The sequence below is a fragment of the Aethalodelphis obliquidens genome, unplaced genomic scaffold, assembly GCF_003676395.1.
Source record: "Aethalodelphis obliquidens isolate GAN/ISIS:26980383/991018 unplaced genomic scaffold, ASM367639v1 scaffold2, whole genome shotgun sequence".
NCBI lineage: Eukaryota > Metazoa > Chordata > Mammalia > Artiodactyla > Delphinidae > Aethalodelphis > Aethalodelphis obliquidens.
In genome coordinates, this window is record NW_020837946.1 from 33,053,809 (window position 1) to 33,110,260 (window position 56,452).

Below are 56,452 nucleotides of genomic sequence, written 5' to 3' on the forward strand. Positions count from 1 at the left end.
GAGAGAGAGAGAGAGAGAGAGAGAGAGAGAGAGAGAGAGAGAGAGAGGGAGAGAGCGAGCGAGAGAGACTTAAATGTAGAATTCAAGGAGGCATGACTCAGGGACCAACCCTGCACTCCTGTTGTGCTAACAGTGAGTGCCTCCTTAGGTATTGTGCCCAGGCCTAGGTCTTGCCTCAACTAGTCGCAGTCCCTCCTCCATCTTGCTTTTTATTTTTCACGCTTATGTTATCTTGAATATCTTTCTTTCTTAGAACTCCTTTCTTATGTTATCTTGAATATCTTTCTTTCTTAGAACTCCTTTCAGGGACTCGGTCAGGGAACTAGAGCCTGCATGCCACAACTAAGAGTTCTCATGCCACAACTAAGGAGCTGGTGAGCCACAACTAAGGAGCTGGCGAGCTGCAAGTAAGACCTGGTGCAACCAAATAAATAAATAAATACTAAAAAAAAAAAGTCCTTTCAGTGGTTGAATAATCTTACGTTTATAAATAGATTGTAACTCATTTATCCAATCACCTTTTGAAGGACATTTGTTTCTAATTTACACTCTTATCAAATATGCCTGTTCCCTAACTAACACCGGACACTATGAATTTTTTAAAGCTTTGGCTGTTGGATAGATAAAAGTAATACTTTGTTTTGATTTCAGCTTGTATTTCTTTAAATGATGTTGGGCATTTCTTCCTCTTTATTAACCATTTGTATGATTTCTTCTTTTTTTGGTTTTATTTTATTTTATTATTATTATTACTTAATATCTTTATTGGAGTATAATTGCGTTACAATGGTGTGTTAGTTTCTGCTTATAACAAAGTGAATCAGCTATACATATACATATATCCCCATATCTCCTCCCTCTTGCGTCTCCCTCCCATCCTCCCTATCCCACCCCTCTGTATGACTTCTTTGGAGAATTGCCTCTTCTTGCTCTTTGGCATTTTCCCAAATTGTTTTTTCCCGAAATTTTATGACATCTTTGTATATTAGGGATCTTAGGCTTTTTTCTAAATATATTTTGAAAATACTTTTCCACAGATTGTCTTGTGTCATTTTTGTCTTTTGATGTTGTTCATTGTTTTTATTTTTTTCTTAATTTATTTATTTTATTTATTTTTGGCTGTGTTTGGTCTTTGTTGCTGAGTGCAGGCTTTCTCTAGTTGCGGTGCGCGGGCTTCTCATTGCGGTGGCTTCTCTTGTCGCACAGCACCCTCTAGGCATGCAGGCTTCAGTAGTTGTGGCGCACAGGCTTAGTTGCTCTGCAGCACGTGGGATCTTCCCGGACCAGGGCTTGAACACATGTCCCCTGCATTGGCAGGTGGATTCTTAACCACTGTGCCACCAGGGAAGCCCTCAATCATTGTCTTTATTTTTTTTTATTTCATTTTTTGTTTTGGTTTGTTTTGTCTTATTTTTTTGGAGTTCTATTATTTTTATGGAGTCCACACATTAGTCTTTTCTTTTATGGCTTCTGGGTTGCATTACATGTTCAGAGAGCCCTTTCTCATTCAAAACAATTTTTGTAACAGCTTGAGATATAATTCATATACCATAAAATTCATGCTGTTAAAGTACACAGTTCAGTGGTTTTTAGTATAATCCTGAGTTGTGCAACCATTCCCACTATCTAATTTAGAACATTTCATTACTGCAAAAAGAAACCCATACCCCTTAGCAATCACTCTCCATTGCCCACTCCTTCCATTCTCTAACAATGACTGACCTAGTTCTGCTTCTATAGTTTGCCCTTTTCTGGACATTTCAAATAAACGGAATCATACAATATGTGGCCTTCTGTGCTTGGCTTACTTCACTTAGCATAACGTTTTCAAGTTTCATTCACATTGTGGCATGTATCTGTTTTTAATTCCTTTACGTGGCTGAATAATATTGTTTACAGATATACAATTGATGAACATTTCAGTTGTTTCCACTTTTTGGCTATTATGAATAATGCTGTGAGAATTCCCTGGCAGTCCAGTGGTTAGGACTCCACACTCTCACTGCAGAGGGCCCAGGTTTGTTTTGGTTTTTTATTTATTTTTGGCTGCATTGGGTCTTTGTTGCTCTATGAGGGCTTTCTCTAGTTGCAGTGAGTGGGGGCTACTCTATTGCGGTGCGCTGGGCTTATTGCAGTGGCTTCTCTTATTGCAGAGCACAGGCTCTAGGCACACAAGCTTCAGTAGTTGCAGCACTCCAGATCAGTAGTTGTGGTGCACAGGCTTAGTTGTTCCGTGGCATGTAGGATCTTCCCAAACCAGGGCTTGAACCCACGTTCCCTGCATTAGCAGGCTGATTCTTAACCACTGCATCAACAGGGAAGTCCCCTAAGGAGGGCCCAGGTTTGATCTCTGGTCAGGGAACTGAGATCCCATAAGCTCCATGGCTAAAACCAAAAATCTGCTATAAACATTAGTGTAGGGACTTACCTGGTGGTGCAGTGGTTAAGAATCTGCCTGCCAATGCAGGGGACATGGGTTCAATCCCTGGTCAGGGAAGATCCCACATGCCTCGGAGCACCTAAGCCCGTATGGGCCAGAACTACTGAGCCTGCACTCTAGAGCCCCAGAGCCACAACTACTGATTCCGCGCGCCACATCTACTGAAGTCTGCGTGCCTAGAGCCCGTGCTCCGCAACAAGAGAAGCCACCGCAGTGAGAAGCCCACGCACTGCAAGAAAGAGTAGCCCCCGCTCGCTGCAACTAGAAAAAGCCCATGCGCAGCAACGAAGACCCAAAGCAGCCCAAAAAAACCCCAAACGTTAGTGTACACATTTTTTGTTTGAACACCTGTTTTCAGTGATTTTGAGTAGATACCTGGAAGTAGAATTGCTGGGTTATCTGGTAACTCTATGTTTGACGTTTTGAGGAACTTTCAGTCTTCCTAAGCAACTGTAGCATTTAATGATCCCACCAGTAATGTTTCCAATTTCTCTACACTCTTGTCAATACTTTTTTTTTTCCTTTTTTGGTTGCGCGGCTTGGGGACTCTTAGTTCCCCGACCAGAGAGTGAACCTGGGCCACAGCAGTGAGAGCACCGAGTCCTAACCACTGGACTGCCAGGGAACTCCCGTCAATACTTGTTATTATCTGCTATTTGTATTTTAGTCATTCTAGTAGGTGTGAAGTCGTCTCTCATTGTGGTTATGATTTACATTTCCGCAAGGATAATAATGTTGAGTATCTTTTCATGTGCTCATTTGTTTAGTTTCTTTGGAGAAATGTCTAGTGAGATCCTTTGTTCATTTGTTAATTGGAGTTGTTGCTGGATTGCGTTCTTTATATATCCTGGATACCAGAGCCTAATTAGATACATAATTTTGCAAGTATTTTTTTCCCATTATGTGGGCTGTCTTTCTCTTTCTTGGTAGTGTTGTTTGAAGTATAATGTTTTTGAATTTTGATAAAATCCAATTTATCTATGTTTTTTTTTTTGCTTGTGCTTTTGGTGTCATATCTATGAAACTATTATCTCATCCAAGATCATAAATATTTATTCCTATGTTTTCTCCTACGAGTTGTACAGTTTTAGCTCTTAGTTTTAAGTCTTTGGCCCGTTTTGAGTTAATTTTTGTGTATTGTGTGAGGTAGAGGTCCAACTTCATTCTTTTGCATGTGAGTACCCATTGGTCCCAGCACCACTGGTTGAAAAGATGATTCTTTTTTAAAATTTTTTGACCACGAAGCATGCAGGATCTTAGTTCCCCGACCGGGGATGGAACCCATGCCCTCTGCAGTGGAAGTACGGAGTCTTAACCACTGGACCGCCAGGGAAGTCCCCAGAAAAGACAACTCTTTTCCCTTTGAGCTGTTTTGGCATCATTATAAAAAAATTAGTTGATCCTAGAAAGTCCCTGGCAGTCCAGTGGTTAAGACTCCTCACTTCCCAACTTAAAGGTCCATCAACAGATGAATGGATAAAGAAGACGTGGCACATATATACAATGGAATATTACTCAGCCATAAAAAGGAACAAAATTAAGTTTTCTTTTTTATTTTATAAATTTATTTATTTATTTATTTATGACTGTGTTGGGTCTTTGCTGCCGCACCAAGGCTTTCTCCACTTGCAGTGAGTGGGGGGCTACTCTTTGCTGTGGTGTGTGGGCTTCTCATTGCATGGCTTCTCTCGTTGCGGAGCACAGGCTCTAGGTGTGTGGGCTTCAGTAGCTGTGGCATGCAGGCTCAGTAGTTGTGGCTTGTGGGTTCTAGAGTGCAGGCTCACTAACTGTGGCACACAGGCTTAGTTGCTCTGTGGCATGTGGGAATCTTCCCGGACTAGGGCTTGAAACTGTGTCCCTTGCATTGGCAGGTGGATTCTTAACCACTGCACCACCAGGGAAGTCCCAGTTGAGTTATTTTTAATGAGGTGGATGGACCTAGAGTCTGTCATACACAGTGAAGTAAGTCAGAAAGAGTAAAGCAAATACTGTATGCTAATGCACATAAATGGAATGTAAAAAAACAGTACTGATGAACCTAGCGGCAGGGCAGGAATAAAGATGCAGATGTAGAGAACAGACTTGAGGACACGGAGAGGGGGATGGGGAAGCTGGGACGAAGTGAGAGAGTAGCATTGACATATATACACTACCAAATGTAAAACAGATAGCTCATGGGAAGCAGCCGCATAGCACAGGGAGATCAGCTCGATGCTCTGTGACCACCTAAAGGGGTGGGATAGGGAGGGTGGGAGGCAGGCTCAAGAGGGAGGGGACATGGGGATCTACGTTTACATATAGCTGATTCACTTTGTTGTACAACAGAAACTAACACAACATTGTAAAGCAATTATACTCCAATAAAGATATTTAAAAAAACCAATAAAAGCAAGAAAAATTCCAAAAAAAAAAAGACTCCTCACTTCCACTGTAGGGGATGCGGGTTCATCCCTGGGTGGGGAACTGAGATCCCACAAGCGGAGCAGCCAAATAAATATTTCTTAAAAAATTAATTGATCCTACATGTATGGGTTTATTTCTGAATTCTCAATTTTATTCCATTAATGTTAATGTTTCTGCTTATGTCAGTACCACACAGTCTTGATTCACTGTCACTTTGTAGTAAGTTTTGAGATCAAGAAGTGTGAATCTTACCACTTTGTTCTTCTTCAGGATTGTTTTGGCTTTACTGGGCCCCTTCCATTTCCATATGAAATTTAGAATCAGCTTGTCAATTTCTGCATAAACGAAGCAGCTTGAATTGCTCTCATTCAAATTTTATTAATATATTTACTCACGATTTCTTTTAGGACTTTTGTTATGCCAATATTATCAACAAATCCCTCTCAAATCCACTTTACTGACTTCAGTCTTGCAATCTAGAAACAGGCTGTGAAAACATACAGAATTTTCAGGCTCTCTGAATACTTGCCTTCTCCGTCCAATTAGGCATAAGAGACCCCAAACACCATAATATTTGATTACTACCTATAGAATAACATTAATTCAAATATAAATGTATCTTAGTGCTGTGTCCATATCCAGAAACAAGATTATGAATCATATATTGCACTACTTGGTTTTCTATTGCTACCTTGAAAAGTTTCCTCCCATTTTATGTCCATGTGCCAAATGACTGAGACCTTAATTCATGTCTATCAGTACCCTGCTCATTCCTGCTCATTTATGCCTGGTAGTATGGTAAAGTCACAAAGCAAGACATTTTAGTTAATAAGAAAATTCTATATCTTATTTTATAAAACAGTTCTTAATGTAATATAAAAATGAATTTATGATTGATTTGACTTTAACTGCCCTGGCCAAAATTTTAATTCTGAGAGTTATACCCTATTATATCATCTAATTCCAAATGCAGATCATGCATGTAGCATTCATTTTAGGATACTTGGGTTAAACACCATGTGACATGTTATATAAGTATTACCTTTGGGTCCTAGTCAAAATTAACATTTGGATTCTCCTTTGATGGGGTTAGCTGACAGTACCTTCTTGTGGCAAGCATTTTTCTTTCTTTGCAAACTGCTCTACTGTGTATATTTATTGGCTTCATTAGTACAAGTCTTCCCAGTTACCATTAGTGATGTATCTTTCTAACCACTAAGTTAAAAATAGAAGTCAATCGGGAATTCCCTGACGGTCCAGTGATTTCACTGCCGAAGGCCTGGGTTCAATCCCTGGTCGGAGAACTAGGATCCCACAAGCTGTGTGACACTGTCACAAAACAAAACAAAACAAAACAAAACAAAACAAAACAAACAAAAAAAAAGTTTTTCATTGGACTTTGTCTTCCAAGTCAAAAACCTTTTCACCAGCCAGAAAATCAACATGAATGAACATTTCCAAACTTTAGAAACAGAGCTTCCCTGGTGGCACAGTGGTTGAGAGTCCGCCTGCCGATGCAGGGGACACGGGTTCGTGCCCCGGTCTGGGAAGATCTCACATGCCGCAGAGCGGCTGGGCCCGTGAGCCATGGCCACTCAGCCTGCGCGTCCGGAGCCTGTGCTCCGCAACGGGAGAGGCCACAGCAGTGAGAGGCCTGCCTACCGCAAAAAAAAAAAAAAAAAAACAAATTTAGAAATAGATCTAACAGTAACTTGACAGAATTGGGCATAAGGCTGTAATGAGAGTGAATGAATAAGACAGAGACTTACCAACCAAGCAGTACAATGATCCAGTGCTTAAAGTTAATTGCCTTCCATTCTCATGTTCTGTCCTTTAAATCCATTGCTCCAGTTTCAAGGAGAGAAAGACACAGACTTCACCAATGAATGGGAGGAGTTTCCAAAAAGTTGGGTGCTGTTTTATAATCACCAACATTTGGTTTCTCTATGTACTCAGCAGACTTGAAGCCATTTTTTTACCCCTCTATTAATGGTACAGTTCAGAAGAATGATCTCCGAACTGTGGTGGTCACTATTATAGCTGGTTTCTTGGTCAGCCTACATGTAGCAACATGATGTGGAACTTTCTCAACTGAGGTTAAAAGTTGTTTCAACTGCACCTTCACAAAAACTCAGTTGAGGCAACATAGATTAAAGATTAAGACTGTAGGCTCTAGGGATTTCCCTGGTGGTGCAGTGGTTAGGATTCTGCACTTCCACTTCAGGGAGCACAGGTTCCATCCCTGATTGGGCAACTAAGATCCCACATGCTGTGTGGTGTGGCCAAAAAAAGTTAAATTAAAAAAACAAAACAAAAGCTGACAACAACAACAAATAAGAAAATCAGAAGGAAGAGAAAATACACTTACAGTGCTGTACTGTGTTTATCAGTACCGTAAATTTATGTTGTCTATTTATAAGATGAATCGTCAGTACCTACATCAATATTGTCTTATATGATACAAAACATTGTGGATGTTATACAAATTACTAACACTAAGCATCAAAAATGAAAATATAATGTGAAAAATAAATTCGTATTTATATATAGGTATAACAATTCATACATCGATAACGAAGAAGTAGCAATATGATTGCTTTATGGTAGCCTAGTGTAATCAATACAATTGCTTCATGGTGGCCAGCCTATACAATAATGAATGAGTTGTTATGAAATTTTTATGGCATACAGTATTACAGTCATATTCATAATACAGTATTGGAAACATTACTTTTTTATTTTATTTTTTTGCCGTACGCGGGCCTCTCACTGTTGTGGCCTCTCCCGTTGCGGAGCACAGGCTCTGGACGCGCAGGCTCAGCGGCCATGGCTCACGGGCTCAGCCGCTCCGCGGCATGTGGGATCTTCCCAGACCGGGGCACGAACCCGTGTCCCTTGCATCAGCAGGCGGACTCTCAACCACTGTGCCACCAGGGAAGCCCCATTATTACTTTTTAAAAAAAAACACTTACCTGTGATGATAGGCCAATACACAGTTCTCCAATTACTGGAGAGAGCAAGAGAGAGAGAGAGAGAGAGGCATACTGTATGGTAATGAAATTCTTGGAAAGCAAAATTATAAAACAGTAAGAAAGCTAACACATTACTAATTTTATATTAAATATTTCTCACCTTATGCATATGTAAGGATATACCAGTATCTGCATATATTTTATGCATTCATGACTTAGCTAACTTTTTCTAATTTTTTTCTGGAGTATGCAGTTTTTCTGTGTTTTTTCAAATTGTCGCAAATCTCCAAAAATTTTTCCAATGTATTTATTGAAAAAAATTTGCATATAAGTGGACCCATCAGTTCAAACCTGTGTTCAAGAGTTAACCACATTAGGGCTTCCCTGGTGGCGCAGTAGTTGAGAGTCCGCCTGCCAATGCAGGCGACACGGGTTCGTGCCCGAGTCTGGGAACCATATTAGGGCTTCCCTGGTGGTGCAGTGGTTGAGAGTCCGCCTGCCGATGCAGGGGACATGGGTTCGTGCCCCGGTCCGGGAAGATCCCATATGCCGCAGAGCGGCTGGGCCCGTGAGCCATGGCCGCTGAGCCTGCGCGTCTGGAGCCTGTGCTCTGCGATGGGAGAGGCCACAACAGTGAGAGGCCCGCGTACCGAAAAAACAAAAAAGAAAAAAAATACACTAAAAATAAAGACTAGAAGGGAACACACACAAAAATATTAACAATAGTTATCTTGAGGTACTAGGTTCATTGACTATTTTTAATTTTCTTCTTTAAATTTTCTGTACTTTCCAAATTTTCTGTAATCTCCAATGTCACTTTCATAATCAGAATTTTTTTTAAATTTAAGAATAGAAAAAAGAAATCTGACAAATATTGAGATATTTTATTTAAAAAGCTACCTCGGGACTTCCCTGGTGGCGCAGTGGTTAAGAATCCGCCTGCCAATGCAGGGGACACAGGTTTGAGCCCTGGTCCAGGAAGATCCTACATGCCGGGGAGCAACTAAGCCCATGCACCACAACTACTGAGCCTGTGCTCTAGATCCCGTGAGCCACAACTATTGAGCCCGTGCCACAACTACTGAAGCCCACACGCCTAGAACCCGTGCTCCACAAGAAGAGAAGCCACTGCAATGAGAAGCCCGCGCACCACAATGAAGAGTAGTCCCCACTCGCCGCAACTAGAGAAAGCCCACGTGCAGCAATGAAGACCCAACACAGCCAAAAATAAATTAATTAATTAAAAAAAGGTACCTCAAAGAAAATGAATCAAATATAATCACGTTCCTCCTCTTTAACACCAAGTAGCAGAATACAGTGAAGTAATACCCACAAAATCTGAGGGAAAATGATTGTGATCCAACACTCCTATATCCAGCTAAGTTGTTCTTCATATGCTGTACAACAGAAAGCATTCTCACACATTCTTCATTCTTTCAAGGACTCAGAAAATACACCATCCATGTACATTTTGTAGAACGGTATTACTCAGAGAAGTACTACTCTAAGTGACCTCCAAATGATTTAACTTAAAGAACTCTCTTGAATAAGAAAAGCCATTATAAAAGGAAGTAAGCTTATCAAATAATACAGTTTAACCCCCATGAGTTGTAATTTTTAAAAATCTCAACTAAATTGCCCTACTTATTTATTCAAAAGTTTCCTGAGAAAAAGAAACTAGGACTCATCACTTCTGTTAAGCATTTTTTTTTTTTTGCGGTACGCGGGCCCCTCACTGTTGTGGCCTCTCCCGTTGCGGAGCACAGGCTCCGGACGCGCAGGCCCAGCGGCCATGGCTCACGGGCCCAGCCGCTCCGCGGCATGTGGGAATCTTCCCGGACCGGGGCACGAACCCGTGTCCCCTGCATCGGCAGGTGGACTCTCAACCACTGCGCCACCAGGGAAGCCCCTGTTAAGCATTTTTCAGTGAAGTTTCCTCTTGGCAAATAACACCTACTCACTTGAGAAATTTTCATCACGAATTAGAGGAGGGAAGAAATCAGCCCTCATGTGTTTGGGTTGCACACTGTAACTGTGTGATCAACTGACTTTAGTGACTCAAGCCAAGTAATAAACAAAGAGTGAACCTGAATGTCTATGCAGGACCTAACTTGATGGGGAATCAAGGGAATTCAAAAACAATCATCCAACATTACATGGTTTGGGCCTCTGTTTTTCAGAACACTATAATTTTTCACAATCTTTGCTTTGAACTTTCTGTTATTGGAATATCCCTTCCTGTGGATTCTTTTGAAAGTCTCTCATCCTGTCGCTCTGAGGATCAGATTTGTTCCAGAAGTGAAATGAAAAGACACTAGCCCTAGTAAAGATGCCTGGAGTCTAGTCCAGCTCTGCCAGTTAGGAGAGTGGTCCTTGAGCTAGTGATAGAAACACTCTTTCTGAACCTCAGTGTCCTTATTCCTCACTTCCTCAGTCAGGTTTGAATAAATTAATGGACGCACAGATGCTTTGAACATTCTCAGATACTCTTGTAAAGGTAAAATACTATTGTTATTCTTTTGATTTGAAATCACGATTGTTAAACCAGTCTTGATTACTTAGCACCCTTTATTTGCTCTTCAGATTAGTATCAACATCTTATCATGTACCAAGTACATGATCAAGTACCAGACATTTTCTGAGCTTTAAGCCAGATCTTGTTGGAGGTAAGCAGAGTTATCTCTGGCACTTCCACATTTTGGACAGGGTTTTTTCCATCTTATGGCTCCACCTGTTTCTTTGTCCTTAAAGTCGTCTCCATTCAGCAGGAGAATGGGTGGTGAAAGAGTGAGGATTGTGCTTGGGAGGTTTTTATGGACCCAGAAGTGGTTTCTGCCATGTCTGCTCATGTTCCATTGGCCAGAACACAGTCACATGGCCACACCTAAGTGTAGTGCAAGCCGGAATGGATTCTAGCTGTGGGCCAGGAAGAAAAGAACACAATTATGGGTGAGCACCAAGCCTCTGCCACATGTAAGTAACCATGTGACACCAACATTAGCTAAGTCAGAAATTATTTTTCTTTCTTTGGAATTCCTTCAGCATTTATATATCCACTATATCATGTTTTGTTGTAACATTTAATTATATATTTCCTTAGATTTATGTCTCCTGCCTCCATTTTTATATCATAAGCAGGGGTCCTGCTTCAAGCGCTTTGATATTTATAGTGCAAGCTATACAACAGGCAGCATAAATAAATTTAAAACTCATGCTGAATGATTTCAGTAAAGATCTAAGAAGCTAGAATTTGCAAATCAAAAATAACTGGTTTAGTTGCTATGGTACAAATTAATGATTAAACTATATATAATATATACATTTTTTCTTCCGGTTTTATTGAGATATAATCAACATACAGGGGATACGGGTTCAAGCCCTGGTCCGGGAAGATCCCACATGCCACGGAGCAACTAAACCCATGCATTACAACTACTGAGCCTGTGCTCTAGAGCCCATGAGCCACAACTACTGAGCCTGCGTGCCACAACTACTGAAGCTGCGTGCCTAGAGCCCATGCTCAGCAACAATAGAAGCCACCACAACAAGAAGCCTGCACACCGCAACGAAGAGTAGCCCCTGCTCGCTGCAACTAGAGAAAGCCCGTGCACAGCAACAAAGACCCAATGCAGCCAAAAACAAATTTTTTAAAAAAATTGAGATACAGCACTACATTAGTTGAAGGTGTACAGCACAATGATTTGACTTACATACATTATGAAATTATCAGAATAAATTTAGTGAACACCCATCATCTCATACAGATACAAAATTAAAGAAATAGAGAAAATTTTTTTCATGTGACAAGAGCTCAGAATTTACTCTCGACATCTCTTCATCTCTTTCATAGATAACACACAGCAGTGTTAATTATATTTATCATGTTGTACATCACATCCCTGGTACTTATTTATAACTAGAAGTTTGTACCTTTTGACTGCCTTCATTCAATTCCCCCTCCCCTTTCCCCCACCTCTGATAACCAAAAATCTGATCTCTGTTTCTATGAGTTTTTTCTTTTTGAAGTATAATTGACTTACAACACTATATTAGTTCCTGTTATACAACGTAGTCATTTGGTGTTTATGCACATTTCAAAATGATCACCATGATCAGTTTAGTTATGATATGTCACCTTGTAAAGATATTACATAGTTATTGACTATATTCCCTACACTGTAAATTTTTACCTGTGACTCATTTATTTTGCAACTGGAAGTTTGTACCTCTTCATCTCCCTCACTCACCTATTTCTTTCCTCCCCACAAACCTCCCCCCTCTGACAACCACCTGTTTGTTCTCTGTATCTATAACTCTTTCTGTTTTGTTATGTTTGTTCATTTGTTCTGTTTTTTTTAAGATTCCACACCAGGAAGATAAACCCCCAGAATGTTTGCTTTGAAGGCCAGCAAGACTTACTTTCGGGAGAGCCAGAGGGCTGTGGGAAATGGAGACTCCACTCTTAAAGGGAGCTCACAAAATATCACAGGCTCCAGAGCCCAGGGCAGAAGCAGTAATTTGAAAGAAGCCTGGATCAGACCCACCTGCTGATCTTGGAGAGCCTCTCGGAGAGGCAGGAGGCAACTGGAGCTCACCCTGGGGACATGACACTGGTGGCAGTCATTTCCGGGAGCTCGTTCTACCACGTGGAAGCTGGTGATGGCAAGTTCCATTTTGGACTCCTCCCTCTAGCTTATTAGCACCAAGACCTGGCCCTGCTCACCAGCCTTGCTGCACCTGTACTAGGACCTTCGACCAAGCTACTAGTCTGATGGAGACACAGCCCCACCCACCAGTAGGCCTTAAGTCCCTCTAGGCCCACACCCACCATGGGGCACGACCCTGTCTACCAGATGGCCTAGGACCCTGCCCCCCACACCAGAACACCAGCACTAGCTCCAGGACCCACAGGGCCCTGCAGCCAGAGACCCAGGATCTAGCCCCACTCACTAGTGGGCCAGCACCAGCTCTGCAACACCCAGAAATGGAGCATGTCAAAGGGACACAAGGGACCAACTGAAAGAACTCCAGATAGGCAAAGCTGGAACAATTTTAGTAACAAAATTAATAACATAGTGTTGGATTATAACTCAGAGTAAAATTTGGCATATATGAGTCCACACAGATATGAATGAATTAATGAATAAACAAATAAATGGAGAAGAAACAAATCTTACTGACAGAATTCCATTTAATATATGTAGATTGGCCCTCTTCCAGGAGGTGAACTTAATCTCTACCCCTCCCCCATTCCATTCCGCTTCCACCTTCATGAGAGTAGGCTAGATTTAGTGATTTGCTTCCAAAGAATAGATTACAGAAAGGGAGAAAAAAGTAACTGTTGTGTTTTTTTTGGCTGCACCGCGTGGCATGGGGGATCTTAGTTCCCTAACCAGGGATCGAACGCACGCCCTCTGCAGTGGAAGCGTGGAGTCTTAACCACTGAACCTTCAGGGTAGTTCCCCAAAATATCTTTATAATGGAGAAACTGGCAAATTCTGCCTTAACCTAGTGATGAAGGCTAACTTCACCAGTGATATCATGTAATGTCATCTACCCCTGATATAAGAAGGGCACCTCAACTCTGAGGTGTCCTTTTCAAAAACCCATAACTCCAATCTATTTGTGATTAAAAAAAAAAAAAAAAATCCTACCTTGAGAGACATTCTACAAAATATACTCCTCAAAACTGTCAAGGTCATCAAAAAACAAGGAATATCTGAGAAACTGTCACAGCCCAGGGGAGCCTAAAGAGACAAGATGATTAAATGTAGTGTGGTGCCCTGGATGAAATCTGGAATAGAAAAAGGACATTAGGGAAAAACCAGTGAAATCTAAATAAAGTGTGGCGTTTACTTAATAGTAGTGGACCAACGTTGGTTCCTTAGTTGTGACAAACATCCTATAGTAACATAAGATGTTAACAACAGGAGAAACTGGATAAGGGGTCTATGGGCACTGTATTATTGTTGCAACTTTTCTGTAAATCTAAAATGATTCCCAAATTAAAACCTTTATTTAAAAAATTCTTACAGGGCTTCCCTGGTGGCGCAGTGGTTAAGAATCCACCTGCCAAGGCAGGGGACACGTGTTTGAGCCCTGGTCTGGGAAGATCCCACATGCCACGGAGCAACTAAGCCTGTGCACCACAACTACTGAGCCTGCGCTCTAGAGCCCGTGAGCCACAACTACTGAGCCGGCACACTGCAACTACTGAAGCCCGCGCGCCTAGAGCCCGTGCTCCGCAACGAGAAGCCACTGCAATGAGAAGTCCGCGCACTGCAATGAAAAGTAGCTCCCACTCACTGCAACTAGAGAAAGCCCGCACGTAGCAATGAAGACCTAATGCAGCCAAAAATAAATAAATGTATTTTACAAAAATAAAAATTAAAAAATTAAAAATGCTTATATACAAGGTAATTTTTTTTGGAGGGAGCCTCAGGTTGTAAAATACACTTTTGTATAAATTATTCCCTCTTGAAAGTGGTCCTATCAAGAAATAGAGGGGCTTCCCTGGTGGCGCAGTGGTTGAGAGTCCGCCTGCCGATGCAGGGGACATGGGTTCGTGCCCCGGTCCGGGAAGATCCCACATGCCGTGGAGCGGCTGGGCCCGTGAGCCATGACCGCTGGGCCTGCGCGTCCGGAGCCTGTGCTCCGCAACGGGAGAGGCCACGACAGTGAGAGGCCCGTGTACCACAAAAAATAAAAAAAAAAAAGAAATAGAGGCCACGAGGGTGAGGGTGAGGTACCCTTAGAAAGGATCCCTTAATTTTATAAACTGTGTTTTAGGTCAGAACATATTAGCATTTGGTCTAGCAACTCCACGCTAAGCATTTACAAGTAAATTTTTAGAATGTTCACATAAGCAACATTAGGGCCTGCCTGTCCTTGCCTGCGGCTTTATTCATCTGTCCTTGTTCTCTGGTAGAAGCTGTGGATTTGACATCTAAAGGAATATTTTCCCGCTGATTTCTCATGCTAGCCTGGGGCCTCTGAGAACCAGGGGGTGAGCCTTCACGTGGTCCGAATCTGGGGAGGGTGTGATTATGCAGACCAAGCTTTCTGCATTTTCCCTTCCTCTGCTTGGCAGCCCAAGTACAAAGTCCTGAAGATAAAAGGCTTCCATTAATACCAAACCAATGGAAGTCAAAGAAACTTCTTGACTATGGTTAGGTCCTAACTACAATTTCTTTTTCTTTCCTTTCTTTTTTTTGAACATGTTTATGAATCAAAGTCAGGATTTTGACTATGTTAGGCTGTGTTCCAGCTTCTATATTCTAGGAGTGCTGCAAAGATTCAAATGCAGCTTTAACAGTGAGTAGAAGCAAATGCTTTAATCCCTGGCAGCTCCTTTTGCAGCTTCCAAGGAAGGGAGGGAAATAGGGAAACAATAGGAACTGTCTTCTCCTTCTGTGCAACATCATTGTTCCTACCTTCACAGACATCTACTCTCTCCATTCATCATTCAAAAGCTGTCTCCACTGCACTTCGGGGACTCACACCCACTTTTACACCCAAACCTTGTTGTCATTACGGCTCCACTTCCTTCATTAGGCTCCACTTCCTTCATTAATGTGCTCTCTGGCCACAGTCTCCTTCCTTGTTTGTTCATTTATTTATTCAAAAACTATTTATTGAGCATTAATTCTTATACGAATTAAGAGCAGGAGATGGGGTGATGCACAAGATGAAATGGATCCTGCTCTTGGGGAATTTACAGTCCACTGGAGGAGGCAGACATAGGCGAGTAAATAAATAACTGAGGGCTTCCCTGGTGGCACAGTGGTAAGAATCCACCTGCCAATGCAGGGGACACGGGTTCGAGCCCTGGTCTGGGAAGATCCCACGTGCTGTGGAGCAACTAAGCCTGTGTGCCACAATTACTGAGCCTGCGGCTCTAGAGCCTGTGAGCCTAGGGCCCTGAAGCAGGAATGTGCTTAAAGTATTCACCATCTATGTGGCTGGAAGGCTGTGATCAAAGAACAGAATGAAAGGAGATAAGGCCAGGGAGATAAGCAGGGTCTACCTCTCAGGGACTTTGTAAGTCCTAATGAGTTTTCCTTTTCATGTCTTCAGAAGCCATCAGAGAGTTACTACCAGGGGACTAACATGATCACTTTTCTTTGGAGGGGGTAACTTTTCCATATACCCTTTACTCAAATTCATCAGTTGGTTAATTTTACCCTTATTTGTTTTCTATCCCATCTTATAAAACCTCAAAAATATCAACAGCAAAAACCTTTCCCTGGGGACTTCCCTGGTGGTGCAGTGGTTAAGAATCCACCTGCTAATGCAGGGGACATGGGTTCGATCCCTGGTCTGGGAAGATCCCACATGCCGCGGAGCAACTAAGCCTGTGTGCCACAATTACTGAGCCTGCGGCTCTAGAGCCTGTGAGCCACAACTACTGAGCCCACATGCCACAACTGCTGAAGCCCGCACGCCTAGAGCCCGTGCTCTGCAACGAGAAGCCACCGCAATGAGAAGCCTGTGCACCGCAACAGAGAGTAGCCCCTGCTCGCCACAACTAGAGAAAGCCAGTGCACAGCAACAAAGACGTAATGCATCCAAAAAATAAATAAATAAAATTAAAAATAAAAACAAAAACCTTTCCCTGGACCTCCCTTTCCCTTCCAACTGCTGACCTCACTCTCTTTCTCCTCTGGCAACTTCTCCACATCCTTGCCACCAGGCTACCCTTCCTCCACCTAGATCGCTCGCCTTCTATTACCTCCTCTTTCTTCTTTATTATTATTATTTGGCCACACCGTATGGCATGTGGGATCTTAGTTCCCTGACCAGGGATCAAACCCACATCCCCTGCATTGGAAGCGTGGAGTCTTAACCGCTGGACCACCAGGGAAGACCCCTATTACCTCCTCTTCCATGTGGCTAAGGTCTATTTCTTCAGAGCTCAACTTAAAAGTTACTTCCTCAAGGAGACTTCCACTGACCTCCAAGTTGGAAAGTCTCTTTTCTGTGTTTTCCTAGAGTCGTGTACTTTCCCATCACATCATTCCTCACACCTTGTTGTAATTTACCCCTTATCAACTGTTTTCTCTCCTATGCTCCAAGAAAACAGAGACTTTAGTTTTCCTGTTCACTATGTACTCAGCATCTGACACAGTGCCTGAAACACAGTACTCGGTACATAGTTGCTGAATGAATGCGTAACTGATCTTCAGGCATTTTGGTGGCTTGCAAGGGCTATGTATTATTGAAGTGAGTGCTATATGGGAGGACAGTGTTTTTGGAATCCCAAAGGTTTCTGGTAACTCTGCATATGGGTTGTTAAATTAGGAGATGAGCAGCACGTGATGAATTTGCACAGCAGTGGACACAGGAAATTGGATACCTGGCAGATTTCTGGCCTTAACGTCCAGGGCAGCTAACTCCCCACCCAGAGTCTCTTTAACAGCCCAGACTGGCTCATTCTATTGTGGATGTCTGTCTGTTTGAGGTCTTAGTTCGAAAAAGGCTTTGCACCAGCCTTTATCTGTTTCCCTGATAAGGACAACTTTCAGATGTCCAGCAGGTAGCAGAATATTACCTGGCAGTGACACTGCCCAATCTACACTGGGAAGCCTGGTTTTTAGTTATTCAAATGTAAATAACTCTCTTTGAAATAAATGTGTTTTATATTTGCTGAAGAATCAGATGTAGGTTTTAGGAAGAATGGGTCAGAGTGTGACTATTTTGACTTCTGGAAGAGAAAAGCTAACAAGGAGAGTTGGTGAGACATGGTATGGTGGTGAGGGAGATGCAAGGTCAGGAACTCCTTCCTAGGTTTTGAAATGGGCAGTAGATAGGAGTAAAGCAGGTTTAGAGGAGATGAAGAAATTTTTTTTGGCACATGGTGAATCTGAGTTGCCCATGAGACATCTAAGTAGCAGTACTGAATGTATAAAATGTATACATATGCATGTTCATAGAAAAAGTTCTGGAAGGACACACACCAAAGTTTTAAGTTATTATTTCTGAGTGGTAGGATTATGGGTGATTTTAATTCTTTTTAGTATATATATGCTATGATGTATTATGTATGATGTATTATTTGTGTATCAGGGAGGCGTAGGAGATGATCTTGAGGCATCCCTTGTTCCCCGTGGCACCTATCCTGAATTGCTTTCTCCTACCTACTTACCACTTTGTTTCTTGTCCATTCAAGATTTTCCTAGATTCTGACCTTCAGGACTTCTTTTTTCCCCATGTAGGGACTCTCTCTGTCCTCAGACTGGACTCCAAGCACTGTCTCCTTGGCCTTGCCACTTGTTTCTTTCTTCTAGCACAATTTGGACTCTCCCTCAGGCCATGGTGCTGCTGGCCATCCTGAATAATAGAGAAAAGATGCTGGAATATGCAGCAAGGTACTCTTCCTTGTGAAGTATTATTTCACTTTGTAGAATTCTGTAGGACTTTGAGAACTTGGGGAGAAAGATCAAAAATGCAAAATAAAGGATTGGCAAAATATGACATACCTATGAAGTAGATGAAAAGACAAGGCTTATTTAAGATTGAATGGTTAATTATTTCTTGAGAGGCCCTTAAAATGAGTTACATAACAAACTATTCATCTCCACTGAGGAAGAGCAAAAGAAAATATGCTTAAGTTGCAAAAGGGAGATGCCGGTTAGATCAGTAACTTTTAAACTTTTGGCAATGGAACACCTTCTTTAAATAAAACGGAACCTGGGAGTTCAATATATAAAACAGAGAAAAGGGGAATGGATAATGGAAGCCTGAGTGGGGACAGCTTAGTACAAACAGCTCTTTCACCCCTCAGAGGACTTGCCAAAGCAGTCTGAAAACCAGTGGTTTAGGTCAGGAGTCAACAAACTTTACCCGGCTGCCTGTTTTTGAATGGACCATGAGCTAGGAATGGTTTTTCCAGTCTTAAATGGCTGGGGAAAAAACGGATTATTTTATGTGCCGTGTAAAATTAGATGAAATTCAAATTTCAATGTCCATAAAGTTTTATTAGAACACAGCCAAGCTCATTTGTTTAGATATTATCTATAGCTGGTTTTGCATAATACGGGCAGAGTTAAATGGTTGCAAGAGAGCATATGGTCTGTGAAGCCTAAAATATTTACTGATCCTTTGCAGAAAAAGTTTGCCAAACTCTGCTTTAGATGAAAGAAAAGGTTTTATGATACTGCTTTTAACACTGGGATATGTGATCAATGGAGTTTATATGATTTCTCCTTTTGGAAAGCATTAAAGTTAGGCTAGGCTGTGGTTTAAAGAGGTCCTGTCTGTAGGGAGGGAAATGACTGGTCTCAACCTCCCAGGATTCCTGAGTCTGTCCCTTCCAGCCCTGGGAGGCTGTGGTTTTATCCTTGGCCTCCAGCCAGACACCTCCAGATGGCTGAAGGGAAAAGAAGGCAATTACCTGGCAGTATGCCAAAAATCCACCCCTCCCCCCTCCCACCCCCGACCCCGCATGCTCCTTTCACCTCCCAGTTTGGAGCCTGAAATTCCCGGCAGTTAAAAAAAGGATTTCCTTCAGAAGAACACAATTATGGTAAGCTCTGGCCAGCTAGTCACTACATTTCACAGGGTGGGAAAACATCTGTGATTTGGGAAGAGGAAAGAAAACCCAATTCTTTTTTTTTTTTTTTTTTGTTCTGTACGCGGGGCTCTCACTGTTGTGGCCTCTCCCGTTGCGGAGCACAGGTTCCAGCGGCCATGGCTCACGGGCCCAGCCGCTCCGTGGCATGTGGGATCTTCCCGGACCGGGGCACGAACCCGTGTCCCCTGCATCGGCAGGTGGACTCTCAACCACTGCCCCACCAGGGAAGCCCGAAAACCCAATTCTAAGAATTGACGAGAGATGGAGGAAAGCTCTAAGTAAGACCATGAGAAAGAAAAGCACATCTAGAACAAGAATGAATAACAAAATCTTAATATCTATTTATGCTTTCTTTCAAATTATTACAGATCATTTAAGATCAAATCAGATCATCTTCCTTAATTTACACTTAACTACAACCCTTAGGTCCCCAGTCTAGCATTTCATAAACATTAGGTTTCTCCCATTATATTAAACAGGTGGAAGCTGGAGTTATAATTCTGTGACCATAACTCTTCTGTTCTGTGATTCTAGTTCTTCTGCTATAAAATGGGGGTGAGGGACTTCCCTGGCAGTCCAGTGATGAAGGCTCTGCTTCCATTGCAGGGGGTGTGGGTTCAATCCCTCGCGTGCCCCACAGTGTGGCCAAAATATAAGTAAATAAAAAATAACAATAATAAAATGGGGATGAGACCTTAATACCTTAAAAACCATAGGGCGATTTCTCAGCCTAAAGTATAAAGACTAGTAACTGGGGACTAAGGGAGGGAATATGTGGAGAACTGATGAATCTCAAATAATTTGTTCATTCCTACTTTACACTCCCCACTTTGTTCTTTATTTGCAAAGCCTTGGTGATTACACTGGTGAGATCACAAAGCTAACAGAAAATATATAGCCCTCCTGCCCTCTGCAGGGAAAAAATTAAACCAATAAACAACAAAACAAATAGCCGGTATCATAGCTTTAGATAAAACGTACATTGTGGTAGCTTTGGACTATGGCTTTGTTTATTTTATATTAAAAAAATAAAAATAATACATGTGAAAAATAACATAAGCACATGGTTTTCATAAAATGAAATGATACAGAAAGGAATGGAAAGCAAAAATCTGTCTCCCTATTCTCTGATCCCCAAATCTCCAACTGCTCTCTCCAAAGGTGGCAACTGTTAATAGTTTTCTTGTAGATGGGTCCAGTGGAAAAAAAGAAAAGTGTTACATATATATCCTTTCAAAGATTTTACACAAATGGTTTCACACTGTTCTGCACTTTGCTTTTTTCCACTAAATAGGTACCTGGGAGATTTTTCTGCATTTTAATGGTTGCAGTTTTTGGACATATGATTATTTACTGGCCCTTATTTATAGGTTATTGGGGTTGTTTCTGGTTTGTTTTACTATATGAACAATGCTATAATATATATCCTAGTACCTACATCTTAGTGATGTTTATGACTATATTTGTACATTAAACTAGCAATATCATTGCTTGATTAGCCCTTTTAATAGATGTTAGCAAATGCCCTCCAAAAAGCTTCTACCAGTTTATACTCTTACCTATAATGTATGTCTGTTTTCCGACAATCTGGTCAACACTGGGTATTATTATTATATAAGGGTAATTTGATAGGGTATAACTCCTCTTACGTTTATCGATCATTTGTATACTCTTTCTAGGATTACCTGTTATTTGTATTTATCTTTTTATTATTAATTTAACCTCTTTACATATTAAACCATTTCCTTGTCATATTTTGACTATTTTACACTATTTTTGCCATACAAGTTTTTATGTGGTCAATTTTATCAACCTTTTCCCATTTTCTGAATTTCCTATATTTTAGAAAGAACTCCTCCCTGCATAATTATAAATTTCTCTGTCTCTTTTAAGACCTAAACAGCTTAATTATTTATCTATTAAAGAGGTTCTGTTCTTTTGGCCTTGTTTAGTTTGGTTTTAGGGTTTTTTCTTTGCTATGTTGATTCTTAAAAGGTAAAAAAACAAATGAAAAAAAATATTTTGACTGCATGACAATCAGTTATTTTTGATTCGGCAATGAATTCAACTTTTTCGATTTGACAGTGAATTAAAACTATGTGGGCCAGCATTCTGTGGAGCAAATCAAATATCTTTACATCAGAATCTGAACCAAAAGCAGGCAGTTTACTATCCACGGGCTCAACAATCCCAATTTCCGTCCCACCTCTGAGAACATGGTTTTTAAAAGACCCTCAAACAAAAGGACCAACTTTAGAGCACAGGAAACTACATTCAGTCTCTTGTAATAACTTAAAATGGAAAAGAGGGCTTCCCTGGTGGCGCAGTGGTTGAGAGTCCGCCTGCTGATGCAGGGGACACAGGTTCGTGCCCTGTTCCGGTAAGATCCCACATGCCGCGGAGCGGCTGGGGCCGTGAGCCATGGCCGCTGAGCCTGTGCTCCGCAACGGGAGAGGCCACAGCAGTGAGAGGCCCGTGTACCGCAAAAAAAAAAAAAAAAAAAAGGAAAAGAACCTGAAAAAGAACATAAAGAATACATATATAAATGTATCACTTTACTGTACACCTGAAACTAACACAACATTGTAATTGACTATAGTCCAATTTTTAAAAAAGGTTAAAGGATTCTTTGGTGGTCCAGTGGCTAAAAATCCGGGCTCCCAATGCAGAGGGCCCAGGTCCGATCCCTGGTCAGGGAACTAGATCCCACGTGCCACAACTAAGAGTTCGAATGCTGCAACGAAGATCCCACACTCCACAACAAAGATCCCGCATGCCGCAACTAAGACCTGGTGCAGCCAAATAAATAAATATTTTTTAAAATAATAATTACTTAAAATAAAATAAAAAGACTGACCTTATCTAAGATGGTGTTATTAAGGGTGCACTAGTTGCTGAAACAAACAAGAATATCTAATAGGTTGAATCATATGAAATGATCATTTATATAGGTAGAAAAGTCAAATATTGGCAGTTTCATATGGTTCAAGCTAATATAATGGCCCAAGTGTAGCAAAAGTTTATTTCTTCCTCTATAAAATCCAAAATGGAAGTTCTAGATCAGTGGGTAGCTCTTCTCCAAGCCACTGGTGGTGATTCAGAGCCCCAGGTGTCTTTTACCTTGTAGCTTTTCTATCTTAACACTGGCTTCTAAGGTTACTGTGTTTGTCTGCATCAAGCCAACAGCAGGGTGATGGGGCACTGAGGAGTGCAGTGGGGGATTTTATGGACCAGGCCTCCAAGTGGTGTATATCACTACCATTCCATTGGCTAGAACTCAGTTACATGGTCACATCTAACTGCAAGCAAAGCTGAGGAATATGGTCAAGCCGTGTGCCCAGAAAGGGATAGATGGTAAATGGCTTGCTAGCGGCTGCCACACAAGGTTCCCCAATCCCTCCCACTGACTTCTCCCCTAGCATACATAATTCTCGAGTCTTACTGTTTTTAACTAGAACAGATCTTGAGTAATAATACCTTAGATTTGTCCAGTTTACAAGGAATTTTTGCATAAATGATCTCACCTGAGTTTCCAAGAGCCCTAAGATAAACAGAGAACTATTATTTCCATTTTATAGATGCAGAAACTGAGGCTCTAAGAGGGCACAGGTTTACTTCTCCAGGGACATGAACTAGTAAGTGGTGAAACCAGCTCATACTAACAGGAAGGATACTTTATACAGTTTTGGCTTATGCAGCACTTTCATGTGGATTATTTTCATTGACCACTAGTGTAGGGATCTTCCCATTCTGACAGTCGGCTTGTGGCCTCTCCGTCATGCCCAGCTGGTTATTAGCATGTTGCTGGCCCAGCAGATTATAGGATATAAATAGATGCATTTGTTGTCTGACCAATTTTTTTTTTCCCTGGAGTCGGGCACATTTAACATTCACTCTTGCTATGAAACCAAGGCCTTCTCTGCTTCTCGGCTCAGGTTAAGAAGGCAGGAGTTTTGAGGCCCCAAGAACTCACAAGATGGCTTCCCCACACTTCTATGACACAGCATGGCTCCAAGTGAGTATCAAATTGCCAAGGCTCAGGGCTTCCCCAGTGGCCGAGAATCCGGCTGCCAATGCAGGGGACATGGGTTCAATCCCTGGTCCAGGAAGATCCCACATGCTGTGGAGCAACTAAGCCCATGTGCCACAACTACTGAGCCTGTGCTCTAGAGCCCGTGAGCCACAACTACTGAAGCCTGTGCGCCTAGAGCCCGTGCTCCGCAACAAGAGAAGCCACTGCAATGAGAAGCCCGCGAACTGCAACGAAGAGTAGCCCCCGCTCGCCACAACTAGAGAAAGCCCACGCGCAGCAACAAAGACCTAACGCAGCCAAAACAAAAACAAACAAAAAATCTAAATGCTGCTGTGATCAACAGATGGTAATAACTGCTATTAAAAAGAAAAAAAAATTGCCAAGCTTCAAAAGCTGTTGGAGAGCAGTTTTAGGATGAGGATACAGGGTACAACGGGATGCAGATGTACTAACAACTTACCTGCCAAGGGGTAGGTCTCTGCTGCTGTTATTTCTGCTGTTCTCTGCTTCCTTCAGAAGAAGGGAGGGGGATGATTTCTCTTCCATAATTCAAATTCCACTTTGCAGCTTTTGTCTTCATAATTTCCATATTCTCATCTTCTATTGGGATCTCTACTAGCGCTTCCCTGAATTTCCCCTTCCTCAAAACAGATTTAAAAAAGACCTTCATCCCAGGAGGGTGTGAGGTTTGAAGTTCACTTTGTAACCTTCCTGAGGGCAGCTGCTGCTGAATCTTCTGTTCCCTTGAGTTCTCCTGGTCATCTAACAAGTGCCCATAGTGGGTTTCCCCAAATACTTGTTGATCAACAATGTTGTAACGATCTTAGAAGTTTTCAGAGATAAAGAACACAGAATTAAAGTAAAATAAATAGCATGCTATTGCTTTAAAAAAAATAAACCTTTTAATTACGATTATTTTCAAGCATACAGAAAAAAATACAATGAACATCCATATATCCACCACCACATATTTCAATAAGATTTGAATTATCTTCAGGCTATTAAGAAAATGTTTCGCTATTAAGAAAATGTTTCAACATAGAGTAGCTTGCACTTTTCAGAATCATAGAGCATTAGCATTAGAGGCATTCCTAATGATTGGAATGGCACTAAGTTCCTTAACCTCTCCGTGCATTTCACATATAAAGTGGGCATAATAGTATTTGTTAGAAAGGGCTGTTTGACTAAAAGTTAACAGCACCTGACACATAATAAGTGCTCAATAAATGTTAATTATCATTTTAGGCTTACTACTTCATATTTTCCAATAAATGATAGTAGACCATAATTAAGAAACACAGAGGTGCAGCGCCATGCTTACAACCGTGCAAGTTGTTCTGTGCACAAACCTGGGGTGGGAGTCATTGATCTGTATTTTCCGGCACCTAGTGGTATAGTGTGTTGAAGAAAAGTTATCTTTTTCTACTCAAATTCCCTCTTTGGAGAAGTAGCACAGGGTTGGGTGGGAGTGTATAATCTTGAATATGATTCAGTTCTGTACTGATAAACTGGAATCCTCTTGTACATCTTGACTACAGAATTTTAAAAAATAGAAAGGGAAAATTATCGAATTTAAAACCAATTAATTCAAGTTAGTATTTTAAAAAACTTAACTACCATGTGCAAAACTGTGTTAACAAGTAAGAGGCTGGGGTAGATGCTAATAAAAAGACAAGTATGACAGTTCCTGAAACAGGAGCTTTCTCTTACCACTATTAGTTGGCATATAAATTACAATATTTTGGAGGCAAACTGACACTATTTTACACTTGATCCCTTTGATGCAGAAATTTTACATATAGAAATTTATCCTACAGGAACACAAGTACATGAAGATAAATGTACAAAAACATTCACTGCAGCTTTGCAGCAAAACAGCAAAAGAAACCAGCAAAAACAAAAACTCCTAATACTCGAAAGAAAAATACTAAATAGTAAACACTTTGATATGAAAAAATGGTGAGGCTGGTATGAACACTGATTTAGCATGTTAAATTGATAGTCAACCAAAGCTAAGACTGAGAAATATGCAGCCATTTGGCTGCACTGGGTCTTCGTTGCAGTGCACGGGCTTCTCTCTAGTTGTGGTATGCAGGCTTAGTTGCCTCATGGCATGTGGGAGCTTAGTTACCCAACCAGGGATCGAACCCAAGTCCCCTAGCATTGGAAGGTGGATTCTTAACCACTGGACCACCGGGGAAGTCCCCAGAGCCAAGTTTTAATTTGTTGCCTTAGAAAGGCAACAAATGGGTTGAAGAGAATTCAAGGACAGAGAACTGGAGAAAGTGTTCTGAGGCTGGAGTTCTGGAGAGAGGACAGAGCTCAGCCAAGGTCTTGATAAGTAAGCATACTGAGGACCCAGCAGACCCTGGAGAGATACAGTAGTTTAAACCAGAAAATATAAATTTGCATTTCTGAAGGGAAGGGGATGGAGGACAATCAGTAACTTTTTAAGCACGGATTATTTTATGTGGCCTTGTCACAGAAATTCTTCAAATTTGCTAATCAAAATTAGCTACATACAATTCACTTGAGCTTCCCATTTCAGCCTAAGTTCCCAAGGCTTTTCAATAGGACAAGTGTTTTGTTTTAGCACAAAGAACCACAACCTACCTTTCGCTTAGTGTTTTTTTCTTTTTCTTTTGGACGCACGGAGAGGCTTGCAGGATCTTCATTCCCCGACCAGGGACTGAACGCAGCCTGGGCAGTGAAAGCGCTGAGTCCCAACCACTGGACTGCCAGGGAATTCCCTTGGTTAGTGTTTTAAATAGTTAGGACTTTAGCACTTAAGAAAGTGGATAGGTCTGTGATTCATCTAGGTTTCCTCCAGGCCTACAGGAGACCACTCAACGAGTAGAAGCTTGTTAATTAGTATTCTCAAGGTCTATCTTTTTTCAGATATAAAGCTTCTGGACTATACAGCCCCTAACACATCAACAGCCTCCTTTCATCAAAATTTGTTAAAAATAAGTCTGGGGCTTCCCTGGTGGCGCAGTGGTTGAGAGTCCTCCTGCCGATGCAGGGGACACGGGTTCGTGCCCCGGTCCAGGAAGATCCCACATGCCACGGAGCGGCTAGGCCCGTGAGCCATGGCCGCTGAGCCCGTGCGTCCAGAGCCTGTGCTCTGCAACGGGAGAGGCCACAGCAGTGAGAGGCCCACGTACGGCCAAAAAAAAAAAAAGTCTGTTATGTCCCAAATCAAGGATGTGTCTGGAGTAGGTGGTCCAAAATGACAATATTCTCCTGGAGGCAAAAAACCCAGTTTTATTATATAAAATTTTCTAGAGATGGCTACATGTACTTCATGTAGCATTTACTTCAATCAAAACATCTACGTCAGAAACGTATTTCCATCTCTGAAAATTTGTACTATTTCATTTTCTACAAACGATTGTTAGGAGGAAAGTTGACCATTGTCTCTGATTTGCAAATGAGGGATTAATGTCACGAGCTGTTGACTTGACTTGCCCAAGGTTACACGAAAAGCAGAGGTGGAACTCAAAAGCTTAGTCATTATAGCTCCTCCACTGCTGAATGCTTTTATTAAATTGCGTTTTTTCGCACCATGCCTGTGGCATACCCAAAGATGCAAGACATAAAAGTCCATGAAACTTGTAGCTGTCATGACTATATGGCTGCCATTCATTTATTATACACCATCTTTTAGAAACAAAGATTTCTCTTCAGTGTTCTATGTCCTGGTTTACACCTCACTCCTACTGACATTTTATTTTTGCTCATCTTGTTTTCCCTCTATAATCCCTCCATTCTTTACTATAAATAATCTTGTATTATCCTTTTTTTTTTTTTTTTTTTTCCGGTACGCGGGCCTCACTGTTGTGGCCTCTCCCATTGCGGAGCATAGGCTCCAGACGTGCAGGCTCAGCGGCCTTGGCTCACGGGCCTAGCCGCTCCGCGGCATGTGGGATCTTCCCAGACCAGGGCATGAACCCATGTCCCCTGCATCGGCAGGCGGACTCTCAACCACTGTGCCACCAGGGAAGCCCCGTATTATCCTTTAAGTCACTTTAGATTACTTTAAAAATAAATCAGTGTCTAGATTAATAATGATTTTCTTGTACCTTTCAGAAATGCAAACAAAGTTAGGAACAATTTTTTTCTTCCTGAAGAGACACCAAAATGTTTTGCTCACCTAATTTTAAAACCTTGAACACAAAAGACAACTTTACTTAAAGACAGGAGAAAAATTAAAGACAGTCCAAAAAGGCAAGAGAAACATATTAGACTGGGATTCTTAAATTGGTCCATCTAATTGTTACCTTCCAAAGGCTACGTTTCAAATTAATGGTGCACAACTCTCACTTTTCAGGTATAATTATCAAAATACTAATCATCAAATGCTAAATAACACACAGAAATGGCCAAAAATTCTCTACATAAAACAGAGAAACCACAGAACTGCCTTAAAATACAAAGAAAATATTTTTATTTGTATAACAAATATTCTAAGAAATAATGATATAATAAAATTAACACAGCTGATGTGATGTTGAGACACAAATAGGTATGAAATGCTATTGATGATTAATCATTTTGTTTCATCCAACCTCCCATTGATTATTTTAGAGAGCATCTCTGGTGTATTTCTGACTGAATCTTAAACATGATGTATCCAGGTGATTCGATTAAGAAATCTTTGAAAGAATGGTTCCTTCCATTAGTCCTCATTAACTCTTTTTTTTTTCTTTTTCTTCTTTTTCTCTGGACTCTGAAAAGAACCAACAAGAATGCTTTTGAAAGACCTGTAAATGTATGAGTGATTAAGAACAGCTTTTCCTCATAAAAAGCAAATTAGGTCTATTCTATTTCCCTGGAAAACAAGTTTGGAGCAAAGACTAAAATCTAAAAATATAAAACCACCTTTATCACCTGTACCAAATGATGTTCTCTTCCACCCTTAAACAAAACCCATTTTGCAATAAGGTTCTAGGTTTAGGAAATGGCCCTTTATAATATAAACACAACAATGTTGTTGTACTTCCTCATCAATGAAACCATTTTTTAAAAACTACCTGTTCATTTCTAATATACAGAGTAGAATAAAATATAGAAACCCTGCCCATGTCAATAAAGTATTGGTAATTAAAAACAAACATACAGCAATTGCTGTGCTGGTGCATGGTTCTTCTTCAGAAAGCGGTTCTTCTTTAATGTGTTTCTTTTTGTCCTTTTTCTTCTTTTTCTTCACAGATGTCTCCTGTTCTTCCACCACTTCTACTACATCTTCTTCTACTTCTACTACTTCCTCCTCTTCTTCAACTGAATAAGGTTAAGTGTAAAGATACTACAATTAACATTGTATCAGACTTCTCTCCCTCAAAACCCCTTTGAGAGTCTTAGTTTTTTCCTGTCATTCAGGTCAACTATCCAATGTTTATTACATAATTTTATAATTGCAAAGGTCCTTCAAATATCTACCTAGTATGCCACTACTAACTTTATAAATGATAGAAAACTCAGAGAAGTAAATTTCTCATGATCATGTAGCTATATAGAGAGATCAGGATTAAAACAAATCATCTGATTACCAAACCCACTTTTTTTGGGAAGACTAGTCAATTATATTAGAAATGATTAATAAGAGTTTGGAGTTAGGATACTTGGGTTTATCCAACCTGTTGAAACCCTGAGTAAGTCATTTAATAACCTTTATAAACTCAACTTCCTCATCCTTATAAAATTTAGTAATGTCTATCTCACTGGACAATTTCTAGGATTTAATGATTTAACACATGAAAATTTATGCAAAATGCTTAGCATGAATGCTTGGCACATTAGAATGAGGACTTAATAATTGGTTGCTATCATTAGAAATTCACTGATCAAATACTTACTTAGTACCTACTATACGCCAGGGCTTGTTCTAGACAACTAGAGATACAGCAAGGTACAACACAGACAAAAATTCCTGCTTTTATGAATCTTTTACTTTAGTAGTAGAATGGAAACCAAAAAAAGAAAAAAAGATATGCTATAAAATATTTTACATAGTAAACAGTCTTAAGGATAAAGAAGAGGAACACTGAGGAGGGCAATACATGTGGACATTTTAGACAGGATAGTCAGGCAGATACCTAAAAGAGGGAAGGGAGGGGACTTCCCTGGCGGTCCAGTGGTTAAGACTCCATGCTTCCACTGCAGGGGGCAGGGGTTCAAACCCTGGTAGAGGAACTAGGATCCCACATGACGTGTGGCCAAGGAATTAAAAAGAAATAAAAATAAAATAAAAGAGTGAAGGGAGTGAATTATGCACCTATATTGAGGGAAAATATTCAGGTAAAGAGAAGAGCAAATGCTAAGGTTATTTTAGGAAAGAAGGGGGGTTGGCAGGTTCATGGAAGAGCAAGGAATCCAATGTGGCTGGAGCAGAGTGAGCAAGGAGTAGAATTAGGTCAGAGAGCTAATGGGGGTGCCACTGTAGCTACTACATTAAGAATAACAGAGATGGGTATAAGTGGTTCAGTTCTAGATACACTTCCAAAGTAGAATTAAGGGACTTCCCTGGTGGCACAGTTGTTAAGACTCTGCGCTCCCAATGCAGAGGGGCTCGGGTTTGATCCCTGGTTGGGGAACTAGATCCCACATGTGTGCCGCAACTAAGAGTTCGCATGCCACAACTAAGGAGCCCACCTGCCACAACTAAGATGTGGCGTAACCAAACAAAAAACTTTTTTTCCTTTTTTTAAAAAAAAAGTAGAATTAAGAGGATTTCCTGCCAAAATAGACTTGGGTTATAAAAAGAGTCAGTGTTAAAGGCCAAAGCAACTAGAACTGCCATTTCTAAGATGGAGAATATTATGGAGCCACAGGTTGGGAGTGGTAAGGGTCCAGGAATGTTAAGTTTGAAAAGCTTAATGAATATATGAGTAAAGATACAAATCTGGAGTTGAGTGTTTCAAATGTTACTGATGGGTTTAGGGATCTCCTTATTGTTCAGTAAGGAAATAGAATCACTTAAATAAATAACTTGTTTATATTTTCTTCACCCAGAGCAGGAGTCCACATTTGCTGATAGTACTTTTGACCACTACGCTACTTAGAAACCAAAAATTATATCAGTCATTGCTTTAATGCCTTTCTTGCTAGACCAGCTGGTAGGCAACTCAACACAGGTGCAGCTAATAAATGCGGGAGCTCAGTTATCAACTTTGCAAGAGAGCCTAGTTCACTGGTGAGCACCTATTAAATATTATCACTCTGTTGGCAGGCTACCCAGTTACTACTCTAGTCCTTTCCATGTAACAGAAACAATGACGAAAAGTAGTGCTGCATCAATTCTGTGTTCTACTATATATATATAACAGAAATATTTCAACAACTAATTTAGAAACCACATACCTTTTTTTTCCATTTTAAGCTGATTCTCAAAATAGTTCACATGGTAGAAACTAATGTTTTAGTACACTTAGTATAATCCTACATATTCAAAGAGGCACTTCTCACATTCCTCTATGAAACGTGATAAATTTAACAATATCCTAACTATTCCCAGAGAACACGATGGTTTATTAAAACACCATTAGCTTTCAATATGGATGGTTTCGCAATAAAGTTCAATGGTATGTACTTTCCCAAGATTTATGAAGTCTGTACTTCTTAAGGAATAAGAGTATAAATGACATTAAAAAAAATTCAAACCAACCTTTAATTTTAACCTTGGCTTTTTTGGCCTTCTTTTCAACCACTTCATCCTCTTTGTCTACCTGTTCAATCTTGCGCTTTTTAGAATAGGTTGGCAGTGTTGAGTCACCAGAAGGATCGTAAGTCTTCACTTCACTGAAAGAGCCATAGAATTTTATAAAATCCCTACAAATATCAGTAATCAAATAATTCTAAAGAGATTTAAAAGGAAACGTCATTAGGTAATACTTACACAAACATACAATGCTGTTTCATTTTAGTGGCTTTAGGGCAGTTTATGAAAAAGTCTCCAAAAGGTAAAGAGGTGTCAACAGTAGGTCACACTTCACACTTCAAGAGAAGTGGTGAGCTAAATGAATTGTTTTAGTAATCAATGTAGTGACTATAGTATAGAAAAATAGTCAATCAGCATAGGGGAAAAAATGGAGGAAATCTCTTTATACCAAATGATTACACTAGAAAGTAAAAACTGAACCAATTCGAGTTTTAGAACACAATGAAAAACAAAACAAAAACCCTAAATCAAATTTAATACAGAATACTCCATCACAAGATTCCAAGCAGCAGAGGAACAAGAAGGGATATATATGGATAAAGATTCCTTGAAACCCAAATGTTTGCTTTTGTTCTAACAAAGTAGAAAAAAATTAAAGTACTGCGTGCCAAAAATGTGAACTAAACCTCATAATTGGTGCTTTAAGCACATGTGTTTAAAGTCATAAGCATAATGGCATGGGAACATTAAAACATTGTTCAAAACAAGCTAAGGAATGTTCTATTAAGCTATCTTACAGGCTCACGGCTGTTAACTTTTATAGGTTAAAAACATTTATAATTTAAGAAACAAAGTAGTGACTAGGTTCTCCTGGATCTCTCCCAGATATATGTGTTATTAAACTTTTGATTTTCTGTAAAAAAAAAAAAAAAGAAAAACAAAAACAAAGCCCCAAAACAAAGATCCACATTTTTTTCAACTAAACACAACAAATTAGGCTTTAAAAATTACAAAATACACGGTCATTGTAGAGATCTTAGAAAATTCACAATATAAAAGTAAATGTTAATTAATGCCCATAACTGAATACATTTGGTTTCTTTCCAGAATAAAGGAAAACAATTTTTATGAATGTGTATACTAAAACATATATCTAAATACATATTTATAATGAGATGTTACTATATTGCTTTCCCTGCCCACTTATAAGATTTTACTGAAGGACTGTAAGAAGTCCTAAAAGCACAGTTTATGAATTAATGACTAGAAATGTTTTTAAGGCTGACATATACCGTCAATCTCTTTTCCACATTCTATTTCTATCATTGCAACCTCATCAGTATTGAACATTATCTCAAATAGTAACAAAAACACCTCTCCCCACAAGTATCTTTTGTAATTTCATAGTGAGGTCTGAATACTTATCATGCCTCTTAGCCACTTTTAGACTTTTCCTTTGTCTTTTGACTCTTTTTTTAAAAAAAACAGGTTTCCCTGTGGCTTAACTCTGAATGGACTTTGGTTTCGATAAATGTTATACTATATAGGAACTATGAAGGAAAAATATTTATTATCAATATCTGGAAATGAGTAAATTAAATATTAAGGAAAAAGGCCAAAACAAATATATTATGTGTACTTATTGCAACAACGTAAAAATGTGTATATGATTAAAAACTAGACGTGGGGCTTGCCTGGTGGCACAGTGGTTGAGAGTCCGCCTGCCAATGCAGGGAACACAGTTTCGTGCCCCGGTCCAGGAAGATCCCACATGCCGCGGAGCAGCTGGGCCCGTGAGCCATGGCCGCTGAGCCTGCGCATCCGGAGCCTGTGCTCCACAACGCGAGAGGCCACAACAGTGAGAGGCCCGCATACCGCAAAAAAACCCCAAAAACCAAAAACCAAAAACAAAACCTAGACGTGAATATGGAAAACTGTAAATGGCAAAGAAATAAATTGGGATACTTAGTTGTTTTAAACAACAACAAAAAAACTGTCAACAATTAACATTTAAATAAGCAAAAATTGTTCATTCATGCTCTCCCAAATGTATTCACTCACCTTTTATGTTCATACTTTTCTGCTTTTGCTAATGCCTTCCCTGTTCCACTTATTTTCCGTATCTAAGAAAAGAAAAATCATTAATAGTTTTCTAAGGCATAATCTCTTTATAATATATATGGTAGTATGTCAATTCTTAGTATATATTAGGTAAACTGTTAACAGCAGGCAGAAAAAGAATATATTAGACATACTAAAATGTATCATAAGAGTAAAACTGGTTAGCAAATGAAATGAAAAAGTACATAAACTAAAAAAAAAAAAAAAAAAAAAAAAGTACATAAACTACTCATGGTTTATTAACTTTTGACAGGTAACACTTCTGCAATATGCAGGGTGTGATTCTTACCCCTCTATCTTCCAAGGTTCTCAACCTGGCCTCTAATTTGGCTCTGTTCTCAACTCCCATCGCAGAACTGGAATCTTCACCAAAAGCATCATACCGGATGGCCAAAGCAGTTTTGGCTGCCAGCATCCGAGAAATCTAATAGAGAACTTGAAGTTAGAGGCATTCAAACTATACTCCAAGATGAGATATAAAAAATTCTCTCAATAATTTATTCATGAGAACACTACAAATGAATCATTGACTCTACAATTCACTCTAGGATTTTTGAAAAATCAGGAGTTACAAAAGTATTGTAAACGATACAACTCAAGCCACTTATCTTCTATTTGAATCTTTGCCACAGTATGATGGCTAACTGATTATATACACAACCACCATTATTTTGTTGGATGAAAAGATATTGTAGTAGCTTATGACTAAAACTAGCTCAAACCATTCTTCCATCTTCCTTTAGTTTCTACTATGTGACATTAGTCCTACACCATGGGATCATCCAGATTAAGTATAGCCCCCAGCCCCCGCAAGCTTAACTAACATTTTATTTTACTGAACCCTTTATCTCTCTCATCACTCTGCTCTGAATTTTATAACATTTCAATTCCTGTTAAACTATGTATCCTGTAAAAAGCTTGAAAGTACTTTAAGCCTCAGTTTCCTCCTCTGTAAAATAGACACCTACAACTCATAGGGCTATTAAGAGGATTCACTGAAGTCCTATCAAGTGTTAGCACAGTGTATGCTATTATTTTGTTATAGGTCATAAATATTGATGTTAAATTGGTTTCCTGCCACACAGAAAACTTTTGATGTGCCTTCCCTGTCCCCACCAATGGGTGGAGTCTAGAAAAATAGTAACAGCAAGCAATAACACTTTCTTCTAACCTTTTCTTTCAGTGTACATAAGTGTTTATTTAAAGAATTCACCACTCTCTATTTGATGAAAAAGAAACAGTAGGAGGAAAATGGTTTGGAGGAAAAAAAGGCCTACTCCAGGAAAACTGTAACTGACCTTTCCTTTGTGTTTGGGACTTGTCTGGCCTACAAGTGAAGCATGATAAATGAGACCATACTTAGGGGTATCTCGTCTAGACTTGAGGGCTCTGAAGAGTGCCTTTTCTGCTCCAAGAATCTGAACTGTAGAAGCTGCATGTTTGGCCAAATTCAAAAGAGAACCTTCGAAAGAAAAGAAGTAGTTACCAGGAATGTACTTGCAAGTATTTGAAAGTTCCATATATTAAAAAGATCTATAGTCTTAATATTATAGCCATCAGAGTAAATAAAAATCTGATATAATACAGGATTCTATAGTCTGGAATTACCCCAAATTCCTGATATCTCAGCATTTGTGATTCATCCATTAACACCACAAGCAGAGGTCTGTGATAAATGTCTATGACAAGTTGAAGGTTACTTGTTCAATTTTACTTATTTGCCTGAAGAGATGGTATTACTATTTCACATTTCATTAGCATACCATGGGAGAGATAAAAACACATGTATTCACAGACACCACCCCATCTAGCCCCTATTTTTCTGAGATTTATTTTAGACATCAGATATCCTACTACTATAGATATGAAAAAACATACAGATAAATAAAGTGAAAATTTAGTATTAGGACATCTCAGTAGATCTATGTGATAAACTTCTTACACTTTATTTACCCCTCGTTTAAGATATGGATGAGGAGGACTTCCCTCGTGGCACAGTGGTTAACAATCCACCTGCCAAGGCAGGGGACATGGGCTCGAGCCCTGGTCCGGGAAGATCCCACATGCCGCGGAGCAATGAAGCCCGTGCGCCACAACTACTGAAGCCCGCACGCCTAGAGCCTGTGCTCCACAAGAAAAGCCACCGCAATGAGAAGCCCATGCACCGCAACAAAGAGTAGCCCCCGCTCGCCGCAACTAGAGAAACCCCGCAGGCAGCAATGAAGACCCAACGCAACCAAAAAAAAAAAGATATGGATGAGGAGATATAAGCACAATAATTAGGTATTAAAGTTGATGCTTTGTTAGATGTGCTGCACTGATTTTCTGTCAGAAAACAATTAAAAAAAAAAAATCTCTTTCTCTTTTTTTTTGGCCTGGCCACGCGGCTTGTGGTATCTTAGTCCCCTGACCAGGGATTGAACCCAGGCCCCCAGCAGTGGAAGCGTGGAGTCCTAACGACTGGACCATCAAGGATTTCCCTAGAAAACATCAATTTTAATGCAGTTGCTCAACCACTAGATACGTGTTTAAAATTCAACAAACATACACTCACCTTCAGGAAGTTGTAGCAGTGACATCAAAGATCACTGATCAAAGATCAACGTTAACAAATGTAAGAATGGAAAAAGTTTGAATTATTGTGGGAATCACCAAAATGTGGCACACAGACATGAAGTGAGCAAATGGTGTTGGAAAAATGATGCCAATGGACTTGCTCTACACAGGGCTGCCACAAACTGTGAATTTTTTAAAAAGGCAGTATTTGTGAAGTGCAATAAAACGAGGTAAGCCTATACTAACTGATTTCATCCTCCTGCATTCATCTGATTGTTCTAATTAACCATAACAAACTTTTGACAAGGAATCACAAGTGTCTCAGAAGAGGCAGTGACTAAAGATGCCTTCATTATCCGAAAGGAAATCAGGCATACAAATAAAATCATCATTGAACACCTGGGCCTTAGTCCTCACAAATATACCATTTACTTCTATTTATTACCTAGAATTACTTTAATAAGTATAGTTTAAAGATAAAAGAAGAAAAAAATCCTACCTAGAAAACAACTCAACTCTCAATACCCATGTTTACCAATTACATTAAAATCATCACCTGCATGAGCAATAAGCCGTGCTCCAACTAATTCACCAACCATGACTGTAACGTTGGGTGCAATGGCCATCATTCTATTTTGCAGATATTCATAGAGCTGGGTTCTATATTCGGAGATTTCAATCACCTGGTGTAGGGAACAAAATGAATAAGTCATAAATGACAAGAGTAAAAATAGTATAAAATTCACATGTCTAAAACATCGGAGTCCCAAATTATCATAGAGCAGTTGTACAACCGTGGGAAAATTAACCATTTCTTACCTCAGTTTCCTACAAAAGGGCTGTTGTGAAGATCTTATAAGATAATGTATGGAAACAAGCTAATACACTGCCTAAAAATAATGCTAATCAATATTACTGTTATTTTAAAAAACTCCAAGGGCTAGACATTTCTGTCATCCCCTGTGATTCTCGTATAGCTATCTTCAAATGAGAGGGAGAAAAAATACAGGCTACAAACATAAAAGTTAGAATTAAATAATTGAAGCTATACTTCTCTGCCTTTTTAATGGATTTATTATTCAGATAATGCGAACAATATAAATAAATTAGACAGTACTCTTAACTTCATTTTAGTATATATCTCCCCCTCTAAGTATAAATCAAGATGGCATCAGATGAGGTAGTGACTGAACACCCTCATATTTATTTATCAGGTGAGCAATACATTAAAAAATCATCATTGCCATCAGAAATTACAGAGCTGGTACCACCACAACTAGTTTCCCTATGTGTATAGTTTACCTGAGTGCAGAGATGCAGAATGTTGCAAATATCTTCTTCTGAAACCTCTGTTCCCATAGATATCTCTGCAGCTGCTTTCACTTCTGCTTCAACCTCTTCTGGCAATAATTCAGAAAGTGTGGCCGAGGCATAATTCTTCCTATCGCCTATGGAATGTTTGCAGAGTAGGAGGGAGAATCACTCTTCAACAAATTATATAAAATCCACCAAACAGTCAAAAAAAAAGTAGAGATAAGCCAATGAAAAGGATGCCGAAACAAAACAAAAAGCGAACAAGTCTGACCTAGTAACTTTCCTCATATAAAGGCTTGATTTTTCTCCCCACCACCTCCCTACAAAATACTACAGATAACAAAAAAAACAAAATACACCATGAAACAGGACTTACAATACTGTGATAGACAATTTGTAGCTAAGGTTATACTGAAACTAGGGCCATGAATTCTTAGGGGTAGTAATATGATAATATAATATGAGCCAAGTAACTCATATTTATTAACAATCCTCACGTTCTTCTACTAATATTGCTGTACTAATAGTATACAATTTAACACTAACAGTACAGATAGCAATACTATTTTTAATATTAATTATTATTAATATATTGCAGGATACCCCCAGTCCACAGTTGTCCTTATTAATGGTAATTTCACTGAGACACGTTAACCATAAGAAACCATTTCCAGAAAAACCAAATTAGGGGCTCCCTGGTGGCACAGTGGTTAGGAGTCTGCCTGCCAATGCAGGGGACACGGGTTCGAGCCCTGGTCTGGGAAGATCCCACATGCCTTGGTGCAACTAAGCCTGTGTGCCACAACTACTGAGCCTGCACTCTAGAGCCTGCAAGCCACAACTACTGAGCACAAGTGCCACAACTACTGAAGCCCATGTGCCTAGAGCCTGTGCTCGCAACAAGAGAAGCCACCGAAATGAGAAGCCTGAGCACTGCAAAGAGTAGCCCCCACTCAGCGCAACTAAAAGAAAGCCTTGTTGCGCAGCAACAAGGACCCAACGCAGCCAAAAATAAATAAATAAATAAATAATAATATATATTTTTTTTAAAAAAAGAAAAACCAAATTAGAGAACCATGTTCTCTGCTGCACAGGCCATCGAAATCAAAGTTAATTTTGTTCCTGAACTCTAACAGATATTAATATGGCTACACTCCCCAAACCTGCAAGACATAAAAATATCTTGGAAGTTTAAGAAAAAGAAAAAAACCCACTGTAACTCATGTTTTAAATGAGTCACAATGAAATGAATAAATAAAAATAAATCGCTATTTTCAATGCCTTAAAGGATCAAATTACTTACCAACTTTCTGTAAACACTTGCAGTATGTCAAATTATCCGAAATAATTTTTCCTAATTCAGGGAAATGCCAGCCATACCATTCTCTACACCGCATAATGTAGTTGTTTAGTTCTTTATCTAAGTCATCTAACAGGGCTGCAGTAGATTAAAATGAAAAAGAATATAGGAACTTAAAAGGATTTTTAAAAAAACTTGTGGTGAAATATAAATTTACCATTTTAACCATTGTCAAGTGTACATTTCAGTGACTCAAATTCATTCAGAATGCTGTGCAACCACCACCAGTATCCATTTACAGAACTCTTCCATCAACCCAAACTGAAACTCTGTACCCATGAAATAATAACTCCTCGTCCCCACCTCCCCAGCCCCGGTAATCTCTTCTACTCTCTGTCTCTATGAATTTGCCTATTCTAAGTACCTCATAAGTGGAATCACACAATATCTGTCTTCTTGCCTGGGGCTTATTTCACCTAGCATAACGTTTAAAATTCATCTATGTTGTAGCATGTATTAGAACTTCTTAAGGACGAATAATATTCCATTGTATGTATATGTCACATTTTGTTTATCCATTCATCTGTGTTAATGGGTATTTGGGTTGTTTCCACCTTTTGGCTACTGTGAATAATGCTACTATGAACATAGCTGCATAAGTATCTGAGTACCTGCTTCCAGTTCTTTGGGTATATACACCTACAAATACTATCGCTGTTTAAAGGGATTTTTTAAATTGGAAATCGTTAAGACTTTGATGTCCAAAAATCATCCAATGACATGGAAGAATGACCTATTATATACAACTACAAGTGAAAAAAGCAAAATAAAACACAACACAGATCCCACTTATGGTTTTATGATTTTTCATGGAAAAAGAGAAATCAATCAGTTTACATTAATAGTGTAATCCATATTATCCAACTAGTCAAATTATAGTTTTTCCTTTCTTCTTTTCTGCATTTTTCAATTTACTTTACTTACTAAAAGTTCTAGCTCAACTCCCTTTTCTTCCTCAACAATTATAAAAGATACAATTTTAACAGTAGGAAAAACCCACAACGAAGAGACAAACAGATTAGTCCTCACATGTACTATACTTACAAATTGCCTGAACAATCATTGTATCCACTTTATCAGCACTAAATTTCAATCTGTATCGGGACAAGCTGGGGAGAAGGGGGAAAAATATAAATCACTAAAAAAAAGCATTTAGGAAAAGCATTTAATTAACATCTTAAAAAGACTTTTACCAGAATCCCTATCCTGGAGCTACACTGTTTACCTTTTTCATGCATGGGAAACATCAGCTAAGTAAGAATACAATATTTAAGATCTAAAAATACACATTTAAAAAGAAAACGAATACATCTGTCCTGCTATAACCTACATTTCTGAAACATGAATTAATTTATGAATGATAAATAGGATAATGCTGTGTAGCTCAAGCCATACTGGTTCACATACGATTTTTGCAGCATATTTAATGCTTTATGCCACTGGAAAAAAAAATAAGTACAGCACTGTAACACCTGAAAAGACGAAAGCCATGTAGGAACAATATTATACATAAGGGTTTCTTAATCTTTGCACTATTAACACTGTGGGCCTGATTATTCTTTGTTGTGGGGTCTATTCTGTGCACTGTCAGATGTGTAGCAACATCCCTGGCCTCACCCCAATTGCCAAATGTCTTCTGAGGGGTATCTGATTGCCCTTGATTGAGAACTACTGCTGTGCACAATGCCAATTAATCTTAAACTTGGACCCTAACTCAGTTTAGCTATTTGTTCTCTCTTAGAAATGTTTATTACAAAGTTTTTCCTGACTTTTGTGCATTTTGCTCATTTCTGTAACTCAGCTTTAACCCTTTCATTAATCTATGTTCATATTTTATTTGTTCAAAGGTCCAGACCTTTGTTTACTGTAGTATTTCTGTAATATAAATTTAACATGTCCTTTATTTTTTGGCTGTGCTGGTTATTAGTTGCGGCACACTGGGCTTAGTTGCCCTGCGGCATGGGATCTTAGTTCCCTGACCACAGATCAAACCCGAGTCCCCTGCATTGCAGGACACATTCTTTACCACTGGACCACCAGGGAAGTCCCAAACATGTCTTTTCAACTGTTAATTTTTTTAGGGTTACAAAGATACTTAGGTTTTGAGTGGTTTACCCTTAATCCTATTTTTATTTCACAAACCCTATTATTGTAGTGCAATTTCAAAGAATGCCAAGCTTTTCAGGATTATATATATCACAGTATAGCAGAAATTCCTGGTCTAATGGACCTCTGGCTAAACATCACAGGTTAATGTTTTTCTTTGCCTCATAAAAACTCAAGAAAAAACTCAAAAAAACAAGCCCCACACACAACGCAGAAGAGGAGGTCATTACCAGATGAGAAAATTCAGGGAGATGGCAAGTAGATGGAATGGTAGCAAATGATTTAGAAGATGTAAAAGAGAAAAGAAAGCCCAAGAATTGTGGCATCTAATACTAGAGAGGTAGAGAATGCCTATCATCAGGTTTAGAGCCCAGACAATGGAGCCAAACTGCCTGGGTTCAAATTATGGCTTCATCACTTACCAGCTATATGGACTTTGGGCATCAATTTCCTCATTTGTTAAATGAGGATACTATTACTACCTTCCTCATAAGATTCTTGAGGATTAAGATAGTATTTGTAACATACCTTGAACTGTGCTATATAACTGTTTATTAAATAAAAATAATAAGACTATTTTCCAGTAAATCTCACCTGTGTGCCAACCCAAGACACATGGCTGCCATTTCACGTGGTTCTACCCCAGGGATTAATCCATCCATCTGTGAACGGATTCCCCTCATAAGTTCGTTAACAAGAGGACTATGGATACAACTGAGATTCAGCTTTTCCTATAAGAACAAGAACATTTGTATCAAATAAAGAACTAAACTTTTCCTAAAATTATTTAAATACTAAAATACCATTGATTTAAATGTATACATTTCTCAGTTTCATAAAAGCAGTTTCTCGTGTTTGTGGGAAGAACACTTGAATATACTATTGGTAGAGGTCAAAATTGGTATAAGCTTCCAGAAAGGCAGCCTGTCTACATGAATCAAAGCCATAAATAGATAAATACAATTTAACCTAGTAATTTTGTTCTTTTTGTTGGTTTGAGGGATCTTTTACTACCTTACATTATTTAGCCTCTTATAAAAATTATAAAGGTAATACATACAGAAGATTTTAATCAATAGTACTATAGGGAAGGGGACTGAATGAAAAGCACAAGTTCTGGCCTTAGGCCCTTTCCCTACTGTTAGGATCCCTGAAGTACTTCCAAATCTATACTAATGTTAACGTATGTGTGTACACATATACATAAATCTTTATAAAATTTAAGTTTTTACACACCCCAGGCAAACAGGATGAATCTGTTCTGGACGCCTTCATTTTTTTCACTTTGCAGTGTATTTGCTAACTCTATACAAATTTACAGTTCTATTCCATCAAATGCAAATGACAAGCATGCAAAATTGTGTATGTTGCATCACATTTAAAGAAACAAATATTTAGTATGCATACAAGAGACAACCAGTGTTTAAGTTTTTCAAAAGGAGGAACTGAGAAGAAAAAATTAAAGATATTCATAATCCCACCAGCCAGCAATTTGCTGTCCCATGTGCCTTTCTGTATGCTTATTATGCTAAAATTTAACGTTTTAACAGAAAAATATAAACTAAGACTTGTGCGCACTTCAAAGGATGAAGATAGAAATTGATATCACTGAAAACTTAATTACCTGACGGTATTAGAAATAATCTATCCTAACAATCTTATTTAATTCACAATCCTACCTCAAAATAAAAAAAAACCCTCTAATCTCTTCAGCACTTTCCTACCTCCAAACACCTAGAATTGATCCTTACTTCAAGAATGAGGACTGTAAATCAACTATACTTCAATTAAAAAAAAAATAAAAAAAAAAGAAAGGGCTTCCCTGGTGGCGCAGTGGTTGAGAGTCCACCTGCCGATGCAGGGGACATGGGTTCGTGCCCCGGTCCGGGAAGATCCCACATGCCGCGGAGCGGCTAGGCCCGTGAGCCATGGCCGCTGAGCCTGCGCATCCGGGGCCTGTGCTCCGCAACGGCAGAGGCCACAACAGTGAGAGGCCGGTGTACCAGAGAAAAAAAGAAAAAAAAGAAAAAAGAAAAAGAATGAGAGGTATGTTCATGAAGTTGCACTGTAATACCTACTGTAACTATTGAAAATCAAAGTATCGCAACTGGGATTTCCCTGGTGGTGCAGTGGTTAAGAATCTGCCTGCCAAAGCAGGGCACACAGGTTCGAGCCCTGGTCCAGGAAGATCCCACATGCCACAGAGCAACTAAGCCCGTGCATCGCAACTGAGCCTGAGTGCTCCAGCTACTAAAGCCCACGCGCCAAGAGCCTGTGTTCCTCAACAAGAGAAGCCACCGCAATGAGAAGCCCATGCACTGCAACGAAGAGTAGCCCCGGCTCGCAGCAACAAAGACCCAATGCAGCCAAAAATACATACATACATACAAAGTATCGCAACTGGCCTCTAAAATTTTCTGCCTTGCATGTTTGGGAGCCTACATATCCAGCCTTTCTTTCCATTCTCACTTTATGTTTAACCTTAGCAATTCTACTCCCTACTAAAGTTTTCTAATAAACACATACAATAAAAAAGAAATGTGATTTATGTTGAAAGGGAAAAAAATGTCACTAAACAAAAATATGCCAGGATATACATAAAGTGTTATCATTTTGGGGCATCACTTATATAACCTTAGTTTTGATAATCATATTGGAAACCAATTATTATGTAGCGTAGGGGAAAAAGATCAAGTATTCAAATCTGAGAACTTATGATAAACAACTCACTGCAAAGGCTAGGCTTGGTAGTCTTTATGCTGTACGGTGAGCTCTGATCAGCAGGCATAAAAGGAAATTATAACTCTACCTTTATGACGCCTCCTAGTTTAGCATCAGCTACAGCCAGGGGTTCATGGGCTTCTTTAACTATTTTCTTCAGAACTTTCTTCAGCTGCTTATTGATTTTGCCCTCCATCAGAGCTGTGAATGCTTTTTTAGGAAGAAAAACAAAAGAGTTAACCCAAAACTTTAACTGTAAGAGCTTAAGATTTTATTTAAATTTTATAAATAAAGGAAAAAAACCCACTTATTTTCAGAAGAGCTGAATTTAATATTACTTCTGAAGTGAAATGATAAACGTTACACATTTCACAATCTCATCTGATCTTCCCACCCTCATTTCCACTCCAGAACCAGGAGTTAAATCAGATCCAGCATTCCTTTCTCTATGGTCACACAATCCTTCTGAACTCAGAATTGTAAGTTGTTAGAAACAATCTGTTTTGGAATGATAAACTGATTCACTCTCCTGTGTCACTACAGGCCGACTGGCCTGATTGTGAAATACCATAAAAACCGTGTCAAGACCGGTAAAAAGGAGTGTATTCATTTTGAAGGTTCTGCCACAGTTTAAGTATGTCCGAGTGGAGGTCTTACTTTTGCTAATCCTTGATCCAGATGTGTCAACAGGCCTCTAAATTATAAACCTCCAGCGATTGAGAACTTACTACTGAAGGCAGCCAATTTGAGTTGGAGGCTGTTTTCATTTCTGGCAAGCTCTAAATGTGCTACTTTGTAACTCTCACCCTTCTTTAGACCTATACTTAGATCCTTTAGACCCATATGGACTAATTAATACTAATACCTCTTCTAGTTGTCTGGGTTTTGGCTGAACTTAAAGTATGCCTGGCAGGAAGTCTGTCACAATTTCTAAGGTCAGGCAGCAGTTTGTGCTTAATCAGCCAGGTACTTGCTTTTTCCTCCTTGGGAATTCAAATTCCCAATCATTTGAATTTCAAGTGCATTTCATCTGCTATCTGGAAGATGAAAGGTGAGGACAAAAACCACACAGATCTTAAAGAGGTCTCTACACTCTAAGAAGCTAAGATTCAAGCTACTTTTGTTGAGTTCTAACAATTTACATATTGTAAAACATTGACTCCTTTCTAATATACATTTCTCTAATAACTGTATTTTCCTTACAACTGTTTAATCTTTTCTAATTAAAATATTTTATTCAATGTCCTGCTTCTAGCTCTCAATCTTTCCTATCATTTACTCACACTTTAACCTAGTGTTCTCCTTTAAGATTTCTTAAAAGTAAAAAAATTTCTACTCTAGATCCACTCTAACATTCACAAACATTTAACTTCCCTGTTAATCACTCTTCATTATATGTATTTTAAAAAGATGGTATACAGAGATGGTGACAGGGATAAGGGGAAGCTGAATCTCTCTTCTCTATTAGCCACTATTCAGCATCCCTCAGCAGTCTTCCCCCTTCATCCAAATTTAGGCTGGCTCCAAACTTTACTGTGGCTGTTTGTAAGATGTGAAACTTACAAGTCTAACCAAGAGTAAAAATAAACCTTGCTATGCAAATGGCACATTTTAGCTACTGAGACCACTATAAGTTGACACACTCTGGACTCATTCTTAGGCTACAGGTTTTTTTTTTTTTTTTTTGCGGTACGCGGGCCTCTCACCGTTGTGGCCTCTCCCGCCGCGGAGCACAGGCTCCAGACGTGCAGGCTCAGCGGCCATGGCTCACGGGCCCAGCCGCTCCTCAGCACGTGGGATCTTCCTGGACTGGGGCACGAACCCATGTCCCCTGCATCGGCAGGCGGACTCTCAACCACTGCGCCACCAGGGAAGCCCTAGGCTACAGGTTTTAAATGTATTCCCTGACATCTACAACCACTTAGTTCTAGTTCTGTCATGTCAAAACTGCCTTATAACTGAGAGAGGGAAGTTAATTTTCAGGAAGGACTCTGTTCTCTTAATAATAATAAGATGATGTTCAACTTTCTGGTGAAAACTGATGGGAAAAGGCATTGTAGATTTCTATGACTAGATTCCTGACAGAGCTCACTACCTTCATTCATTTACCCCAAAATATTTTTGTGCTAGGGATTTGATGGTGAACAACACAGTCTCTGCCCTCATGCAATTTAGATTGAGTGTGTGTGGGGTTGACTTTAAATTCTTACCCAGCATGCTATTTTCTCCATTTATCTTACATTATTTTAAGGAATACCTGCCCCCTCCCAAAAGGGCCACTTGAGATCACAGCTGCAGCACTTTCCAACTCCAAGAGGAGCTACTCAAATCAATCTATATGAATAATGCTCCCCAGAGTTGGAGAATAGCTAACACAATCTTGCCTGGGATATTACCAAAATTCTACCCATATTTATTTTTAAAGCTGTAATATACAGAACTATCTTTTAAAAATTTTCCAGGCAAAAATTACCATATTTATGCTTTATGGCTCTATAAGACTTCAATTACTGGATGTGTGCAGCCCTAGAACTATTTTTAAAAATTTGAAAATTGGCCTCGTTGGCTCCTCCTTCAGCTCACCCCTCTGCCAAGGTTGGGGTGGCCCATTAATATTCCAACATATTTAATAAGATTCTTTTTTTTATTTTTTTATTTTTATTTTTTTTAAATAAGATTCTTAATTTTCACTATATAAGAGAACTATACCCTTCTCCTGTGGCTGGTGAACAAAATTACTTGGTTCAGTCAAATGAATCTTATGGCTTAATTTTAAGCCACATTCTTCCTTATGGTCCTTCATTTTCAAATTATACCACTAAGTAGTTGGCTGATCTGAGATACAGAATTTAAGCAACTGAAAATTCATGATTAGAGTTTTATATCTGATGTTGTTTTCCCTAGCATTAAAAGAACATTATGAGACCAAGTGCCTACTGAAGCCAAGCCTAGTCAGTAAACTCTACTCATGTCTGTTGTCTCATCCCTAGGACTAGCTGAAGGATATAACAGCCATCCATTCTTCTAAATCATAAAAAAATCATGCCCCCTTCAGGTAGACTCTTATGCATTTCTGTAGTTTGTGTAATAAACAGAACAAACACCACACACACACACATACCCCTCTACTAGTTTTCTTAAATCTTCTAATAATACTGTGCTTTTTTAAACTAAAAATGTATATACCTGGAGAGCTGTTTTATTATTATTCCAACTCTAAATCCTGGCTATTCTCAACTTTACCCTTGGATTAAAATGATCAGAGAGCAGTGTACTTGACCACATTACCTTGATCCCTTGCAGAACAGCTTTTACTGAATTGTGCTTCAGCATTATGCTGTTGGTTTCCACAGGGAGATCAACTTAACCACTTCTCACCTCTCATCACATGTAGGGAAAAAACCAGCCCTATAGTGAAAAAAGCTAACTCAATGTTGTCTCAGTGGTAGTGACGAATTTGAGTTAGATCACTTAAATTCAGTTCCAAAAAGAATGCATCATTGACAACATTGAATAGGGTTAACTCAGGCAACTGAAGCAAACAATCTTTTAATGAGGATGACAAATCACCAATATCTAAAAAACCAAAAGAGCCAGTCTTTGACTTTACCTGCCAATGCCTCTGCTGTATCCTGAAATTTCTCAAAATGTTTCAGCTTTACTCTAGAATTAAGGGAAAAAAAAAATGTTATGGGGGCACACTGATTGTGCAAAAGCCACATATTTAGGAGAAGAGGTGTTGGACTGTTTCCAAAGCATACACCAATAAAAAACTTTCCTGCCATTGGGCATTGGTGTAAAGTTAGATATTCTTCTAAAATGACCAATAAAATGACCAATTTCTCTAAATGTTAGGCTAGTAATGTCTGAACTATTATAGAGGTTGTAGGTTTTGAAGGAAACTTGGAACAACAGAAAAGACGTTTGCTGCCACATCTAAACGACAGGAAGGATGTTGAAGCTTCAACATAACCTCTGCTGCTTAAAGTTAGACACAAATGCCTTTTACTATACAGCACAGAAGTGGCTTAAGAAAAGGTGTAAGGGTCCCTCTTACGTCAGAAATCTCATGACATTGATTTGCGCATCCAGTACAGGTTCCATTAAAAAATAACTAATTGTTAGATCTAATTCCTGTTACCCTTACTTTACCGCCTTCCTCCCTACTCACTTATGCGCAGGGCAACATTATTTTATATCAAAACAAACACATACAGTTAATCCATTGTTGTCTCAGTGGTAGTGACGAATATTTGATTTAGATCACGTAAATTCAGGTTCAAAAAGGATACATCATCGACAACAATGAATCAAGTTAACTCAGAAAACTAAAGCATATAGCCCTTTAAAAAGGAAAACTAGTCTTCCACTGTGTCTAAAATAATGTTATCTTAAGCAAGGTTTTCTCACCTCGTCAGGGAACACCCTGGTGGTACCTTAAATGCACACTTAACAATAGAAAGAGGTAAGAAAAAAGCAATTATTTCACCTTATCCCACCTAACCCCATTTCCACTCATCTGAAGTGGCATTTGTTCATATCTCTGTATATTTGCATAAATGCATATATAGGTGTACAGCAACACTTGCAAAATGCAATCACGTTATACATATTACTCTGAAGCATGGTTTTCCAGTATACCATGTTTTCCTAATTATTTAGTATGACATCTCTTGGGGTTCAACACTCTTTAGCAAGCTTGAGTAGTTTCCTTCTATTCTAGTGAGTTTTTATTAGCACGAACAGATGAATTATGAAATGCCCTTTGGCATCCAAGGACATAATCAAGAGATCAGTCGGCTCCTTCCTAGGACCACACTCACCAAATAGGATATTTCACAGGGTGATTCACAGATGGTGAAATAGCCTTCTTGACTCTACCTTGAGGAAAAGCCAGCTCTCTCTCCTACCACTCCTTTCTTAGAATGGGCATCAAGGTTATATTCTATATTCCTGTCCAGAGACCTTGGGGAACAAAGGTACGCCTTTCCAGTATTTACTAGCTAGTTATTTTACTACGCCAGAGGGAGTTAGGAAATACAGGTCATAAAGAATAAATAAACTATGAATTAAGTTCAAAAACACCTAAATATCACTAACTTAGAGAAATTATAAGTTAAATCAATTAGCAGCCCATGCTTTTGACAGTTATTACTTTAAACAGAAATTTATACTTAATTCACAATCAATTTACGCTTTCAAATATCTTACAAAAATAGTGTTTTTTTGGGTGCTGTCCAACCTCATCTGCAATTAATACAAATTAGCTGAGATGGCCTATGCTCCAAATAAGGAATCTAATAATTGGGCTCATACCAATATTATTCCTGAAATGAGTTCAAAACAAAAAGTTATGGATATATTACATGAAGGGGGGGCACAAACACACAAAACAAACAAAAACAAAAACCTCTAAATGTTAACTGCTAAGTTCTTAGTTTCAAGATGACTTACATTTTATTTGCTTTCTCTGGAGTTTCAAATTCTTTCCACAAACTATCAACCTCTTGAAGTTTCTTTTCATTCAAAACCTGTAAATAAGTATTTAAAATAATTTTCTTTAAATTGCACAGCTTAGGCATATACAGCTATACCCTTCAAGTACAATTGTACATGCAAAATGAGGGTGGTGGGAGCTATTTTTCTCTCTGAAATAACCAGTTTTCTTACCCTGCATAAATTTTTGGTCAAACTAATAAATCAAGTAGCCCAATGAGTAACTGGATGGAGTTTAGATCTAGCTGGGTATTTGTTTAAAACTTTCTATTTTTAAGGAGCTCCCTAACCCCTTCACAAAGCCTGTCATATTCACAGATCAAAAGAATTTATTTGCCTACTTTCTACGGAATAAAATTTGTTCTTTAGGGACTTTCCTGGTGGCGCGGTGGTTAAGAATCCGCCTGCCAATGCAGGGGACACAGGTTCAAGCCCTGGTCTGGGAAGATCCCACATGCCGTGGAGCAACTAAGCCCCTGCGCCACAACTACTGAGCCTGCGCTCTAGAGTCAGCGCGCCACAACTACTGAAGCCCGCGTGCCTAGAGCCCATGCTCCACAACGAGAAGCCACTGCAGTGGGAAGCCCGCGCACAGCAACGAAGAGTAGCTCCCGCTTGCCACGACTAGAGAAGGCCTGTGCCCAGCAACGAAGACCCCATGTAGCCAAAAATAAATAAATAAATACTTAAAAAAAATTGTTATTTATTGCTATGAACATCCTGACAAGAATTACGGATTTCTCTAAAACTAAGATACCATTAGTTCTAAGACACATCCTTATGTAAGAAATTTTAACATGTCAAGGGAAAAAAGGGGTACTTTAATCTATGAAACACAGCCATTAACATTTAGGTATATATTCTTCAAGACTTTTTGACTGTCTATGCTGCATTTTTATTAATGCGTACTTTTAGGAATCGTGCTATACAGTTAACACTTAACATATTGTGGACATAATTCTAGGTTTTAACAAGAATCGCATTGCATGAATATACCATCATTTATGCCCTTATTCATAAATATACATAGTTTTGTATGTATACATGTTGTATTTCTTAGGACAAATTATTGGAAGTGGAGTTAAATGATCATATAAGAAATGCATGTTGACATATGTATTATCAAAATGCCTTCAAAAGCTTCTATTACTTTCACTTAAATCAAGAGTGAATAAAAGTTCTTATTTTCCTACACCCTCACCAATACTGTGTGATAAATCAGCTGCCTAAGTATAAGCTAGGGTAGGATCAATCCTAAAATCCATTTCCCCCCATATTTAACATCCTTGAAATTGGGATGTCTTACAATTGATGGCAGGTCAGTTTAACTAGCAGTGTAAAATAACAGTGTATTATACTTGATGAAATATAGTATTATAGATATTATACATATCTTGTGGAAAAAGGCTGCTGATCAACTAAAAATTATACTTTACCGACAAGCCACATTTCACCAAATCCACAGTACCACAGAATATTTACATGGTAAGACTTATTACCCAGTTATAGCCTAGTACATATTTCCATGATGAAACATGAAGAAATACGATTTTGCACAACACCTGTATTTTCTGTCAGATGAGAGTGGCAAGATGACTTTAAGGATTTATTGTGTTGTTTAAATTTAATCCCACACACAGCTGAATCAAATATATTTACAGAACTGGAAAAACAGGAATCACAGTAATGAAGCAGTAAACAATTGCAAAGCACACGGTTTTGTATTAAAAAATTACAAACCACTAACAGTTCTATTTTGTATGTCATGAAAACTTTAGAATACAAAGACATTCCATCAAATCTCATGAATGCACTGAAACTTTAATTCAAAGGTATTTTTTTGTTAAAGGAAATTCATAGAATAGTAGTGATTTTTAGTAGTAGTTTACTCAGTATGCAGTTAACCATACCTAAAGTTCAATGATTGTTGACAGGATAAGTACCAAATAGGGGATATGACTCATGAGTAAAATTCACATTTTTTTCTAGTTGAAAAGCAAGTATATTTGAAGATAACATTTGGATAACAAAATTGGCATATTAAAGAGATATTATTTCAAGTTAAAGCAACAAAGGAAATGTAATGAAATCATGTTAATTCATGACCACTGAAAGGTCTCCAAGGACTTTGTTATGGCAAACAAAACCTTGGCTACTTTATGTTCCCAGTCGTGCATAACATACTGAAAAGAATATTACTAATAAAGTCTGAACAAAAACAGAATTAGAAATAATTGCTACATTTTCTGTTACACATCTATCTCAAATTTTTAATCATTCATTTTCAGACAAGGAAATCTGAAACATTAATATGCAAATCCATTTTAAGTTTTATCATTTTGGATTAAGATGGAATGAATAATTTAGCTATTGTCACCACTAAAATCTTTAGCACCACTGTTATATTGTTTGCTAGTTTTACTATAATAAGTACTATATGTACCTATTTACATTTACAAAAAGTGAGTTATATAGTATGTAAGTTATACCCAATAAAGCTGGAAAAACTTATTGCTTAGTAATCATGTTATATAGGAACTTTGGTATTCACATAAAAAGCTCTTCCTCGAGCCCTTGAGAAATAAAGGAACACACAACACTATGCTACACAGCAGCACTGTACAACATGACTACTAAGAATTTAAATGAATTAAAATTAAAATTCATCTCCACAGCTTTACTAGCTACATTTCAAATGCTAAATAGCTGTATGTGGCTAGTGGCTACCATACTGGGAAGCACAGCTACAAAAGGTCTGGGATGAGTAAGACTGAGGAATGTCTAGTCTTACTCTGTGTGCCATGTGACATAAGGGACACAGGCTTGAGTTTCTGCAATATTCTACAAATAATAATAATAGTTCTTTTCAGGTATTGTCTCTGCATTTATATATAACTTTATTAACAAGCAACATTTTCTGGAAAGTTTTAAATGCGTTTTGAATCACTGTGTATATATGGATATGCATATACTGGGTCATGATATAAAATGTATTCCTCACTGTGAACTGAGATTAAAAAAAGTATGAAAAACTTTCTTAAAGCATTCTTATTCAAGCATGAATTTTATGCAACCAAGGTAATTTTATACCCCAGCATTTTGAAAGATTACGGGAAAGGGAGCTAATAACCTTGTATTGCATATCTCCACACACACAGATATTTCACGTACTATGATATTCACCCCTTTAAGGTGTAAAATTTACTTTTCAGTAATTTTCACAAACTTGTGCAACCATCACTAATTCCGGAATACTCTGTATGCCTATTTTATTCAGGAAGAATCAATAACAGCTACTAACTCCAAATATTTATAAATGAAGCAATATTTCAATATATTTAAGCCTTTAGTTATTTCTCTAATATTAGGTTACATAAAACATAAACCACAATTTTTAACAATGTTGAACAGTAACTTGCAGATAAACAACATTAAAAACTGCAACAGAATACTCAAGACTTATTTTTATGGAGAATACTCTTTATTAGTAGAAATCAATAAATCATATGACTTTATACTTTATGACCCAGGTCTAGAAACCATACAATTGCTAAACCGACTCCTCCCCACTGTTAGAAGCAACCACTGGACAGTGCAAAGTCACCCCTCCCCTCTTAGCATCCAGGTCAGGACAGTATACGTAACATCAATTTGGATGAAATTCATCCACAGATGCTGATTCAAAATATGACAGACTACTCTGGCTAAGAGAATTTGGGGGCATGTGCAGAACTCTAAGAATTTAGAGGGACCTTCCTGGTGGCGCAGTGGTTAAGGCTCTGCACTCCCAATGCAGGGGGCCGGGGTCCAATCCCTGGTCAGGGAGCTAGATCCCACATGCATTCTGCAACCAAGAGTTCACATGACACAACTAAGGAGCCTGAGAGCCGCAACTAAGGAGAGTGCCTGCTGTAACTAAGACCCGCTGCAACCAAATAAATAAATATTAAACAAAAATAATAATAATTTAGAAAAGACTGCAAAAAGCTGGGGAAAGTCTAACAGACCCATTTCCGGGCTCCAAAGCCTTTTATAAAGTCCCTTAAAATTGCTAATACTACAATCTCAGACAACTCTAATGAGAGAAAAAAGAAGCAAAATCAGCTTTCGGATTTTAATTATCTCATTGGTTTTCTTAAAAATAACAAGTATTTAATGTAACATGCAAATAGAAGTATATTTTCAAATGTCAAAGAGAAACTTGTAAAATAAAATGAAAACCTTTCTCAAATAAACGTTTTGGTATGTACCCTTCCAACTCTCTGCACCCGTACCACACAGGTGTTTGATTTATAACTAGAATCACACTATATATAGTTTACCTAGCATTTTTTGACTTGTCAGTACATATGAAAAATTTGTTTTTCGTTGCTATATTCGTTGAACCCAAGAGTCCGATACGTAGATAGAACTCAATTTACCTGATGCTTCCTATCATCTCAACAGCACCCTATTACACGAATGTCCCACTGCTCAGTTATTTCCTTGCTGATGAACTTGAAGTTAATTTCAAACTTTCCCTATTAAAAAACCCAAAACTCAGGTTGGTTATATCCAGCTCAGATTTCCCCCCTGGGCTTCAAATTTGAAATGACCACTGTATCTCCACGTCTAACAGACATCGAAAGCTTCACACAACCCAAACTGCAACTCTTTAGTATCCTCCCCATTCCCAGCCCCCAAATCCCTAAACCTTCTCTTCCCTTCCCTACCACCACAAACCCACTTACTTAAACCCAAACCTCGCATTCTTCAACCAGCCAATCCCGTCAGTTCTACCTTCTAATTTTCTCCTGATATTTCCTTCCCTCCATGCCAGCCTTAACCCAAGCAACTTCATCTCGTCTAGATTAATGCAAAAACATCCTCCTTCCGTTCTTGCACCCCATCCCTCGTAATCTATTCTGCACAGAGCAAAACAAGTGCATTAAAAGACAAAGTTAGGTGAGGTCAGTCCTCTGTTAAAACCTTCCAATCATTCCTCAAAACTCTCAGAACAAAACCCATACTCCTTATCATAACCTGTAAAATTCGAATACGGCTCCTGTCCACCTCCCTAACCGGGGCAAATCCTCTTACTGAACCCAGAGCCCCAAACGGTGCGGCCACGTGTTCACCGAAATATGCGCCTCCCAGGCCCAAAGCCTTCCCCCTTCCTTTCACAGCAGGGGGACACAAAAGGCACCCACGCGATCCTGAGCACCGTCGTTCTCTCCTTACGTCTTTCCGTCTCCTCTCCTGCCCAACACCTGCCTTCCCCTTCCAACGGCTCAATCTCCCACCTACCTTAAAGATGGCGTAGCCGACGGACGTTTCAAACAGCACCAACATGGTGAGGACGGGTCAGGGAACTGCGCGCCCGCCGCCGAGCTCTTATATCAGTGAAAAAAGACCAAATCTGCGGCCCCCAAAGGCCCGCAACGCCGCGGCTGGCCAAGCACCAGAGCGCCCACCTTCCCGCAAAGAACCAGCTCACGTTGCCTAAACGTTCCACACTCCACTACAACCAGAACGCGTGAACGCGCTTCTCCTTCTCCATGGCTTCTGGGTTACGACCTCACTTCCGCCAGATGACGTGCCGCATAGTGCGCCTTGGCTTCCGTTTTGTTCCCGCCGCAGAGGACCACGAAAATATCGCGAGAGTTCTTAGGGAAGAAAATGTGATTTTACACGATTAGGCTCGCGGAAATCTGAAAGCGAAATCCATCGCGCTTTTTAAATTGTTTTAAACTCTCATATATGATGTATTTTACCTTGAGAGAAATGCGAAGCTGTCTCATCTGTTTTCCTTAAGCATTTGGAATTTGGAAAATGCTAGCCGCTAGAATTTACCCCCCCGATCTCCCTGCTTTGAAGTCATCAGAATGACCTCACCATGACTGTCACTTTTTTTGCGAACACTCGTAGCCGTTCTCTTCTCTCTGGCCAAACTGATTTTTACCATAGATGTCGTCCAAATATATGTAGACCTTTCCCGTTTTTGCTTCAAGGACTCTCGTCTGCATTTAGACTTTGTTTCCTTGTTTTAGTGTAATTTGGGTCTTTTCAGTCTCAATGACTGATTTAAATACCTCAGTTATTCCACAAGTCTGGCTTCCAATAGGAGTAAAATTTCCTTCCCCACTTCCCAGTCCCTGTATGCAGATTGCTTGTAAACATTCAGTTGCAACCTGCTGAAAGTTATGTCATATTAAGTTACTTGATTTTCTCGAGCAACTCTGCAACCTGGGATCAAAAGGAATGAAAATCTTGAACTGAGTAACAGAAAAGGTGAAAGTGGGGAAAAGTCAAGGCATGAGAGAATCTAGGATACAGGCAAGAGTATAGCCACAGTATACCATGTGGTCAGGGAGGCAAGAGAAACCAAAATGGCTTGATGGGGAGAGGGAGTGGGTGAGTGAATGAAGTGGAAACACTATGGCTGTGTCTGGTCTCCTTAATGGAAGTGCCATCTGCTAGAGAGCAGTCTATATCTTACACTTATTGTATCCGTATAGAGCATCATATTGTGCTATGCATGAAGTAAGATATCATTAATTCTTAAACATTAAATGAGTGAATGTTTGCAGGAAGTAAAATTATTTTCCTTGCATCCTTTACCCAAAGAGAAACGAAACCACTTATTAACGAGAAGCATCTTTACTGTGGCATCTTCGAGAAATTGTCTTTGCACATTACCATTTATATAATCAGCTAGTGATGCGTTAGTCAGGGGTTCAGAGCTGCCTCTGATTTTGGATTTGGATCTTGACCAAATACAGTAATTGCCTGAAAATTCTCTGTTACAAGAGAAAAGCAAGAGATTCCATACTTAATTAAACAAACTGCTAGGTCAAGGGCAAACAACACAAAGTATGAGGAGGAGAATATGGGAGACCATAGATATCCCCAAAAAGGAGCTTATAATTAACTAGTGGCTTAGCAAGGTGACAAAAATAAGAAACATGGTTCTTCTGTTCTCTCCACATCCCCAACCACATCTTTGTCCCAGCTAGAATAAGTTCCATGAAAATTCATTGTTGGACCCCCAGTACTAAGCTAGTATCTAGCATATAGTAAGAACTGCATGAGTATGAATAGTGAATGGGTAAATGAATGACTGGAATTAATGAATGATGGGATCCAATTATATCAAGGTGCTAACAGAGGTTTCCAGGTACTTTTTGAGACCTATTGGTATTAGCAAAAGATATCTTTTGCCCAGAGACCTCCTGTGTGCCTTGTAACAGGAAGGGGATGTTCTGGATCTTTCACGTAGTTCATGTAGTGAACATCTTTCATGTATTCAACAAATATTTGAGTGTCTACTCTCTGCTAGGCATCCTTACGGGTACTAAGAACATAGCAGTGAACACAACATGGAAAAACCCCCATACTTAATGGAACTGATATTCTAGTAAGGGGAAACAGAAAACACAAAAATACCTAGTGTATTAGATTATATAGATGCTACAGAGAAAAGTAAAGCAGGAGAGAAAAGTAAGATGTTTTGGGATAATCAGGAAAGGCCTGATTGAGCAGATGACATTTGAATAGATGAAGATATATAGAGGAAAAGAGGGTCTTCCCTGGTGGTCCAGTGGTTAAGACTCTGCACTTCCACAGCAGGGGACATGGGTTTGATCCCTGGTTGGGGAACTAGGATCCCACGGCCATAAATAAATAAATAAATAAATAAATAAATAAATAAATAAATAAATA

The 56,452-nt window shown here is 39.2% G+C and overlaps 1 protein-coding gene and 4 non-coding genes across 8 annotated transcripts; all 5 read right to left on the reverse strand.

The window, feature by feature from the left end:
- Nucleotides 1-27,844: 27,844 nt before the first annotated feature.
- Nucleotides 27,845-54,298, reverse strand: NOP58 (NOP58 ribonucleoprotein). 4 transcript variants are annotated; one of them, XM_027123809.1, is made up of 15 exons: nt 54,038-54,298; nt 48,710-48,786; nt 46,866-46,918; nt 43,344-43,465; nt 41,129-41,265; nt 39,473-39,537; nt 38,372-38,506; nt 37,057-37,202; nt 36,311-36,437; nt 34,497-34,660; nt 33,488-33,622; nt 33,139-33,200; nt 31,084-31,217; nt 28,540-28,700; nt 27,845-28,149 (listed from the first exon to the last, which is right to left on the reverse strand). In XM_027123809.1, exons 1-15 carry the CDS (start codon nt 54,080-54,082, stop codon nt 28,099-28,101), a joined length of 1,614 nt encoding a protein of 537 aa, XP_026979610.1. In that variant the 5' UTR covers nt 54,083-54,298; the 3' UTR covers nt 27,845-28,098. The 4 variants fall into 4 exon arrangements, with proteins under 4 accessions (XP_026979610.1, XP_026979625.1, XP_026979616.1 ...); XM_027123824.1 differs by lacking the exon at nt 54,038-54,298 and adding an exon at nt 46,544-46,663 and having other exon boundaries at nt 48,710-48,752; XM_027123815.1 differs by lacking the exon at nt 46,866-46,918 and having other exon boundaries at nt 54,038-54,287.
- On the reverse strand, nt 36,071-36,153 carry LOC113605333 (small nucleolar RNA SNORD11). The gene has a single exon (XR_003427166.1). It is a non-coding gene; the product is annotated as a small nucleolar RNA SNORD11 (small nucleolar RNA).
- On the reverse strand, nt 36,918-37,003 carry LOC113605341 (small nucleolar RNA SNORD11B). Its single transcript, XR_003427169.1, has one exon. It is a non-coding gene; the product is annotated as a small nucleolar RNA SNORD11B (small nucleolar RNA).
- LOC113605297 (small nucleolar RNA SNORD70) lies at nt 46,683-46,769 on the reverse strand. Its single transcript, XR_003427144.1, has one exon. It is a non-coding gene; the product is annotated as a small nucleolar RNA SNORD70 (small nucleolar RNA).
- On the reverse strand, nt 47,477-47,565 carry LOC113605302 (small nucleolar RNA SNORD70). Its single transcript, XR_003427151.1, has one exon. It is a non-coding gene; the product is annotated as a small nucleolar RNA SNORD70 (small nucleolar RNA).
- Nucleotides 54,299-56,452: the final 2,154 nt, after the last annotated feature.

Coding starts and splice junctions, on each gene's coding strand:
- NOP58 (XM_027123809.1), bottom strand. CDS start 54,082: ATGTTGGTGCTGTTTGAAACGTCCGTCGGCTACGCCATCTTTAAG. Junction 41,266..43,343: donor AACTAGGAGGCGTCATAAAG/GTAGAGTTATAA, acceptor TTGTTCTTATAG/GAAAAGCTGAATCTCAGTTG. Junction 28,150..28,539: donor GCACCAGCACAGCAATTGCT/GTATGTTTGTTT, acceptor GGTTCTTTTCAG/AGTCCAGAGAAAAAGAAGAA.